Source organism: Helicoverpa armigera, chromosome 30 (assembly GCF_030705265.1).
Source record: "Helicoverpa armigera isolate CAAS_96S chromosome 30, ASM3070526v1, whole genome shotgun sequence".
Classification (NCBI taxonomy): Eukaryota; Metazoa; Arthropoda; class Insecta; order Lepidoptera; family Noctuidae; genus Helicoverpa; species Helicoverpa armigera.
The window spans coordinates 3,163,345-3,225,069 of NC_087149.1; the positions used below are offsets into that span (position 1 = coordinate 3,163,345).

Consider the following 61,725-nt stretch of genomic DNA (forward strand, 5'->3'; position numbering starts at 1 on the left):
CGAAAAGCAGTTCTATACATTTTACACTAAACGTTGGTAAGGAAACAATTGGTATAGAAATTATTAGTCATCTTTATTATTCGGTACTTACATAATGTGTAGAATATCAAAAGGTAAAAGCACGGACTATGGATGAGAAATTGAGAGTTGAAGACAGCAAATAATGTGACTTCAAGTTAAGGCTGATTTACATTGAGTCAGTAACTGACGTCAGTGTAGGCGCCGAAAACTGACGCGTGCTATTTACACGAAGTCAGTGTAGTGTCAGTGTTTCGTCAGTAGTACTGTACTGACTTCAAATCAATTTACACGATGGCAGTGCCGGGTCAGCACTGACTTGTCAGTGGACTGACGTCAGTTACTGACTCAATGTAAATCAGCCTTTACAGAAGTGAGAAGAACAAGTTACAGAATAGAAACCGAATGAAGTCGAATGAAGTTTTGTCCTGACAACGTTCATCATATGTGTTGGAATGCGGTACAGCTAATAAATTTTGTACTAAAAATGTAAATTATTGTAACGAAAATCTTCAAACCTGCTTCCTCAGATCATGTAAATGGATTTGATGCTACTAGTCATCAAGGTTCTCAATAACATGCTTTTTATTAAAATGCAACATGAGTCCAGCGATCGGTCTTCACTAAGAAACAGTGAGTATAGTTTTCAGGCCTTGTATAGTAAATGTTCGAGTTGCTTTTGTTAATCAAATTAGTGGTTGAACCTCGTACCTTTCCAGTGACTGAAGCTAACTTAAGTCTAAACCACCAGATCTAGTGTAAATTGGAATAAGCTGGCAACACCGACTACACCATAGCTAATAAATACGTCCGAACTATACCATAGCTAAAACCAAGCTTTTTCTTTATTTATTCTTCACCATAGATACTATCCTATGGACTTTCAGACAAATAAATTGGTATAGACTAAGCATCATTATCATAAATTTAAGAGCCCAGCTTTTGTCGGTGCAGCTCCTTCCATTTACGCCTGCATAGTTAACGTCCAAGTTTACCAACCGTACAACGCAATGCTCCTGTATGACCTTTTGAAATTCTTACGAATGTATTTGTTTATATTGGATTTAAATAAATATTGTTTGCTGGAAAAGGCTTGTTTGGCCATTGCTATTCGGCATCGATATCAACGGAAAGCTCTGTAGACATTACATTATTATTTTAGACACATAACGATTTGTTTCCAAATTAATTACAACCATTTGACCAGTGTTTTAGCAATTGTATTTTATCTTATGAACATTGAAGCATTTATTTTATTTATTGAAGTGAATATTTAAATAACTAGCTTCCGCTCGAGGATTCGCTTGCATGATAACAGCCGCCGTGGCCGAAATCGGCCGTGGACGTTATTATTTTTTTCGCGAGCGATCGACGACTGTCGTAGGTTTTATTTTAAATGTAATATTACTAATGATATTTTGCAAAGAAAATGTATGAATAAAATAACAGTAGAACGTAAAAGACTAGTATCTGACCTGTATCTTATGTCTATGGTCAATTAAATAGTTACTTTACATATTTCAATTTTTAAAAATGGTGGTTGTCACTTGTCTTGTCACTGGTTGTTCGTTCGTGCTAAATTATTACCATACCATATTTTGATATTACCTTCTCTTTTATTTATATATATATCGATCGAATTCTCCCTATATTAGCTCGTTACATATATGTGTTAATCTGTGCTCTATATGAAACCAACCGGTCAGTGGGTCGTCCTTGTTATGTGCAATTATTCCGTCTTCAGAGCGGTGTTTTCATTTCGGTAGAGTTGGCTAAATCCATGCTACATCTCACATCTGCTGCGTATGAGACTGAGATCGGAAAAGATTAATTTATGGTTGTTTTTGCTTCTGGTGTTCTTAAACTGTCGAGTTGCTGTTTTGTTGGTCAAAAATGCATAGAAATTGTGATGGGTGTGTACTCTGTACATGGAAGTTTGAAGTGATATTCAAAAAAGGTGACATTCAGCCAAATTCGATTAAATGAAAGCAATCTAGAAAAGGAAAGGTTTCGGTTTAAAAAAATGTGGTTTAAACATTAGTCAGTAGCTCTGGTTGTCAGGTTGCCTGAGTAACTTTGTTTTGGTGGTCAGATAAGTAGTAGCTCCTTGTAAAACATTGTCAGTGGGTCTTTGCACTGGTACTCTGCTACATTTGTTGAGAATGGAAGCCAACTCCAACATAGTTGTGAGAAGGCTAGACAGATGAGACGGGTGCTTTAAAATAGCAGTCTTTTGGAAGTGATGTTTGGTCCTTGTCATTCGTAACGGGTAGTCAGAAGCCAGTAAATCTGACACCAGTCTAACCAAGGGGTATTGGGTTGCCCGGGTAACTGGGTTGAGGAGGTCAGATAGGCAGTCGCTCCTTGTCAAGCACTGGTACTCTGCTGAATCTGGTTAGACTGGAAGCTGACTCCAATTGAAAAGTTTTATTCGTTTTCACCATACTCCTTAACATCATCTTCAATTTCGTTATATTCAATTAAGAAATCATCAAGAAATTGTGCAGGCGGCTCAATATTGTTTTGGTGCCTCTTTATTGTTTTGGTGCCGAGCCGAAATGATATTTTTTTCGAAAAGTTCTAGATAACAATTAAATATTTTATAAGAAGTTATTATTGTATATTTAAATTGTTGTAGTATAGAATTTTGTGTCCGTGAGAATTTAGTTTTAAAAGTTGATTGGGCCAAAACCTGCCATTGTTCTTTGAACATTTCATCTGTGCATAACTCACTCATTGTCTCCCAATCGAATGCACTGATTTCAGGCCAAACTTTCTTAATTAGTGCCATCCAATGCACTACAGCTTGTTTTAGTCAAGTAAATAGGCGCAGTATATAGAACATATTTATATATTTACCTAATTTATATTTATATTTCCTAACCAGCAGGTTTATAATAAAAATGCACTGGTAATTTGAAATAATTATATTTATTTATTAAACTTTGTAATAAATGAAACAAAATTACTTTGGAAACAAAAATATAACTTTTGTGAACACAAATAACAAAAATTTCAATTTGGCTTTATTGGGAATGCTGTGTCTTAATAAAGCCATAATTAAAGCAAAACATTAATTTCGCATTAATTAAGAAGTTATTTTAATTACTTTTCGTAATTTTAGATTACACTTAACGAGTATCTTATTATTGTCAACAACATTAGCTACGCCGACGACATGGTGTTGTTGAGCCCATCGATCAGTGCTCTGAGGAAACTCCTTAAAGTCTGTGAGGTATATGCAGAAGAGCATGGTCTGAAGTATAATGCAAAAAAAAGCGAATTACTGGTGTTTCGGGCGAAGCGCATGAATGCATCATGCGTACCGCCCGTGACACTAGGGGGAGTTGCACTACATCAAGTTACTCAATTCGTGTATCTTGGCCATGTTGTGAATGAGGAGCTAACAGATGATTTAGATGTGGAACGGGAACGCAGGGGGCTGACGATTCGATGCAATATGCTGGCTCGCAGGTTTGCAAGATGCTCAAAGCCAGTAAAGATAACTCTTTTCAGAGCATATTGTCAAACATTTTATACCTGCAGCCTGTGGACCAGCAACACGCAGCGAGTCGTCAGTGCCCTGAGAATCCAATACAATAATGCTTTCAGGTTGCTGATGGGACTGCCTCGCTACTGCAGCGCATCGGCGATGTTTGCGGAGTCGAATATAGACGGCTTCCATGCCATCATCAGAAAAAGAGTAGCATCGTTGATGCGTAGGGTGCGGGACAGTTCCAACAGCTACCTGAGGCTAATAGCTTGTAAGATTGAAAGTCCCATATGGAGGCATTGGATATTATTACATACATTAAAATAAGCTTACTAACATAGATCTTAAGTATTATGTATTACTAACAAAATATGGACAAAATAAGTCTGAAATAAAGAATTTGAAATTATGTAAATGTACTAGGTATATTAATCAGCCTTTTTCATCTTTTTTTTAACGATCTCCTGAATAGTAAAATAATATATAATTTCACTGGATCCTGCAAAAACGTTCGCTGTGTTCACACATAGATAGATATACTTTATTAGGTACACCAATTTTACAATTTTGATCTAAATCTAGTTAAGGTAGGTGACATAATGGGCGGTCTTATCGCTAAGAGCGATCTCTTCCAGACAACCTTAGGATGGATTGAGACGAGAAGGAAAAGATTATACGGTAGGCAGCTAGGCAAAGTGTACACTTGCTCCTGCAATTTGCGCACCTAAATATACACATAGTTCAGTTTTGCAGGATTCATAGTAAAAGGCAGGTCCCGCAAAACTGGACTGCCGTGTGAAAGGGCTGTATCCTGTTTTTTGACCATTCCTACGCTAGTGATCAGGCGAAATGGACGTGAAAACTTTGCTAATAGTCTATTGGTATTATCGGCGTCGTCGGCAGCGAAATAGAAGATTTGAGAAGAGATGAGTCAAAATTATTCAATTATTTTAGTTTGAGTATGACTAAATAAGACGACATTTTAAAAAGGGTTTTTTTATTTATTATTGGGAAGCAAAGCGTGTGTGTGTGTGTGTTGCGTGTAGGTTTGTTAGTCGGCTAGTAGACTAGACTCTCGTATCGTATCGTAGTTGAGTAGACTCATCTTCATTATCATGCCATCAGACAACTGAGCCACAGTAATGATGCACATATTTAAAGTTTCATATTTATTACCAAAAATATTGACTTATGTATGTAGGACATTTTTACTTCATTCGTTAACATTAATGAAGTCCGGAAAAGCAGAGGACTCCGACTCCACTGATGGTTCAGAACTTTGACCTGGCGATGACTGAACGCTGTAATGTGGTGTGAAATAACCTTGTGAATGATAAGAATAGTTTGAAGTAGATGGTTGTTGAGAAGACCATTAGTTTAAATTGCGGGTTTTTGTATTTTGCAAGAAATTTATGACACCCCCTTGAAATTGTAATATTTGATCGTCGTTGAATGAAGCTAGCGTTGGAAGTAAACTTTTGAAAAATTATAAGTTAAGATCTTCATTCTGCGTATTGGGTTGACTTTTCCTTTGGTGATCAATAAAAGTTCTCCATTTTGTTCTAGGTGAATATTTATATTGTTTTTGACATTTTTCGACAAAACAACCTTCCTTGGCGCTGCGCAAATTAAGACAGCGCGAGCAGAGCGCTCCACACTAATACTGGTATAGATACGCCACTGTGAGACCCAAAATTCTGAAAACTATATTTCCGTCGCCGCTAGATGGTGCGCAAACTGGGTAGCAGCGCTATAGGTGGCGCAAGTATTACCAGAGTTACTTAATTTCTTATTTTCTTGGGATGAAAAAATTAAATAAAAACAAACTAAGTTATTCTTTTCTTTTATTTATTATATCAAATGCTTGCTTTTTGTTTTGGTCATACCTATCAAAACATCTAATTTTCCATTTATTTTCCAACTATGTAAAATCAATTTTATTGAAAGATTAATAATGAAATCAATCAAATCAACTTTATGTTTCCTATAAGTTATTATATGGAAATCACAATCAATGTAAAGCTTGATTTCATCCTTTAAAAATTATGATGTCGGGTTATTTCGAAGACATGCAATCACATAATACATATTATTCATTAAATCTATTTTACGTTCATATATCTTTTGTTCCTCAATGATGTCCATTCATCTAACGTTATTGAATATCTATGCCCAGCTTGTTTTAGGACTGATATTTTGTTTTTTATATCTGCTTTTAATTCGTCTGTTTGATTCAAGACTATCTTTGCGATAGTGTTTGGTGATTTCGGGAGTTCCAAGCCACTTTTTTTGACCTACGGCACGGTCTTGGCTTTCTGTAAACAATCTAAAGGTCGGTACAACCGTCTAATGCTGCCATTCGAGAGACGACCACCTCCATAGAATCGCTTGACTTAAAAAAATCTGTCATTAGTTTTCGCTTCTTTGTTCCATTACAAGTTGTTTTTCTTCTAAAACTGGAGTGATAGCAGTGGATTATAGAGAACCACCCAACGATTATCCACGCTCATTTCTGTACCCTTTACACGAATTATAGCTGTGTTTCCACCATTATCTGGAGACCTGCGTCTGTAGGTTGGATAACCGTCATCCCCCGTTTGTGTTTCCGAAATAAAATGCCTAGGGAACTTTTTAGAACAAACGTTTTCTTTCATACATGGTGATGCAGGATTATGAAATCCGCAAGGACCATGTATCATATTTTTTATGACAATATTATGAAGAATCGGATCTTGTTGTATGTCAGCTATTTCAGCCGATATTATTGCATCTATAGAATCTGGTTGAACTTTGTCAGCCAGCCACAATAAAATGTGGGAGTGAGGTAAACCTCTTTTTTGCCATTCTACACTGTAAACAAAGGCTTTCGATGGGCCAAATATATTTTTCTTCGTTAATAGGCCTATCATTTTCTTGAGTTTTAAATGAAATACCCTAGAAATTAAATCATGTCTATCATAAGAATGTTGATTGGGCAATAACTCACTTTTTATTTCTGGCCATTCGGGGTTACATGTAAATGTAATGAAGAGGTCAGGTCTTCCAAATTTCCTGACATATGTCATGGCATCTTAACTTTTTCCATTCATGAATCTGGGGGATCCTGTAAATGGCGACGGCAATATAACGTGCTGGCCAATATTAGAAGCGTCAACTTTAGTTTTCTACTCATGGGGTAAATTGTCGTAAAAATTACGATAAAGTCTGCAGGTAAAGTGTCTTTCAGATATTGCAGATCATCAAATTTTCTTTTCGTTATTTTCCTTCTAGTAAGGTGCTGATTTTGGAGAGAATCAAAAGGCAAATTATTAATCATGTAGTAAATAAGCAACTACAAATTAATAAAATTGACTTTTTATGTACTGAAGTACTTACATATGTACTATAAAATTTAAATATTAATTTAAACAAACAACTCTAAGGCTAAGAACTCACGGAGCGATTTTTAACCGTGCCCGCCGCGGTGGCGGAACTGCGTTTTTATTTCCAAACTCACGAGACCGTTTATTTGCGCGGTTACACAGCCGTCGCGGTTGAGATTATCGCCCGCAAACGTGGCGGGCGATGATCGCAAGGCGCAAGACGGGCAGTTAACGATCAGTTGAAGTCCAGACCGCCATGGACACACATCAGAAACGAGTTGTAGCGTTATACTTACTTCACAGAAGAATGAAATAAAAAAGACCCAAAAGGTTCTGGGTGCATCCACTGATTCAGGATAGAGATCGTTATGGATTATTTGTTACCCTTATTAGTGAATTAAAGAAGGACGAAGAAAAATTCTTCAATTATTTTCGAATGTCCGTCTCTAGTTATTTAGAACTTTAAAAAAAAATGGAAACTGCTCTTCAAAAACAACATACTAATATGCGAGATCCTATATCACCGGAGGAAATGTTGGCAGTCACATTAAGGTATGTATGCTTATTTTAATAAAACAAGTAATAATACGTATTATATTTATTTATTCAAAATAAACATCATCTGACAAATTGGATAAATTACTATTAATTGATGAGGCTAATGGAAGATTTTGTGGACTTTGGGTATTGCTTTCAGGAGTAGATTGGTAAGAAGAGGTACGATAGCCGCAATAGTTATTACTGTTATTTTCTTGACTGTAATTATATGTTGTATACTGATAAGATGAAAATGCTGGAAGATTATTATCAAGATTATCAATAATTTGTAGAACTGCTATTTGAAATTTTCTTGTTTTTGCTTCATCAAAATTTTGCAATGATGGTAAAATTCCACGAAAAAATGACAAATGTCTATCTTCACGCTGAGACAGCAACTCTATTAATGCTTTGTCGGTGTCGTCCTTTTTTTTCTTTTTAGCAGTTGTTTGAGAAGAGACTGGTGTAGGTGTAGCAAAAGCATCTGACGTTGATGGAACGGTAGTAGTACTCGTAGTTTGTTGAGTGGTAGCAATGTTTATTAAGGTTGAGGAGGTATTTTCAATAGGCATATTTTTTTTCAAAAACTGCAACTGATCATTATACACTCAGCGGCACGGAATCTGGCCCAAGCACATTTGGGCCTTATAACCGTTATTTAAATGAAAAATCAGAACTTTTATTTTATAATTGTTTAATTTACTCATTTTCCAAAAGAAAATGACTAACAAACAGCAGAATTGTGAGGATTTTCATTAAATTTCATTGAGTTAGAAAACAGAGTCCTTTAATGTATTTTTTGCCCAAGCCTACGGGCCATATTCATGAGCCGCTCTAATGTGCTTCTTGGCACTTGCAATAATGCCGACATGCGTTCGTCACTATCTCCTGTTCACAGAACACATATACCCTGACGGGAAGAACGGCACTTCATACAAAAAAAATCCCAACAGCTATTGACACTAGCGCCCCCAGTATTTGATCCGTGAAACTAATTTTACAGCCAAATTTTGAAACTAATGTTATTTTTTGTTTGTATTGTATTTTTTGTAATTTTCTGACATATTATGAAAACAAAGAGATAAATTAAAATTGACCATTACCTGAATTTCGCTTTGTTTGCATGATTCATTCATGTTTACTGAAAAGTATTTAAATGAAACAAAATTTTAAGCGTTTTTAGAATATTTATTTTTCGTTTTACAACTTTTTTTGAAGCGTCTTGGATGAACTGTCTATTTTTTTAATACAGTGTCGTTTTATGCAAATGTTTATGGTTGAAATTACTATGTGCATTTTATTTTTATCGTAATGCTCAGAACAATCAAGCAACCATTGGAAATTTAATTTTGTCCTTAAAATTTCTATGAGTTCATTTTTTATTTTTATTTTACACCCATGCTCATTTAAAAAATTGTTAACAATTGTTGCAGCAATCTCTACTGTCCCCGTACATGCAAATTTTACATATTGAAAACTATTGCGCATAGGACTATATTCTTTAAAACTAGTAAATAAATGATTTACCTCAGTGTTCTGGTCTGCAAGCATTGTGTTTTTGCACATATGGCAAACAGGACCCGTTTGCCATATGTGCAATTTTTTTTACCATATAACCACACACATAATATGCGCAAGCTTGCAATTATCCAGAACACTGGATATTACAATGTTAGATGCCTCTACAGCTGCCGTCAAGTCAAATGTTTCAACATCAGCTACATTTGTTTCTTTGTTGGGGTTTGGTTGCATTACAAAAGATTTTAAATCATTTAATAATATATTATTATCTTTGTAGTTTTTATTTTTACTGCTATGCAATAAATTATTAATAATAGCAGTTTTAAGAGCTGCAACAAATTGTAGGGTATTTGGGTTTGGGTTGCGTCCACAATTGCTGCGGATACAACCAAAACAGTTTTGTAACAGGGTCTTGATTCAGTCTGCGCGTTGATAAACTTTTGATGTTGTACTGTTTTTCTAAGTTAAAAAATAGACGCTCAACTGCATTTAAAGTTCTTATAAAACCCTCCAAAGAAGGCAATAAATACTAATCCTTCAAACATAGCTTTCATTTCTTTGAAATAATTTAAATGTGGACTTTTTCGCGTAAAATTCGTGAGAAATTTTTTGCCTCGTTTCCGATCCGGCGTATCACCATTTAAGGCGTCGAACAGTTGGTTCATTTTTTCAGTTCATCTGGAAAGTGAACACTTATTTTTAACTATTGTTAAAAGCAAGGTAATTTTTAAAATTCATTGTTATGAAATAGCGACATGTTATAGCGTGATGTTATATAGCCTACGTTCTTTTATTCTTTTCCATGTCAATGGCTATATGCATGCCAAATTTCATCCGAATCCGTTCCGTTTTTGCTTGATTACGTAACAAACATCCGAACATCCACACTTTACATTTATAATATTAGTTAGTATTTTAGCATTATGACAACTCACTGTTTGCAATCTTCGCAAGCATTCCTGCAGCAACTGAATGGCTGAAGACTTGGCAAGCTAAGCTGACCTTTATTTTTTGCTTAAAGTTTGGTTCAATATGCAGCTTGGTTAAAGCAGGGGCAAAAACAAAATTCGGATTTACGATAAAATTCTTTTATGTGGCTCCATTTGGCTATTCCTGTAATAAAAACACATAAAATAATTAGAAATAATTCGTCATCTATGGACGAGTTTTCTTCATCTTCTTGGATTTTCAGGCATTGTTCTATGTATTCGTCCATATTTTCATATTCGGAATCGGTATCTACAGTCATACACCCCTTTTCGCTGTGTGTGTGTTGTTTATATCAACACGGTGGACTATAGCTGTAACACTGATTTTCCTAGATCTCACTGCTTTATATCATCATCAGACGAGTCTGATATACTATCTGGTATATAATCTGTATCAGTATCAGAACTGAAATCACGTATAATATCTTCATTATTCATTGGTTCTGCTATGGCACCTTCTCTCGGCTAACGATGCAGTCACACTTCGCTATAGCTCTTACTATAGCTGTAATGTAAATGTACTAGGCACAACCAGGATCTAATAGTTAATTTTTTTTATATATCATACCTCGTCCAAGATAGCTTTATGCCAAAATCACAAAGCTATTTTGCACGAGGCTATACCAAAAAGTCGAGGTTTAGGACAAAAACAACATAGTTGGCGACATTGATGGTCATTGTTGTTAATCCTGGCGTACCAGTGTTAAGTGAAGGCTCCTTTGATGAATCTTTCAGCAGTACTACTTCTAATATGTAACAACCCATCTCTTCATCATAATTATCTACTGAATGTGAATTACCAATAGCTGTTGAGTTGCCATTTGTTTGGTTGCATGTTCTGTAGTAGCTTAAGTGTACATTTTTTTAAAGACTTTGATATGATCGTCTTTCAGACTCTTTGACGGCATGGGAGCAATCTGGGACTCTCTGTAATTATAATAGCACCTAGTTTTTTTTAATTGGCCTCGAATTTCTAGGAATAGCCCTCAACGGTGATATAGTTTCCAGTGTCGTTCTAACTGACTGTGCTGTAAGATCCTCTATTTAAGTATTTGAGGAAGAATCTTTCTTTTTGCCTTTTAGACACTGATCTTCCTGTTTCAAAGGATATATGCTCGTTACCTAAGGAAGATTTGGGAACATGACTTCCTCAGTCTGTTCTTGCACAGAAATTTCATTAGATTGTGGCACACTCGTGAAAGCCTTTGTTTGTTCTTGTTGTATTTCATTTGTTAGATTCTGGGAGACTTCTGTCAATATATTATTGATAATTTATTGATTGTTATAGCATAGGACGCAATAAATGGCGACATCAAGTGGACAAGATCAGAAGGAGTCACGACCCTCAGCAGTGAGGGAAACGACTAAGAAGAAGACTAGCATAGGAATAGAGATGACTTGGTGTGGGCAAATGTCACCATTTACCGACAATATTTCACGTTCCATTGTAATATGTTGATGACAATTACTACCTACTGTTAAACTTCTACTACCAAATATATTCTTACAGCTTAAACGTATAAAAATAACTAAACTAACTTACAATTAAATCCCTGAGTATATAACAAATTAAACTAACTTACATGCAACTAACTTAATATTTATATAACAAACTAAATTGTATACAGCTAAAGTTGCGGCGCACTGTGGGCTGGATTTCGGGTTTCATAGACATAGACATCCGATCAGTAACCTCGAAAGTGATTACTTTTATGCCTGGATATCTTTCGGAAGACAAATTATAGAAGACTTTCGGAAGACAAAATTCAAATTATAGAAAAGGGGATTGATTACCTGTATTAATTAAAACAAAATTTAGTAGGTAGTAATTGTTTTATTATACTCAAAAAATAAATTAAGGACTTTTAGAAAAATCGAAATCGTAATCAGGCGATGTGATTGAACTTAATTCAGTAATAATTGAAGATTGGGAATCATCTTGCTGCATGAGTTCTTGAGGCATCCTGGATGTGGATGGAATGAGTTGTGTTGGCTGATATTCATAGGGCATCCTGGATGTCGATGGAATGGGTTGTGTTGGTTGATATTCGTGTATCCTGTAGTCGGGTGTAGCCGTAGTGTAGCTTCGATTAATATTGTAATTGTAATTTTGTTGCTGCATGGACGCTTGATTTCTCCGAGTTAAATTTCTCATAACTTTAATGACTTCATATTGGAATTCAACATAATCGTCATCACTATACTTGTCTACAATCGGAGCAATACCTTTGAAAAAACACATACTCTTACTCTTGTCTTCATCTTCAACTGATTTAATTAAAGTAAGCATTTGTCGATCAACTTCGCTACAGTCTGTCTTTCTCTTCTTGCTTGTTTTTATTAAATCGGTAGTATTGGCTGATCGGTAGTATTGTGTGTGTGAGTCAGTTTCTTTGTTGTGAGATTGTGTGATGTTTTTTTCTGATGTAATACTTGCTTCCGTTTCCGTATCCAGAGCCGGATTTACATTCCTTAACTTTTTTGTGATATTTCATCCAGTTACCTCTTGCATTGTTCCATTTTTTAATGATAATTTTAATTTTTATGATAATCACACACGTCTTGCTCAACGGATAAGATAGCCAAATTGCTTAAACGTAAATTATTATTTTAGATCGTCAATAATTTTTTATTAATTTTAGTTTTGAAAAACTCCTCTCGCAGCTGAGGTTGCTTATGGCAACTGTAAAAATATCCTTATTATTATTGAAATATTAGGCAGGGCATCTTCCATCTTAGATTTCACTACAAATTTAAATATCTCAAGTGTGTCTGAATTATTATTATTTTTTTATTGCAGAAACGAAAGCCCTCAGTCGCGTCCTTTCTATCTTAAAATCCTCGCAAGTCAATGTCGACAGATGCATCTAGATTAGATATTTCAGTATCTTCCAGCAGTGCCGGTTTTAACACTACCAGCGCCCTGGGCGAGATTTCTACGGCGCCCCCAACTGCAATTCAGACCCCAGAACCCGAATTAAGACTACGGCTAGCTGCCAGCGCGCTAACTACGCGTTGTCCGCAAGGTGCCAGCTCGCCGTCTGCGCGTCGGCCGCGAGGTGTAAGCTTGCTGTCACCGCAAACTCAATATTATTTTAAGACAGTTATGATTGAACACGACGTAATGACGTTGTTTCGCTGCCGACTCGTAATGAGCATGCCGTCAGCGCGCTGTACGCATGAGGTCCGCTCGCTTGCAGCACGCGGGCTGCGAGCCGAGTTGTGTGGTAGTGGCAAGCGCGCTGACTGCTCGCCGTTGGCTTTTTCATATTGACATTACGAAATATATTATAATATACACGATTTAATGCTCTAAATTGAATGATTACTTAAATGCTGGTGTGGAGCCGTGCTGTTGCGGTGCCGCTATACTGTGCCATGACCCTTAGACGTTGATCACGTGTGTTTTAAGTACCAAATTTTAAATAATTATTAATTTTAAGTTAAAAAAATGTCAACTTATTTAATGTTTTGTTATTGTTAGACAGTTTTATGTAGCGGCGCAGATACTAGTTGCGCACATTTTTTTTTAATTGAGTAAAATTTGCCGCCCCTTAAAATTTGCCGCCCGGGGAATTTGCAAAATCACAGCAAATCTGTGAATCAGTTCCGCATCGAGTCCTGTTATATCGGCAGTTTTCACTGGATCTTCAAAGAATTTTCTCGCTGTGTTACCGTCATTGGTCGTACCATGGCCTTGCTTCACTACATCAATCAGTAGGCCGGGTTCATTTTTAAAACGATCTTGAACTATCTTCTTTTTTGCATCTCTTACATTTTGTTCTTCTTTTCCTCTTACAGACGATTTTTTGATATCAAGTCTGTATGCCTGAGATGTCCTAGGAGACAGATCCTCACCTAATTCCTGGCACAAATACTGCACCACCTCCTTCGACATTTTAAAATTTTCGACGAACTCGTTGTCCGGAAGGTCGAGAAACCTTGCTTAACGCTCGTACAGCGTTGCTTTGTGCTTTACGCTCATTTTTTTCAGTATGAAACCTAACCTTATGACAACGGTAAGACCCCGACATACTTTTTAAATGATAATACAATTGTTGTAATTAAGGCCAGGTAGACCAAGCAAAGTAGGCATTTAATTAACCCTACGAATCTTTACGCGACGTGAGCCGCGCGCTTACGTCACAGAAGCTGGCCCATCATTTTGGTTTTGAGTCTCTCTTAATTTTCTCTTTTTTTGTGGGATGCTCAACGTTGTATTATCTTTTTAGAGCTCTTTTCTTCTCTACTTCATCCACTTTTCCGCCAGGGCTTTTCTCGGTAAAAACTTTTTGAATAGTGGAAAGAGCAGCTTTCGTGTTAAATGAAACTGCTGCAGCATGACAACGGCCCTGGTAACCTCCTTTAATGCATTTTTTTTCTTTTTTCCCCAATAAATTTAGCTATTAGATTATTGAAGCACTCGACAGTATTAGTGTCTACATCTTCTATTAGACTTCGCGATTTCGCAGCAACGTTGGAAATAATTGCATTTAATCTAAAGGCAAACGTCGAATTTTGGATTTTTTAAACTCCTCATTTAAATTGTTTTTTTTTTTGTCACAGAAGTAACTCTGGCACATTCTGTGATCACCGTAAGCATGTGCCAAAGAGTTAATTATATCATTATGTAGTAACGATATAGCTACATGGTTATTATTCTGTGAAACTTATTGTTTTATAGAATTTACAATTGCTTTTCATATACGTCAATGACGGGGTAACCGTTCTTTGTTCTTCCTTCTGCGAGCGCTTTTAAAGCAATTTTTTTTATTATTATTGTTGACCTTTAACGGTCAGCAATCAAAGGCTCTTTTATGAGCCAACTTCTTTGTTTTAATTATTTTAATAGTGGTTAGTAAGGTAGTTGTGGATTTTTATCGCTATTTTAGTTTAAATTTTTATTATTTTTAATAGTACATAGTTGTAGATTTTCTTTTTAATTTTAGACATAAGTTTTCCTCATAATTTTTTAAATAAATATATTTGTTTTGTAGTTTTGATTCGTTTTTCGGTAGTAGTAGTAGCAGTGGATCCGTTGCAGCTTATTTTAGCTCGCAACTTTAATATTTGGAATTTCGCTTGCGCAATTCGCGACGAGGAGACCGCTGTCGCTGCAGCCAAGGCATGGCTGCTTATACCGGCCCGGACGCCTCGGTGTCCGACATGCCGGGGCAATATGTCTAGGGAGCCCAAACTCAGCTATAAATTAAAATATCGACTAAGGTGCTGGAGGTGCGCTAGGGAGGGCAGACCGTCTATTAGGTCGCCCCTAAAAAATACGTTTTTCGAAAGGGCACACGTAAGCGTACTTAATACGCTACGTCTCATGTTGCATTTCCTAAGAAAGGATAAGGTGTCGCAGGCGGCAATAGATGTTGGGGTAACAAAAAAAACCGCCATTCAAACCTATCACTACCTTAGAGAGGTGTGTGAGGTGGCAGAAGCCCACGATAGGGAATTGCTCGCTGGGAACACGGACATCTTTGAAATAGTTGAGACCCACTTATACACCAGAAAATACCACCGGGGCCGGCTGTTAAGGCGGCAAACTTGGACATTTGGGTTCTTAAGCGGCCTTACCAAAAAAATTCACGTGGAGCTTATCCCGGATAAGTCGCGTACGACCCTGGACCCGATATCACGACAGCTTGTTAGTTGTTTAGTGCGTTCGATGAAGTTTCTGTTTGTTCTCGTGGTATATTGGTCATATCTGCAGCCAAATAATCTAGGTCAGAAAATAAATGTAGATACCAGTGCCTTTGAATCCAGATACTGCAATATCCAATCAAGCTACTTTTATAAATGCTTCTTTGACCAAACACATTTTTATACATGTGTACATCTTTGACCAAACACATACACTTTCGTTAGTGATGCGCACGGCTCGCGCAGATGGCTTGACCATTTTGTGTTGACGACTGCTGCGAGGCTCTCAGTATTAAAAATATTAGTAATGTATGACATTTACTGGTCGGACCATTATCCTATTCTTTTGGAGTGCAATTTAGAGTTAGTTAAGGCTAAAGTTATTAAAAATAGTAATAGTAACAATAAAGTTATATGGGGAGAAAGGGACTCTAGTCAAATAAAGAAGTACCATGATGCTTGTCACTCAAAACTTAAACTTATAGATTTTCCTAGTCAATGTCATAATTGCGCAGATCGAATCTGTTCAGATAGTAGTCATAGAGTTATATTAGATAGAATATATAAAGATATAGTTGATATAATGACTGAAGCTTCAATAGTTAGTAATAATTGTAATAATAATAATAGGAAAAATAGAAAAAGATATGTCACAGGATGGAACAGACATGTCAGGGAGGCTCATGTGGTGGCTAGGCGGTGCTATTTAGAGTGGATAGTTGGGGGAAAACCTACTACGGGAGATTTATATAATAACATGTACGAATCTAAAAACATATTTAAACAGAAACTAAAATGGTGTCAAAGTAATGAACAGCAAATTAAAATGGATATTATAGCAGATAATCACACAAAGAAAGATTTTAAGAACTTTTGGAAAAACACTAATAGTCTTAATCCAAAGCCTGGCCATCCAGTGAGCGTCGCTGGCATTCATGAACCATCTAAAATAGCCGAGGCGTTTCGTCTTCATTTTAAGGTAGATTCCTTACCTGTTGGGGATGTACAGGAGGGCATGTTGCCATGTGGGGGCAAGGAAACGGGTGTCGTTGTCAGGTTCACAAGGAAACAGATACGGAATATAATTCAGGGCATGGTCCGCGGCAAATCTCCCGGACATGATGGGTTAAGTATAGAACATTTAAAATATGCCGGAGTTCATTTACCACGTGTTTTAACAATGTTTTTCAATCTGTGTTTAAGTCACTCATACCTACCAGAACAATTAATGCATACAGTTGTAGTACCGATCGTAAAAAACAAAAATGGAGATGTCTCGGACATGTCGAATTATAGGCCGATATCTTTAGCTACAATTATAGCCAAGGTGTTGGACAGTCTTCTTGATAAACACTTGAATGAGCATATAAACCTTCATGATCAGCAGTTTGGCTTTAGGTCAGGTTTATCAACAGAGAGTGCTATCATGTGTCTCAAGGAGACTGTCCAGTATTATGTAAACAGAAAGACGCCTGTTTATGCTTGTTTCTTGGACCTGTCAAGGGCATTCGACCTTGTGTCCTACAGGAAACTATGGGAAAAAATGGAAGGGGAGACAACGTGTGAACAAGAAATTGTAAATATGTTAAAATATTGGAACATACATGTCTCATACATGTATAAAAACAAAGTCAACTAACTTAGCTAACTCATCGCTGGGCATTTTCAGTTTGATGAATGCATTAAATTCGTAAGATTTATTCAAAATTAATATTTGTTTTTTGTAATTTAAATCAAAGTTTTTCAAAAAGTTCTTTAAACACACTGAACAATTGTTAAATTTATCAATGCAAGACTTTGTAAGATAACCAGCAAAATAAACAATGGAACATTGCTCTAATGTCGTTGTGCTTTCTAGTGTCGTTGTGATTTTTAATGTTTGGGATTTTGAAGCAGATCCAGAACCAGCTATTTTGCTCGTTGAAGGTATTATTTCGTCAGTTTCATGTTGCATCCAAAATTCTTGGGTTACATGATCAGTTATTGGTGTTTTATTCATTAAATCTGAATTTATGTCTACAAATTCTTCCTCTTCGTCTTCACAATTTTTATTTTTTGGGAGTTTTATAAAGGAATAGTGGGTAAAGGACCAACCTCTCAAGTATGAGGGCGCGGGTTCGATCCCAGGTCAGGCAAGTACCAATGCAACTTTTCTAAGTTTGTATGTACTTTCTAAGTATATCTTAGACACCATTGACTGTGTTTCGGATGGCACGTTAAACTGTAGGTACCGGCTGTCATTGAACATCCTTGGCAGTCGTTACGGGTAGTCAGAGGCCAGTAAGTCTGACACCAGTCTAACCAAAGGGTATCGGGTTGCCCGGGTAACTGGGTTGAGGAGGTCAGATAGGCAGTCGCTTCTTGTAAAGCACTGGTACTCAGCTGAATCCGGTTAGACTGGAAGCCGACCCCAACATAGTTTGGGAAAAGGCTCGGAGGATGATTATAAAGGAATTGATAACGTTACTTTTAAAAATGCCTCTTAAAATTTTCGCGGTGGGATTTCTGTTACAGCCTCCTTTTTGACGGAATCGGGCGAAAAGGTTTTCAATAACATCTTGATTAAATTTTGTTGTAAAAATGTATTTATTATTTTTTGAGCGAAATCACCGTTTTGCAAATTGTTTCTTACATTTTTTATTAAATGTGGCACATCGCATATTGCAAATATTTTCCGGCCATTACAAAAAAAAAAAAAATGGACTATTGTTACTTACCCCTAAAAAAATTACGCTTGCAGGTTTGAAGTGAGCAGAACATATGAAGCGACGACTCAGTTCATCTTTAGTCAATGAATCCAGTGTGTATTTTCTATAAAATAATGTAGATTTTGAGGATTAGGATATAACATACAAATATATTAAAAGTTATGAAGGATTATTCACCAGAAAATGGGTAGCAGCACTTTCTGATGTATAAAATACATGCTAAATAATATGGGCAGACATTGAAATAACTTTAATAACATGTACTTAAGTCACATTCAGTTCAGCTGAGTTAAATTACATAGGGATTTCAAATGAACTTCTTTTTCTCATATATTATTAAATCATCACATGATCCCTACAGTTACACTTACATCTTAATTGGCCATAAAATAAAATATATAGGTAAAACATGGATATTTACTTACCGGAATTTCGAATCCAAAGAATATATATGATTTTGCTTGCCTAATTTGATATGTGCCGAGTGCAATTAATTTTAAGTCATTTATGGTCACTTCAGGGAATTCAATATTTGTATGTGAGATGTTTTGAAACAAAGTGGATCTCATATTTAAATTATATCCTTGTACAATTTCACAGAGTTCATTGTTTTCAAATATTTTTTCATCTATTATTTCTATAATTTCATTTACATTAGCTCTTTCCCTGAATTGAACAGCAAAATGGTTCAAAAATGCAGCTGCAATCCGAAATTCTGTCATAACATGAGGACATCTTTTGTTTAAGTAATCTTCACGAAATATTTTAAAATCTCTACTAAACCTTCCATTAACAGCTTCAATCACCCATCTATTCATGGTAACACATCTCGTGATATTGGCTTGGAGAGTAGAAAGTTGCCTTTCTCCTGCAGAAATAGTTTCAGGCATATGTACTAAAAAACCTTTATCTGTCATGTTGTCTGCACTGTCTCTAAACCCACGATCTAAAATAAAAACATCATCCTCTTTAAACAAATATGTTAAGACATCACCCCGTGATATAAGTTCATTCATTATAGAGGCATCAGTTTTAGTGGCTGGATATGGTCCCATGGCCTCCATAATATACCCATCTCAGCAAACAATTAGAAAAGGTTTCACTAAATTGTAGTATTTGAGAAGGTAATAAGTTGCTTTTTGGAACGAGTAGTTGCTACTTTTTTGGGTAGGTATTTAAATAAGTTCCATCAGCAATTACGATTAAACGCCTTTCTTCAATGGGCGCTTCAGGATTCCCAAAAAGGTGTTCAGCCAGAGCAGTATTTCTGGCCACAAACTCATGTCTGGGTTTGTGTGCCCATCCCAAACTCGAACGAGTTGTACGGATGCCCGCGGCGCCGCGGGACTTCCCGCGAATTCCATGAACGGAGTCGTGCGACTGCGCGGGAACTCCCGAGAATGCTCTAGCAGTAGCGAGCGGCCGCTGGCAATATCCCGCCCCTCGCGCCCGCTCCCCGCGCGCGTCTGTTGCGAGCGCGCGAGCGAGTATTCGTTCGCATTCATTCCTTGCAGTGCGGCGAATACAGAAGTGATGGAAATGGATGAAGAAAAGCTCATTTATTTAGTCCAAATGTACGACTGCCTATACAATATAAAATCAAGACATTACAGCGATAGACACATAAAAAATAACGCTTGGCAAAAAGTAGGCGCTGAAATGAATATGTCTGGTATGTATTTGTTTAATAATTTTTATTCGAAAATTAAAATAAAACCTTTTTATGACCTGTCCATGAGGGCGAATTCGTCACGTGTACTAGATAGAACGTTCCGAACAAAAAGCTTACCACACTGAAATGAACTGCAGACTTTACATAGCCCAAAATAGCAAATCAGAGCGATTTTGACACCTGCGTGAGATGGATGTTTATGAAACGACAATTGTGAAATAGAAAATACGCTTGTATATCATACTTTTCATTCATAATTCAATTTTACAAATATACATTAATTTGTTTCCCGCCATCTTAAAATTATAGATTAAGAAAATCGCCCAAACAGATGTGCCATAAAACTGGTAGTAGGTAAAATATCAATGAAAACAGACTTCACTCTGTCATGGTATGTTCTTACTTTCAAGAAAAAATAATATGACGTCGTGTGTATATCGCTACCAGCGTTGCCAGACCGTACCAAAAAGTACGGTTTTCCGTACTATTCATCACACAACCGTACCACAACCGTACCTCAGTGTAGACCGTACCTTTTTCGTACCTTTTCTATATTAGTGATTTATTTTTTACTGCAAACTACAAAGGGTAAAAAAAAAATCGCCTTCTCCTGTTTTGTCAACATTATGAATTTGCGTTTAAAAAACTTTTTTCTTCCATCCAAATAAGACTTGGCTGTTTGGATTACATTCCTTGCCTTCCTTCCTCAGGAGCGATGAATTAAAAAAAAAACAGAGCAAACAGAATATAGTCTGCGGGACTATCGCCGTTCGCCGATGTCTATAGTCAGTCTGGAACCGAGATCGAACTAAAGATAACTCATTCTCACAAGTATGTACGACGTGTGACGAAACAATACGAATCTATAGACGGAAGAAAAGTTAAGTCAAGGTAAGTTGATGTTGATGATGGTTTGCATTTTTCATGTTTTTTGTTTGCACTGCAAGAAGGCAAAGTTGTATGACTAGATGACAATGCTATTATCCTACTTCTTTTCTTATCACCACTGCCAAGGTGTGGTTCATTGCCTTTATCCATTATTATTAAATAGATACTGACAAACTTAAAATTTTATGAACTATCTGTTCCGATCTGATGGTCAAAGGTAGAACTTTATTTAATCGCCTCGAATGTTTGACATCTAAATAAATTATTTAAAAATAATAATCACCACTAGCGTCAAAACGAAACAGATAAGTTTGATGTTGAAAATGTACGTCCTGTTTTTTAATGTTTTATTGAGGTTGCCATCTTGTGAAATAACAACCAAATTTGGATAATTTCGAGCATTTACGTATATCACATAAATTCATTCAAGTAATTGGCTATTTGACAGTTGTAACGATGAAATATGTTCAATATGATAGCTTGTAACCAAATAATATAATTACACAATAGGTATTTCGCTTCAAAAGAAATTTTAAATATTTTATTTTTGCAAAATAGATTTGCCTTTTTATCTGTGGATTATAAGATTCGAAACGTGGTCGGCCATCTTGTGACGTCACATCTCACAGAAAATGTCAAGCAAAACGTCATCTGTTAGTTTGAAACAACGTTCACTGATTGGCGAGAAATTGACGTTTTGAAATGCGACGTCATCAAATGTCACGTGACCAGCTGTTTTCGCGTAAATTTTAAATTAATAAATACTTTTTACTATTAAATAACGCTTTTTTTCGTAAAAGCATAATTGTAAGAGGTTTATTATAAACGTACGTAAGTTTTTAAATATTTTTTCGAAGGCTGTCAAGTAGCCAATTGTATGTATGCATGTGATTCTAATATTTGAACTTATTATATTAAATAATAAATTATACTTCGTTTTAATATTTTTTGTTTCATAACTTTTTTTTCTACCTATACTTACCTACATTTTTAATAAGAAAATTGTTAATATTGTATTATGGTGTACGTATATACTCCGTGAACGGTCGAAGTAAAAGTTTGCGGAATGCACAGAACACAATGTATCAGATAGAAATGAAGACAATTGAAAATCTTAGTTATTTAAATTGTTAGTTGGCCTAGAAACTTTCATGAACAGATGGCGCCACCCGTCACATGCTTATATATTATATTGTTTCTATTTAGGGCCGATTTTTCAATTGTCAGATAAACAAACAGATAGGGTATATTCGAGAGATAGCGAAGTTGATGAATTTTTCAATGGTCGAGTAAGACCTATTGGACGAATAAATCCTTATCTGAGGAATTAATTTATTTGCCGCCTTGACCGCCAGGTAAGTACTATTCGATTGATAATTTGACGCAGATGACGTTTTAGTTTGAAGTTATTTCTTGCGCTATTAACAATTTATCAATTTATTATGGATATTTTCGATAATATTGATGACTTGGCTATCGAAGAAGAGACTTTAATAAATGAATATATAAATCCACCCGAAAGAAAAGAAAGAATAATCCGCCCAAGGCCTGAAAGTTATTTCTTGCGCTATTAACAATTTATTATGGATATTTTCGATAATATTGATGACTTGGCTATCGAAGAAGAGACTATAATAAATGAATATATAAATCCACCCGAAAGAAAAGAAAGAATAATCCGCCCAAGGCCTGATCACTTTAGGATTTGGGATTCAAAAGAATTTCATCGCAGATTCAGACTTCGGAAAGAGTCGGTGCAATATTTACTTTCCTAATTGAAAATAAAATCAAGCACCAAACAGAAAGGTACGTAAGCGGTAAGCTGTTATATCGCACTTTCCGTGATGTAAGATAGTGCTTACCTATGTATGTACTTACAATATCAGTTAAAATAAGGGCTTTTATTTGTTTCAGAAATCAGTGTATTTCACCCATGTTGCAGTTATTAATTGCACTGCGATTTTATGCCACTGGAAGTTTTTACATAACTGTTGGTGATTTTGGTGGTATTCATAGTTCCACTATGTGCCGTATTATTAAAAAAGTTACTGAAGCTATAGCATCTTTAAGAACAATATTCATAAACTTGCCAAGAAGTGACGAAGACATCAGAAGCACTCAACTAGAATTTTATAAAATAGCCAGATTCCCTAGAGTAGTATCGGCTATAGATGGCACCCATATTAGGATTCAGTCGCCTGGTGGTAACACTGCAGAAGAATTCAGGAATAGAAAAGGATTCTTTTCGTTTAATGTTCAAGCAATGTGTTCAGCAGACTTGATGTTTCAAGATATAGTTGCACGTTGGCCTGGCTCTACCCATGATTGCATGATATTTGCCAATTCACATGTGAAATACCACTTTGAGAATGGTGAATTTGGCAATGGAATTATACTTGGAGATAGTGGTTATGAACTAACTAATTACCTACTCACCTTTTCAAAATCCAGACACACCAACTAAGACTTTATATAATGAATCACAAATTCGAACACGGAATGTTATTGAAAGGTGCTTTGGAGTTTGGAAAAGACGGTTTCCAGTCCTAAGTATAGGATTAAGGTGTAGGCTGCCGCTTGCACAAGATGTGATTGTAGCCTGTGCTGTACTACACAACTTGGCAAGATCAAAAAATGAGGAGGAACCTCCAGTGGACCCAGAATTGCATATTCCACCACAGCCTATATTTCCACCCGCTATAGCCGATTTTACTGGTGATGAAAGGTGCCATACTAGGAACTTAATCTTAATAAATTATTTTCATGCCTTACCTACTGAATAATCTAGGGCAGCCAAGCTCAATTTTTCAACAGTTTTACTACATATAATCTTTATATTCATTCAATAGAAATTTATGTTTATCATATGTGCAATTTCTTTTTCAATTAATGTTACATAATAAAAACATTGGTATTTTATTAAAGTCAAGTTTTTATTTTTCAAAATAATGAACAAAAATCTAAGTCATGGTATTTGGAACTGCTCCACAATTACACCCATTTTGTTTTAATTGTAATGAGTGTAATTCTTCTTTTCTTCTCTCATCATTAGCTAAATGCAACATTTTCAGTTTATGCTCCTCCTCCATAAACTGGTGCTCAAGTTTGGCAGTCTTCATTTGGAGCTGTACTAGCTCCAGTCGAGCTTCGCTTAATTTGTCTAGTTTGGCGGTGACACTAGCTTTGGAGACATTTGGTTTTAATACATTGGACACCCTTGATTTTAAAGCCTTTGGGTGCCATTTGTCCCAATTATTTTCTGAAAGTAATACAACAACAATTACATACAATACATTACATGAAAGTATACCTACATTTAGTATGGGCTTATGGGCTAATTAAACATAACATGTTTCATTTGTTTGGTTTATTATTAGATATCAAAACACAATCTGTAGTACCCTACTATAATCTTACAACCTGCCTGCAAGCATAAATTATAAATTATGGCCTCATAGAATGCTCCTTAAAATAAAATAACTGAATTTAAGAACATCTGACTTTTATAGACATATACCTTTTTGATTGTCCTCAACAATTTCCCCGATGGCCAAATCAACTACTGGATGGGGTTGGAATGAATTTTCTGGTATTTCTTCTATTTCAAAAATAATATTACTATCTTCAACTTCTTCCAGAGGAGTAGATTCTGAAAAATATTATTACATGTGAGCTTTTGCACTTTAAATAGTAACTGGTAACCAAAACATGCCAATACTTACTTGAAATAGTGTCACTGTCGTGACGTGGCTCAAGTCCTGTTATGTTCGAGCAGATGCTAAGCACCTTTTCATCGATTTCACTGAATTCTGGAGCTTTTGAAGGCCCTCCTCCAGTTTTGTACATCTCTTGCCTTTGCAGAGAAGATTTCTTTTTTGTGTTTTTTTTTATACCCTCGTATTTCAATTTGAGGGTCTTCCACGATCGGGCATTTGTGGACACTCCACAGGAGTTAAAATTCTCTTCTATTTGCCTCCAGGCTGCCTCCTTATCCTTATTAGTAACGGCATCAGTTTTTTTATTTTCAACAATATTTTTAAATTTTGCCACTAAATTAATTAGGAGCTGAATTTCAGCAGAATCAAAATTGGCTGAGCGCTCTCGTTTTTTGTTTTCCATTATTTTACTTTATGTTTTTCACAAAATCAAAAACAACTCAAACTGAACTGGCTATTTTTAACCTAAAAATTATAGACGGATAATTTGACAGGATAGAAAAAAGTCTGTCTCTGTCTAATGCATTGCTTAGCGATATATTTGTTTCACTTCTCAAAAGCTTAAAATGCTAGAGTTGAAATATTGGATCAAAACGTTATTCATGCAATAAATTACTAATGAAAAATCGACGAGCATCTATTCGTCTGTATAAACAGTCCAATAACGTTATTCCTTAGAATAGTTATTAGGCATTTTATCTGATGATTGAAAAATCGGCCCTTAGTGAATTACGCAAACTTACCTTCCCTTTCAAACTAAACTATCCGTACCTTACCGTACCTTTGCATGGTGCTGTGTGTGATGGATGGCATGTTTTTTGTCCAAACGCAGGTGTTGGGAAATGGACAGATTTATAACGAAGCGAAAACGTGACCCTCCTGATAATAATAGCTCTCAAAATAGTAACCAGCCTACTAAACCTGGTCATTCAACTAAGAAGAAATGTTTAAGTCCTAGTATCCCTGGCCCTTCATGTACTGATGCACTAATAATAATAAAACCTACCCAGCCACAAGAATCAAATCCTTCCAACGACTTCAGTTTGCTAGACGAATCAAATCTATCTAACAAAAAAAAACCACAAGCCTTACTTGATACTTGTAACGAAAATGAAGAAATCCAGATAGCAACAAGTAATGAAGAGCATAAAAAAAATATTCCAACCAAATCTAAAAAAGCATCGGATAAGACTGAAAAACATTTATATGTTTTAGCGAGAAATGGTTAGAAATTAAAGAACTTTCAGAGTGGCTAGTTTCAGACACAGTTAAAGGCACAATCAGTGCAAAATGCAAATACTGTCAAACTACGTTACCCAACCACAAGCCGCACTTGATACGACACTCTGAAACTGATAAACACAAATCAATAATGAAAGCCATTAAATCCACATCAAATATTAAAGAATCATTAAAACCATCAGATGAAGATCTCTCAGTAAAAAGAGGTGAGCTTAAAATTGCTGCAATGCTGGCTACAAATAATTTACCATTCCTCTTATCAGACACTCTAGTTAGCTTAATAGCGGACATTTGCCCCGATTCGAAAATTGCTCAGAAGATGAAGATGGGTCGTACGAAAGCAACAGCAGTTGTAACACAAATTTTAGGGCCCAGTCTTCAAAGTACTTTGCATGATTATTTAAAACAACCCGGTAATTTCTTTTGCCTAATAATGGACGAAACAACTGATGTTGGCACAAAAAAACAATGTGCGATGACAGTGATATATTGTGACAAAGAATTTAAAATAAAACAGAATTCTTCGATTTGCTGGAAATGGCCTCAGGTACGGCTGATGACTTGTATAACGCATTAATACAGAGCGTTGAAACTAAAAATATCCCACTAGAAAACTTAGTGGGATTTTCTTCAGACACGACGAACGTGATGGTCGGCGAATATAATTCTGTGTTCGCCAAATTGAAAGAAAGACTTCCTAACATAGTGTGTGTCCGCTGCTCTTGCCATATGATTCATTTGGCTGCCTCCAAAGCTTGTCTACAACTGCCAAAATCAGTAGAAGATATGTTACGGAACATTGGCTCCCATTTCAGCCGCAGCCACAACCGACAACAGAAGCTTGCAGAAATGCAACGCTTCTACCAAACACAAATTCATCAGATTCTTTTGCCGGCAACAACCCGGTGGCTTTCTTTAAAGGCATGTGTCGACCGAACGCTGGAACAGTATCCTGCACTGGAAGCCTATTTCAGACTTGAAATAGTGGAAGATCCGTCCAGAATAACTGAAAGTATCATTTTCAGTTTGCGTAACCAGTTTACAAAATTTTATCTCGAGTTCATGGCATATGTGCTAGACCTGCTAAATGACTTCAATATTACTTTTCAGTCTGAATCGCCATTACTTCATAAACTGAAACCTGCCGTAGAAGGGCTCATCCGCACAATTGCAAGTAACTTCATTGATTTACATCACGTCAAAAACACGCCTCCTCTAGAGATCGAACATAAAAACCCAAGGTTGTACTTGCCTTTGGAAAATTTGTACCTTGGTGTTTCTGTGGACTCAAGCCTCAAGGAGGTTCAAAATGATGTTAGAAAAGAGGACCTGGAAAGATTCAAACTAGATTGCCTGGCATTTTATGTTGAAGTAATAGAACAAATAAAACAAAGATTTATATTTACAGACCCAATATATGACATAATCCAAATAGTCGAACCAAAAATTATAAAATCGTTTGATCCACAAATGATAACTTCAATTTTAAACAGATTTCCTTTTTTAGCCCCCACATATCTGAATAAAAGTGCATTAATAAACGAATGGCGGGAGTACTGTTTATTAGATCTGGCAAGTGTGGACGACAGTATATCGATTCAAATGAATGCTGCTGATTTTTGGACAAAAGTATTTAAATTAAAGGACATAGCTGGTACAGAAAAATTCAAAAATTTGAAAATCCTGATAGGATTTCTATTAATTCTGCCTTTTCTAATGCCCCAGTGGAAAGAGTATTTAGCAAACTAAAGCTGATAAAGACTGAACATCGGAATCGTCTCAATACCGAAACTATTGCTGCATTAATGGCTATTAGTTCATCTATACAGCAACAAGGTGGTATACACAATTTTGAACCCAGCTCTTCTATGTTAAATAAGAAGATAAAGTACTAAAATTAATTTGATTCAGTAGTGACGGATTTCGCTGATAAAGTAAACACCTAAATACAACATCAAATTACCTTTTTTGTAAATTTTGAAAACTAATGATTTCGAGATGAATAAATATTTATCTGTAGAGAAATATTACTAATTTTGTAGATTGAAATGAAAACTATTAACTTGCATTGAGCATGGGTGCAGGCTAAGTATTAAGTATTTTGGAATGAAGCAAAGCATATCTACAAACGGAATGACACATATCCAAACTATTGGAGCTTCAAGCATGTATTAGCAAGTTATTTATTTATAAACTCGTGGTAAGTCAAATTATTATTTTACAATTACAGTCTGTTGAGAAACTAATAGAAAATAATGAGACTCATACTTTCTTCGACTTTCTGTCACATTTGACACTAAAATATGGACACAAATTATTTAGATGGGATTTTCTTAGTTCCTAAAACATTATTTTCATAATTTTTGACAAACAACTTGTTTTCGCTGTAGGATATGAGTAGACTATAGCATTTTTCAACATTTTAGCAAAACCGTACTACTATGATAAATTATTATCAAAAAAATTTTTAATTCACTGCATCATTAACGAATATAATGACTTTACTCCTTTCCGTAACTCTATATTGATTTATAACCTCATTTCTCTAATTGATTTACGAATGAATTTGTTCGATATTGGCAATCGGTAATAATGTTCTACTTTACCATATCGTTCTGAACATTCGATTCCCTATCGCTTTTTTTCCAACCTATGGTCGCAGACAGCCAACTCGAAGAAAAATAAAACTGATCTAGTTCTTGCAGAAGTATCCCGACCTAACCGTACCTTGAAGTTAAAAACCGTACCTTTTTAGAAAGCCAACCATCCTTTTTTGGGAAATCATACTGGCAACACTGATCGCTACTGTAAAAACACTGCAAGAAATATCAGCGCATCATCAGGGACATTTTTATAATTCTTTCACCATTAGAAAGCTCCATTATCTGCGTGTAACATAGGATATATTTTATCCCTGTGCGGGCTTCCCCAAATTCTTAAAAACTCTGTGTGCGCATTTTCTAACTCGAAGAACCTACAATCTACGCCGAGCGGCGCGCAGCGGGCTAAGTGAGGACGGCGGCAACACGTGCAGCCAACGTGACTCCGCGGACCACGCCGTACCACCACCACGAGTTCTACGAAGACGCAGACTACAACAGCAGGCGGCATCAGACGGCGGAGGTCTAACCCGAGGGAAGTTGCTCGTTTCCTATTATTTCCTATCCTTTTCCTAGTGTTTATTTGTGTGAATAGCCTAGCGGGCTTAGGTACTATTCGTTAATTAGCTTGCCTTATTCAAAATGGTACAAATTTTGCTTTTCTAGCCTACGACGCTATAGTGGGCGAGTCCATTATTTTTGTGCCGCGTTTTCTAGCCTACGACGCTATAGTGGGCGAGTCCATTTTGTGCCGCGTGTGTGAAATTGCATAGCCTAAACTTAATTTCATTTAAATCGTGCATCCTAAGCTACGTGTACGCCTAATTAATCTAAAAGCATCTATATTAATGCACCTAATAATTATTTATTGTACACACTAAAAGTGTACCTACGCCTAATGCACTATAAGCATATCTACCTAAGCATATTAATTTTGCAAATTGAGGTTTTGGTTCTAAGTATTTACCAAAATACATGCCTATTGCCTAATAAAAGTAAATTCCTAACTAGCGCAACAATTAATACAGTTATTATACCAAAGCTTGCCGACTATTTCAGTTGCGGTGAATGTGCATGTGCTTCGCTCAACCAACTGCTAGCTACCTGCAGCCTGTCTACTAATCGCAGCGCAGGTGCCTGGTGAGTGCTGCCTACTTCGTGCTGTCACAGCTTCAAAAGGTTACCGTGAGTTAGCGGCTTTGAGTTTCTATTGTAATCTGTGCCTACCCATTCATTGTTGCCTCTAAAGTGTTAGGTAGTTTATTCTTTTAACTAAATTTGTACCTAATTACAAAAAATATTGTGTTAGTGAGTTATTCAAAATGAGTGAAAGTGAAAAGTCAGAGATTCAAGTTCCTATTAGAAAACGTAGTGCCATCAAAGGCCAAGTTACAAAATTCTACAACTATTTACAAGAGATATCTAAAAATACTCCAATTAGTAGCTTGCAGTCTAAAGAAATTGTTTTAAAAATAGAGAAATTTCAAACGTTATTAAGTACATTTGATACCTTGCAAACTGAAATTGAATTGAATTGCTCAGATTTAGAGGAACAGTTAGCAGAATTAATTGAAGAAAATTTTCATAAGTGTATCGCATTGGCTCAAGAAATAAATGAATCAGCGAGTGTTTCAAAAACTGAACATCAAAAGCATGAGTCAGAATATGGTAGTGTAAATAATAGTCAATGTAGTCATAGGTTTAGTTCAGTAAAATTGCCCACAATAAAATTGCCATCTTTTGATGGAAATTACCTTAAATGGCTGGAATTTAGAGACACTTTTGACAGTTTAATTAATAGTAATGAAAATATTCCTAACATAAACAAGTTTCATTATTTAAGGTCATCCTTAGAAGGAGGAGCACTAGTAGTTATCAAATCAATAGAATTCACATCTAACAATTATAAAGTAGCATGGGATTTAGTTTGTCAAAGATATAATAATAAAAATTTACTTATAAATAATCATTTAAAAGCATTATTTAATATAGAAGCCTTAACAAGAGAATCTCACAAAGCTTTAAGATTCTTAATTGATTTAGTTTCAAAAAACTTAAGAGCACTAAATACTTTAGGGCAGCCAACAGATAAATGGGATGCTTTAATTATTTATATGGTGTCCACAAAGCTAGATAGCACCACTAGTAGAAAGTGGGAAGAATTAAAAAATGGGTTACCAGAATTACCTACTTTAGAGCAATTCAATGATTTCTTGCGTAACAGGGCAGATGTTTTAGAAACAACACAAGTTCAAAATATAAGTAGGAATGATAATTATAAATCACAAGGTCCTAGGGAGCAAAAGTATTCTAATTCTAAGTCTTTTGTTAGTTCAATGAGTAACAACAATTCTTACAAAAAGTCATGTGATATTTGTCATGAAAGTCATCATTTGCATGCATGTTCAAAGTTTAATGATATGTCAACTGAAGCTAGGCTAGATACAGCCTTAAAGTTGAAATTATGTCTCAACTGTTTGCGAAGTGGACATACTGCAAAACATTGCTTCCTAAAAGGTTCCTGTAAATATTGTAATAAGAAACATAACTCTTTGTTGCATAAAGATTCTACTGTAGGATGTAGTAGTAGTAGTTCAAATACAAATAATAATAACTTACCTTCAAATACTTTACCCACAACACTTTCAGCAGTCTCTGCAAGTCAGGTACTATTATGTACAGCTATAGTGGAAATTGTAAATCCTGAAAATAATATTTCTTACCGTGCTCGAGCTCTCCTTGACACAGGTAGTCAATCATCGTTTATTACAAATAAATTCAAAATAAAGCTAGGTCTACAGACACAATGTTCAAACCCAATACGTATCGCTGGCATTGGTAATGTGCAGTGTGACATTACAGAGAGGTGTAGTTTGAAATTATTTTCATGTATTGATAAATCATTTAACTTAGAAATGATGTGTTTGGTAGTACCACAAATAACTAGTAGTTTACCAACACTAAAAGTTGATGTTAAAAGTTTAGGGCTGCCGGCTAACATAATCCTTGCAGACCCTGAGTTCCATTGTCCCTCCGATATTGATATGTTATTGGGGGCAGACGTTTTTTGGGAAATAGTAGGTACCCAACAAATAGGATTGGGTAGACATCGGCCTATATTACAAAGCTCTAAGTTAGGCTGGCTAGTAACTGGCCCTATAGGAATAGGACAGTCTAATTTGTCACATGAAAATTCATATATTAATGTTTTAAATTGTAGTATTATAAAGGATGATATTCATGATTCATTACAAAGATTTTGGGAGGTAGAAGAATTGCCTTCAAATAAAATATCTTACACGCTTGAAGAACAAGCATGTGAAAACAGTTTTAAACAAAATACAAGTCGCTTGCCAAGTGGTAGGTTTTTAGTTAAAATGCCACTGAAAGAATCACCAGAGGAAGCATTAGGTGATTCATATAATATTGCCAAAAGGCGTTTTTTTAGTTTAGAAAACAAGTTAGATAAGAATCCTAATATTAAGAAACACACACAACGTCATTTACAATTCATTTTGTGGAGGGAAGATACATCTCTACCACTTAAAGTTTTACAATTAAACACTGTAACATATGGTACAGCTTCAGCACCTTTCCTAAGTACTAGATGTCTATTGCAATTAGCTGAAGAATGTACAGATATGTCTATTGCTAATATAATTAAGAATGATTTTTATTATGATGACCTAAGTACTGGAGCATCTACAGAAGATGAACTATTGAAAATCTATAACTCTGTGACTGGAATATTAAGTTCAGCATCATTCCCATTACGCAAAATACGCACTAATTGTCCAAAAATATTTGAAAATGATGTAAATAATAATACATTAAATCTAACTAAACAGTCATGTGTACTAGGGTTGAATTGGTCACCTACAGTAGATTTGTTTACATTTCCTATAGACATAATTAAAGATTCATTAAATATTACTAAGAGAACAATAATATCTACAACTTGTAAAATCTTTGACCCTTTAGGTGTCTTGTGTGCATGTATCATTACTGCCAAAATAATATTACAACAATTATGGAGCGCTAAGATAGACTGGGATGATTCAGTACCTGATGATATTAAGAATTCTTGGATTAAATTTACAAAAAACCTTTCAGATCTATCAAACATAAAATTGGAAAGAAATGTTATCTGTGACTTGCCAATATCAGTAGAGCTGCATTGTTTTGTAGATGCATCACAGAATGCATATAGTGCTTGTGTTTATTTAAGGACAACTAATAATAATAATCAAATTACAGTTAAGCTGTTATGTGCCAAGGCTCGAGTGGCTCCATTGAAGCCAACCACCATACCTCGCTTGGAGCTGTGTGGTGCCTTACTCGGAGCAAGGTTATGTGCAAAAGTTTTAGAGTCACTACGTTGTAATATTATCAGTAAAACTATTTGGACCGATTCAATGGTAGTACTTGGTTGGCTAAAGGTTCAATATAAGCATCTAAAACCTTTTGTTCGTAATAGAGTAAATGAGATCAATGAAATTACAGCAGACTATTCATGGCGACATGTGCCTACTGACTGTAACCCTGCTGACCTAGCCTCAAGAGGTGTAACTCCACAACAGTTGCAGTCCTCATCCTTGTGGTGGGAGGGACCTTCATTTCTTAGAAGGGACCCAAGTGAGTGGCCTCAGCAAGGTGTACCAAATTTAGAATTACCAGAACTTAAAGTAATGGTTACTAGTATAGACAATAATTTCTTAGATTTTACTAGATATTCAAATTTTACTAAACTTAAAAGAATTATGGCCTATGTTCATAGATTTGTTAATAATTTTATTTGCAAATATAGTAAAAATAAAAACTTTAATAAGCTAACAGGTTGTCTTAGCACAGATGAACTTTGTAATTCCCTAAAAACATTAATTAGGTGTTGCCAAGTGCAATCATTTTCTTGCGAATTAAACACAATTAAAACGAATAAAGAACTGCATCACAAATCCAAAATGCTACCACTAAAACCATTCATAGATGAAGATGGTATACTTAGAGTGGGTGGTCGTATACAAAATACAAATTACAATTTTGAAAAAAGACATCCAATTATACTTGATGCCAAACATAGTTTTACTAAATTACTTATGAGACATGAGCATTTAAGGTTATTTCATGCCGGACCACAACTACTTTTATCTTCTATAAGAGAAGAATATTGGCCTATAGGTGGTAGGAACTTAGCTCGTAGTATTTTAAGAAAATGTGTAGTATGTATACGATTTAAAGGTAAAACACTTCAACCTATAATGGGTAACCTTCCTAATGTAAGGACAAATCCTAGTTTTCCTTTTTATTCATGTGGAACAGATTTTGCAGGTCCGTTCATGATTTCAAGTAGAAAAGGTAGAGGTAGTCGAGTATCAAAATGTTACCTTTGTTTATTTGTTTGTCTTACAACTAAAGCTGTTCACTTGGAGCTCGTTAGTGACCTTACTACTCAAGGTTTTTTAATGTGCCTTAGGAGATTTGTTTCGAGAAGGGGAAAACCTTACGAAATTTATTCAGATAATGGAAAAACATTTGTAGGGGCTAACAATGAATTGGGTAGAGTGCTTAAGTCTAGTCGCGAGGCTGTGACAGAGTATGGCAGTACTGAAGGCATTAGATTTAAATTTAGCCCTGCATATTCACCTCATTTTGGGGGTATTTGGGAAGCTGGGGTTAAATCATCCAAACATCATCTTAAGAGAATAGCTGGCAACGCAGCCTTAACATTTGAGGAACTTGCAACGTTGTTCACACAAATAGAGGCTATCCTAAATTCCCGTCCCCTATCTCCTCTCTCATCCGACCCAACCGATCTCCTACCCTTAACCCCTGGGCACTTCCTAATCGGGCGGCCACTCAAGTCGGTGCCGTCCTTGCTAATTGAAAAGTCTAGAGCTAACAGATACGAGCGTATAGAGCAGCTGCGGCAACAGTTTTGGGAGCGATGGCGCCGAGAGTACCTCGCCGAACTCCAACAGAGGACCAAGTGGCGGAGACCAGACCGGGAACTCAAAGTAGGCGACTTGGTCATCCTCAAAGAAGACAACCTACCTCCATTATGCTGGCGACTAGGCCGCATAACCAAACTTTACCAAGGACCAGATGGCGTCAGCAGAGTCGCCGACGTCCTCACATCGAGAGGGACTGTCAAGAGGGCAGTCCACAAGTTTTGCATCATACCTGGAGATGACTTCGACCCAAATTCAACTGCTTGATAGCTGTGCTATCAAGGCCCGGGAGGATGTTAACGCGCACACTGTGCAGGCGCGCCAAACCGATCCACCGTGCAGCACGAGAAGGGGATGCGGGACGCGCGGGAGGAGGGCCGCTGGCCGCGTCGCTTCGCCGGGGCCGCGCGCCGCTCTCTTTCGCCACCGGCACCGGACGAGTGCACACGTCGTGATTAACCTAATATTTTTGTATAACGCCAATCGCCACACGTCGTAACTATGAAACCTATGTAACTAATTACTTTCTTAAGAATATAAGCAGTTTGTACCAGAGGCACGCGTCGTTTCATTCACTCTGCATGTGTTGTTCTGACATATAAGCCGTACCTCTCATAAACATCGATATCCATTCCTTTCATCCAATTACAAACATGCATCACACAGAAAGGGCATTACATTAAGAGAGAGTAGAAGTGGGTCAGCTAGGACAGTAGAACGCCCATTAAAATTTGAAAAAGAGTTAGAATTTATAAAACCTTTCATGAAAAGCAGACAACAAATATCAAATTTAACGATTTTGCCAGAAGATTCAGATATTACCACAGATGGCGAATATCAGTCAATGTCGCCATGACCGCAGTCGCTGCCGTCACCACGGTCACAGTCACAGCTTTCACACCGGATTACTTCACCCAACGAGCAGCCTTCCAAAATGTCAAATTTATTGTTAAAACAATATATTGAAAGAAAGCAAATAGAAGATGACCCAACCATTAGTTTTTTCTTAACTATGGGCCGAACTGTGAAAACAATGCCTAAAAATATTCAAGCCAAATTAAAGGGCGAAATTTTCCGCCTTATGAATGAAACCGAAATAAGACTTGCCGATGACACCGGTGGTAACATGACACGTAATACAGCTGAATTCAATTTACCTGCCACGGGAAATAACACAACCATCTATTTCAAAGTATCCGTTGGAAACAACCAGTATCCGTCGTAGATCTGTGGCAGAGAATTACAATGAAACAAATATTCCAACCACAGCCTTTTCATACACACCATCAATAATACCGGCTGCAGAAAAAACATCTATTACATCTTTTTCAAACAAACCACCAAAAATACCGTCAACTTAAACAAGTTATCAAGAAACGAACCAAGAAAATATCTACAAGACAAACTCCCCGATTAATTCAAACTTAACTTCCAGATCTACTTCATTCGATCCACCTCCGTCGCCTTATATACCACACGCTATATCGAAATCAATATCGATACGACATTTGACTTTTAAAGAACTGATGCCAAAATTTTCTTTCATTTATTTTTTTGTTAGAATTGTGTATTTGAACGATATATAAAAAAATACAATTGAATCATATAATATTTTTTCTTTATTTACTCACCTGAGGCAGACTGATAGTCTTTCTTCAGCGGAAATAGCCAATCTATAATTGGTATTTTGTTTCTAAATATGTGGCCCAAGAATTTTCAACAATATTTCAAACTTGTCATAGTTCATTTTATAATAGTCATAATGAATGCTAGGATACATTATGTAAATTTGTGCAAAATGTTTGAAATTGGCCAAACAAACGTCTTTTCTTCCAAAGGTCGTGTTCCCAAAAGTTTATTTTTCTTTTTAATCTTTTCTTTTTTCTCATTATCTCTTCTCTTAGCTTCTTCCTCTTCAATTATATGTGCAATAATGATTAAATCCAAAACACCCATATTACTGCTTAAACACAAGTTTCCTCTTGTTTTGTTGAAAGTCAACTGCGCTAGAAGAGCGGCTCGTGAATTCATCGCGGGCGGGCTCGAAAAGGCGCGCGGAGTCCCGCGACTTCGCGAGCATTCCAGCGAATTCTCGAGCAGTCGCGGGAATCCACGCGCGTTCTCTACCGAGCGGGTCGCTGCGCTTCGCTGCCCTTCGCCGCGCTTTTGGTGTGATTTGAGCCTAAATGCGCTTAAAAAGCCAAAGGTATAGACATAAGTCAGCCGAAGCCAGAAGCAGACAGTTCTACATGGTTAAAAAACGATGGAATGGCAATGTTCATCATAACATCCAACATGGACTTGAAGCAAATAACGTTAATAGAAAATTGTGAAACCGCCAGTGAAGTAATGTTGAAACTCGAATCAATTTACTACCAAAAAAGGGAACTGAACAAAATGATACTACAAGAAAAGTTTTATCAGTACAAAATGTCACCCAATGACACAATTGTTCAACATCTCGTATCTCGAAAATTGAAAATTTAGCCAAGCAATTGAAAGAAAGTGGTGAAACTGTGAGTGAAACAGCCATTATGACAAAAATACTTGGTACTCTCCCCTTTAAGTATAGGACTCATCGCCAAGCGTGGTTGTCGTTAGATCCTTCAAAGCAAAATATTATCAATCTAACTGCTCGTTTTCTTGATGAGGAAGCTAGCTTAAAATGTGAGGAAGACCAAGAGACAGCCTTGTTAGTGACTAATTCTAAAAGCCAAGGGCAACCTAAACAAAATGAATGCAGTGGTGATGGCCCAAAAATCATGTACCCCTTATTTACTAACACCCATCCTACGACCAAGGCAAGGGCTGAAACTGTGAGTCATCATCATCACAGCCATAGGACGTCCACTGCTGAACGTAGGCCTCCCCTTAGATCTCCACAGATACCTGTTGGAGGCGATCTTTATAAAGTCGTCTGTCAACCTTGTTGGTGGACGTGCTACGTTGCGCTTGCTACTCCGTGGTCTCCACTCCAGCACTTTTCAAACCCATCGGTCATCTGCTCTGCGAGCAATATGGTTTGCTCATTGCCACTTCAACTTGCTAATCCCGTGGCCTATAGGGTGACTTGAGTTCGTCTACGGATCATTTGGGATTCGATCACGTAGACTCGTGAAGAAACACCGAGCATAGCCCTCTCCATAGCTCGTTGAGCGACTTTAGCTTTGAGATGAGGCCGATAGTGAGGTCACTGGTAACCAGTGGCGGCTGGTGGGTTATTGAACTGGTGGTGCACATTACTAAAATATTAAAATAAGAAAATTCTACAAAACAATAATTGACATAAAAAAAATTTGGATATTGCTTCTATACACAGAATCTAGCAGATTACGAATGTCAACTGTGCCTAACACAGACAAACTCATTACATTTTGTAGGTGTACTTGCGAAGAATCATGTTTTTTTTTTTCACTCAAATGCGTCAGATCCTTGATTCCAGTTTCTGTCCAAATCGATTCTCCGCCAAAAATAATGCAAGGAAAACAAAAGAATGCATTAAGACGCTCACATCCACACAACCGTTTCTTTCTATTATACATTTCACTTTTAAAACTTCGTGTAAATGCTTTATTTTTCGATTTGCACTCTTGTTTTAAACTTAAAAAGGGCCGTGGCGGTCCGGCCAATTTTATGTTCACTTTACTTTGAAAATTTTTGTTATTTTTTTTAATATAATCAATGTTTATACACATTTTCATCTAATACCAAACACAGTACAGAATGAAAAAGTTCAAAAAGATTTTTTATATTTTTCTCGAAGCAGTTTTTGAACGCCACCATCTTTCCCCATCTTTCCTTGACATTGTGGAGCACCCGTCATAGCCTTGCCTAACACACTCTTCTGGATCCAGATTCACGTTTGTGATGAAATTTAGCGTCCATGGCTATCAATTCGACGAACCCTAAAAATTCTTCACGAATCGCCGTTCGCTCGCTACGCCACATAGCACCTATTCTTTTAGGGAATACGGCTCGCTTTCAAGACGCGCGCACCGCGCACGTTCGGGAACTCGAGCGTGCATTTTGCAGAATTCAACTTAATTTGATTTATTCTCAATGACCACTACACACCTTTCTACACGACAGCATGTTACTGCAAAGTACAGCTAAGTGAAAAATTAAAATCATATTTTCTTTTTACCTGAGTATGATGTAGCAATAAAGGTATTTTAGCAGTCCTACCACTGATACCTACATAGAACTATCGGTGTCTAAACATTTGTAAATAAATGTTATGGAAAGTGAGTATTGGCAAAAATCCTTAATTTTAGTTATTAATTGAAAACTTTTGTTATATTACTTTAACAAATAATAATATATAAATAATAAAAATTTATTGTTTTTTTAAGTTATTCATTTATTTTGCAGAAATTGTGTTGCTGCGCAAAAACAGAATGTCATCAATTATTTTGTGTTTCATGGAGAATCTATAGTTACTATCTATAAATCTTAAAGATGAAAATAATCTTTCCACGCTTACTTGAGTCATTGGTGTTGCAAGAACTATTGTGGATAATTTATAAAGATAAGGAAATTTTAATTTTGACTTTTCCCAGTAAGGCAAAATATGTTCTGCTGAGTTCAACAATGGTTCGTCAAGAAATAAGTTAAAACTTTGCTGAGTCACGGTGCATAATTCTGCAACAGCATGAAATGAACTCATATTAATATTTTATGGTCGTTTGAATGGTGGTCGGAGAGGGAAACTGCAAAACTTTCTCGTTCATTTTTGTACTAGTTCTGGTGTTGTATGCTCATCAAGAAAATTTTGGAATTGGTTAGTATTGACGTCTTTAAAAGAAGGAATATTACGCCCCGACCCCAAGTCACTTGGGGTCGTCACTTTCTAGCAAACATGCTACATTTATTCGTCTTTTCTTTAACACATCCGCTAACTCTCTGGCTCTTCCAGTAATCGTTCCAACATTCCAACTTGCATACCGCAATCTTACTTCCTGCGCTCGCTTCTTACATTGCCCCCGCCCGGGTTGGTGCAAAAAAAAAAACAGTATTTATTTATTATTTTTAAATACATATTTTTTGGAGCTTGTCGCACAACTTACTAATTTACAATCGTTTTTAGAAACTTCATATAACTCATCACAATTAAAATTGTAATTAAAATAAATGAGGAGCTCATTTTTTATTAAATTGATAGATGCTTTATTTCTATCATCCCGCCACTTAGCATTCATTACTGAAAAAACTCTTTCAGTAAATGCTGAGGTGGCGGGAACAGAAAGTAGATATGAGACAATTTTAGTTATATTTTTTAATTCTTCTGAAGTGTTTACTAATAAATGGCTCCACTTTTGGCTAGTACTCATTTCAAGAAAATCTTTATTTTCAGATACTTCTTCATAAATTACTTTTAAATTTGTTATTTCAGAATATAAATCGTCCATTCTAATATTAAGTCTATACATATTTAGATTCTCTATAATTTAGGGCTAGGACCCCTAGCCCTATCGCTCATAATCTATTATTCTGGACATATTGCAATTAGCTTTGGCTTTCATTTTGTGACCGGCCGGCCGCCTTCCTGACGTTACCCTCCTTGGGAATGCCTTTGTTGGCGGTTTTCCCTCCGCCTGAGGGTCGACTCATGGTGCCGGATATTATGCACGGGGTCTATAGTTCCCTTAAGCTTGTGGCACATTATAACAGCACCGCAACAGCACAGCAGCAGCACGGCGTCGCCTCGAATTTAGACTACGGCTAGCGGCCAGTGCGCTAACGTCGCGTTGTCCGCAAGGTGCAAGCTCGCCGTCAACGCGCCGGCCGCGAGGTGTAAGCTCGCTGTCACCGCAAACTCAATATTTTTTTAAGACAGTTATGATTGAACACGCCTAGGACTTGCACGTTTTCATAATGTCTCGGTTTACATTGCGAACTAGCAATAATCGCTATTGCTCTCGATGAAGAACAGGAAAATAAAAGAAGAAGAAGATATTGGGTGCATAATATGTTAAAAGAAAGACTAACAGAAGGGGAATACTAGAAGAATATAAGACATTTGATTGACGATGATGAAAAATTCTTCATTTATTTTCATATGCCCAAATATTTAATTTATAATATACTATCGTTTATTCGCAAGGATATCACGAAGAAAAACACAAGTTTCAGACAGGCGATACCAGCAGAGGAAAAATTGGCAGTTACATTGAGGTAAGTATATTTTTAAAGTCACAATGAAGTATTATATTTATTAAAGTTATAATTATTATTAAAGATATTACAAATTGGTTAAAGTGGCTCCGAGAGCTTCAGACTCAGCAGTAGCAGAAGCAGTAACTTCATTTATGGTTTGAGCTGCGGCAGTTTCATTTAGATTTAGCGTTTTTGATGTCTCTGTATTACAGGCAGAGGAATATAAACCTGTATTGTAGCCAGAGGAGCCAGCAGATCCACTATTTTAGTAATAGTTTTGCTGTTAAATTTCTTGGATTTCTGCCTCAGAAACTAAATTAAATATTTTAGTTTTCAAACAAATTGTATTTAAGACATAAAGAAAATAAAACTATGGAGGTGAAATATCTTACAACAACTAAATACTCTTTACATATATGTTACAGCCATAGTGATTAAATAGATATTATTCATAATCACTGGTCATTATATACAATACCCAAATTGACCTGACAATGTGATAAATTAATCACTTTATCTGGATATTATTCATTATAGCTGGTCAAAGTTGGCCAAAGTAATAAATATGGTATAACCAACTTTCTACTGGCTAATTCTTAAATACGGGTTTAAGTTATTGTCGACTTTTTTGTGATAAATCATCAAATGCTTCCTCCCGCTGTGGGTTAGCAGCGTGAAGGAGTGTTAGACTTAAACCCAATGGCCGAAAACGAATCGCTGCAAAACCGACTCCACGTAGTCTTGTTTGCCCTACCTCTAGAGTGTAATTCAAATAAGCGCGGAGGGGCGAGGCGGCCTGCGAGCTGAGGCGCAGGTAGTTTTAAGGCTCGCCGCCGCGGCTGAGCTTGAAAACCATCTGCGACGATAAGCACGCATGGGATCGCCGGAGCCCCGCAGCGCTGGAGCCGTGACATGGCGCATCCACACATGCCGCCGGGTTTCAGACCGGGTTAGGGGGAAACTCGCCTCTGGGCCGCGGCCCAGATTACACGGTATAATAACAGTCGGGAAAACTGGTCCGAATGTGCGGGCCAGATTACTATGTGAAAAAAGTAACGTAGGTAAATCGCTCTTTCTATTGCTTCATTAATTCGTATTTTAATTTCATTTCCTGTTTCATTTTGCTGGCCTTTATGGTCTTCTTCCTTGATAATTATTCTATCATTAGTGACTAAAGAAGCACAACAGATTTTTCTATTTACGGATCGCCAAACCTTATGCCCATTTAAATTAACGCGTCTTACAGTATACCTGTAGCCATTTTTTATGAGAATACTTCCGCCTCTCTGTGAAGGGATGATTTTAAAATCATCGCCCTAGTGGAAGGCAAATTTTCCATTTCTAAAAGAGAAAATATTTATTGTAAATTATAACTGTAGGTAAAATGTTTTTTTTTACGTAACATTGCAGTACTTTGATTTCGTTTTTTTTTAATCTTACCTTGCCTGTTTTCCTTTTTTTCTTTCCCCGTAGATAAAAATTTAAATTAAATAGATTTGTATGCAACTTCAATTGACATTGGAGACATGACATAATATATTGACATTAATGTTTTCGATAAAAGTTATGAAAAAGTTCTAAGTCTTTTTGCCTCCTGACGATTTTGAGCTGTGAAAATTTTCACAACTACCGGATTTTATGAAATTAAGTCCCAATGGGTCGATTTACCTACGTCATTTTTTTCACATAGTAATCTGGCCCGCACATTCGGACCAGTTTTCCCGACTGTTATTATACCGTGTAATCTGGGCCGCGGCCCAGAGGCGAGTTTCCCCATAACCCTTCAGACCGCCTTGCTGCCGAATGCAGGCCGCCGGCTTTACCGGCGATTGCCGGCGGCCTGCAGATGCGGTTGCAATTTTCTGTCTGTATGTCTGTGTACTTATCTTTGTCATGTCATCAGCTTTGTTTGTCATGCCTGTGTAATGTACCTAATTAAAAAATATTAATAGAATATTGTTGTCAAAAAAAATTGTGTAAAAATTTACCAAATTTTTTTTCAAGAGGGTGTAATACTGTGGGGACAACAAATGATTGTACAACGTAGGTATACATATCGCGTACTATACTGAGTATTAATATCTAGCCTAATAAACCAGTTGGCTTCTAACAGCGCATTGTTTCAGTCGTCGCCTCGTACACACATAATCCTACAACAACAAAGCTGCTTTCTAATCAGTTCCTATACTGACGCTGAACCAGTTAGCAGGATTAAAAGATATTGAATCTTGGCAAGAATGCCAAGAGGAAAGTCGATTTTGATTATCCCAACATTGTGAAAGAGAATAACAAGAATATGGGCGGTGTAGACTTGGCCGAAATGTCAAGAGGGTCCTTCGTTATCTTAAGGGTTCAATTGATCATGGTTTGTTATTTTTGAAAAATAATAAAAATCTTGATCTGGAAGCTTTTGCAGATACAGATTGGGCGAATGACCCAACTGACCGAAATTTAAGTCATCTACTGGTTTTGTAATTAAATTAGGAGGAAATACTATTAATTGGGAAAGTAGAAAACAGCGTTGTGTTGCAATGTCAAGTACAAAGGCTGAACATATATCAATGAGTGATACTTGCAAAGACGTAATGTTAATAAGGATTTTTTTTTGTTCGAGTTAACTGGTAAATATTTTAAATGTGAATTAAGAAATGATAACCAGAGTGCCATTAAAATGTTAACAACTAAGATTGTCATAAACGAACAAAACATATAGACTTGCGATACCATTTCATTAAAGATTTAATAAGTAAAACTATGTTAATGTGAATTATCTTCCCACTAATATGATGGTAGCGGACGTTTTAAATAAACCTTTATCAGCTTCCAAGCATAAGGATTTCATAAGTCAGATAAATGTAAAACATGGTTTTTTAGTCTGTGGCAACCCTGTTGACAAGACGTCAACAAAACTTCTCCCAATTAATTAATTTAATTTAAATATAATTTTAGTGTTATTTTATAAATTATAATATAAATTCGCAATAATAATAAACTCTTATTGCTAGGACGGTAATTTTTTTATATACTTTGTGTTTTTACTGTGTAAATATAACCAAATCTCGACCTGTCAAAGTTCGAAACTTGGTATAACGATCTTTGAAAGTTTTTGAACTAAAGTGCATTGTCATCGTGAAATCCTGTAAGTACTATCTTTTTTCAACTTAATTATCTTATAAATCTTCGTCAGTGATTACTGGGGAGAATAATTATCATCATAATAGTGCCTAGAAAATAGATTCTTATACAAACTTAAACACTTTCATAAACATCTACCTGAGTTATTGTTTTTTCTGTGCAAAATGGAAAGAATAATGACCAGGAAAGCCACTGCACGTTTGGAGGAAGCTAAACTTGAACAAACACTAGTGGAACTTAATAAATATAAGGATTTGTGTGGGGTTCTACAGAGGGTACAGGATGACAATGAGAAGGAAGTACTTAATTTTTTAAGCAATAATAGTAGTACTCGGCAGGTAATTTATTTTTAACTTACCTACTTTATTAGGGATTTATGTTAAACAAGATTAAACAGCATTAGTTTGCTCAAAGAACATGCATAAGAATGATAGTGTGTATGTCTTACCTAACATATTGGTTTATTTATAGGTAACAGATGGAGATCGCATTTGCCAAGAATACATGAACCTTATACTCACAGAACTGAACAACAGAAATGAGAATAATATTGGTGGTCGACAGCTAGGTCATCAATCAGTTTGTGTTTGGTGTGGTATTTCCATCTCAAGAAGAACGGGCAGACGTTCTCGTCCCTTAACGGATGATCATCCTTAGTGGGCTTATGTAGCTGGCATCATCAGCCCCCGACAGGTAAATATATATATTAAATATTTACACTTTATTTGTACTTCTGTTTACCAGAACACACATTTATTGAAAGCTTTATTTCAGATTCCACCGAATGGTCGAGCATGTAATGCCTGTTGGCAAAGGGCCCACAGCAATATTCTACAAGTCATTGAACCACCAAGAGAGTCCCAAGAGACTAGTGACAATGTAGAAAGTAGGTCTAGCTCTGTAGCTGCACCAGTAAGTACATTCATTTCGGAAATTGATATGGACATAGTTCAAAATGAGAATGTACTTGTTGAACTAGCAGGTTACAGTCGAACTCCAAATTCATTTAACCATTGTTTTGTTCCCGATTGTACAAACTGGGAACGTCTAAGAGTTCCTATTTACATTAAGCAACAAATATTAATGGACTACAAATTGTATGTCTCACCTAATGCCCGAGTATGTGAAGAACATGCAAGTGTATATAATTGGGAACTGTTGACTGAATATCAGTTTACAACGCAGCTTACTCAAACTCATATAGTAGAAATGCTAGATTTATTAAGAAAAAAAAACAGTAAAAATTATTGGTTGAAAAATATGAACAACCATATTTGTCGTTATTGGACAGGCTTAACAGTATTGAACTTTTTAGCACTACTGAGCTGTATTTATTACAAGTGAATTGTCAAATATATGTAAAAAACCTAAAACAGCTTTAGGATTGTACCTCATGAAAATAAGAACTGGGAATAAAGCATGCAGTTATATGAAAAAGGCACGTCACTGCTTGAACGAATATTATTTACCTATACATTTAGGTGTAAATCATATTCCTCGAACAAGCCTGTCCAGTAGAAACCTTTTAATCCCACAGGGTCTTTTTGGAACAGCAGAAAATAACCCCATAATTATTTGTTATGGGACATACATATATTTACAGAAATCATCTAACTATCTGTTCCAAAAAAAAATCATATAGCTTACACAAGCTTGCAAATCTTGTAAAACCCTTTTTACTGGTGGCCACTGATGGCCACATTATAGACATATTTGGCCTATACGCAGCCACAACATCAGACGCTACAATTTGGGATGAAATCACTCGGGAGCTTCTTGAGGGTCAGGCACCGCATGACCGCCATGATATCATCGCAAGAGTTTTTCATTTGAAATTAAAATTAATGATAGATCTACCCACCAAAGATGACATTTTTGGAGAAATATTGTGTTATATGTATAATGTTGAATGGCAAAAACGCGGTTTACCTCACGCACATATCGTGCTTTAAAAGAACTGTTGGAAAATCAACCAATCAAACAGCCAATTACTGAGGGCTCGGACCAAACTTTCCAAGAGCATATGCCGCTGTCTAGTTATCGAAGTCTAAACACTATCTTACCTCAAGGTCACAGCGAAACCAACAACACAGAGACCCGTTATGTGTATACTTCTAGTATGCTTCATACTATTGATGAAGGGGTCCCTTTAAGTAACATGATTTCTGTTAATGAACATGATATTGGGACTGAAGTGAGATTGGCAGAAATCACCCGCAAAACCGCTCCTCCTCTAAATTTAGAGCGGGAGCGAAGAATGGAGGAATTGGGTTGGTATTTCTTGTTTCCTGATGAAAAGAACGGCTTTGGAGAAGACAAAGATGTTCCCATTACACCTTTGGATTACTTCCAAGCAAGAATAATGAGTTCGGAAAAACGATTCCAAAGAAACGACTATCTTTTTTTTGCGTTGTCTGTTGTAGAATACTTTCGTGCCAAATCCAGCGTTTCTGTATCTTGTAGAATGCGACAAGGATATGGGGAAAGAACACCTTAAGGATTAGTAGAGAACATGCATTTAACGATGAGAAACAAGAGGTTCCGCTGCCTACTGGAGGCGGTGTTGCTCAGAGTCGCTATGGTTAGGTCCCTTGGAGCTCCTTGGTTTATGACATTCTCTTGTAATGATTTGAATTGGCCAGACATGATCAAAGTGTTACTTATTGCTGACCGTGGGGCTTTGCATGACTCTGAGAGTTTGTCATTTCCAAAACCCCTATTTTTGGTGCAAAAGTATCCAGTAGTGGTGGCACGGCAGTTTAGTGTAAGAGTAAACGCTCTACTGCGTTATTTAAGAAATAATACCTGCTTGGGGGGACCTGTTCAGGACTACTGGTACCGCATTGAATTTCAGAACAGGGGCAGTCCGCATCTTCATATGCTGTTGTGGTCTGAAGGGGATCCAGATTTCTCTACTGCGGAAGGCATGGCAACAATAGAAAATGTCGTATCATGATCTTTAAACCCTGATATTCAACCATGTGGCAACGTTGCGGCTGTCGCGTACTATGTGGCGAAGGTCGGTTAAAAAAGAAGCTTTGGTCGAAATAATTAAAACTCATATGATACATGGTCCATGTGGTGCATTTAACGGGAATTCTACATGTATGCAAGACGGTCGTTGTACTAAAAGATTTCCAAAAGCCTTAGTGGATGAAACTGTAACAGGACATGATGGATCATATCGTCACCGTTCAAGAGACAATGGTGGTTTTACTGTTGAAAAGCGAGTGCTTGGACAACAGGTTACTTTAGATAATAAGTGGCTCGTTCCATATTCGCTTGTGTTGTCTAGAACATATCAAGCTCACATAAATGTTGAAATGTGTAATAGTGTAGAGTCAATAAAATATGTTTGTAAGTACATAAATAAGGGCAGTGACCAAGCTACATTCGCGTTGATAGATGAACACGATGAAGTTACAAGATTTCAGTCAGGCAGATATATAAGTTCTTCGGTAGCTGTGTGACGAATCTTAAGTTTCAACATTCACGAAAGATATCCACCTGTGACCCATCTGGATGTTCATCTTGAAGGCGGTCAACGTATATATTTCAACACCGAAAATGTTACAGAACGATTAGAGAATCCTAGCCAACAACTTTAAACAACTTTATTAGCATTCTTTCGACTTTGCCAAACTGATGATTTTGCAAAATCTCTGTTGTATGAGGAAGTTCTATCGTATTATACCTACGATAAGCAACGAGGTGTCTTTAATCGAAGACGCCGTGGCAGACCTGTAGGTGGCGAGTCAGGTATTTTCAAAGAACATGTTCTTGGTAGAGCCTTGGTATCCTAACAACGCTGAGTGTTTCTATTTGCGATTATTACTACATACAGTGCGAGGACCAACCTCATTTATAGATTTGAGAAAAGTAGACGATGTTGTCTATCCAACTTATCATGCAGCTTGCCAAGCTCGTCATTTGCTTGAAAATGATCAACATTGGGATGACGCTTTAGCAGAATCCTGTGTTAGTGATAATCCACGACGTCATTTATTTGTAACATTACTCACATTTTGTAATTTGTCAGGCGCTATACAATTATGGGAAAAATATAAAGACAAATTTTGCAGAAGACTTTCTAAGAAATATATCTAACAATAATGAAGGCACAACTAATGATAATTTCCGTGATCTTGCCATAAATCAGTGCTTATTAGCTCTTCAGGATGACTTAGCAGCTGTAGGCGGTGTGTCACTCTGTGAATATGGTTTGCCAATACCAACCTCAGTCGGAGAGGTTACTAATAGGGAATATTCCGCAGAGATGGGTTACAACTCAATGGAACTGCTAACAACATTAGAAAACGGTGTTCCAATGATGACTGCAGAACAATTTTAAGGCGTCGTCCTAATTGACAGCGATCGCAAGTTGACACGATGCGTTCCCGTCGTGCGATGAGTTCAAACATAAAGATTTCATCAGAGTGTCCTATTTGAACCTCGCAAGTAATCGTGCGAGCACATGAAATGCTTAATAACGATCGTGATTTTTTTCGTTTGATCGTGCGACCATGTAATCAAAGCTACAGATCTCTTTTGAGTGTCCTAATTGGTTACATAAGTACGCGATGCGCCGACGCGCGAGGGGCGCGGGACGAAAGGGGCAAGGGCCAACACCAGTGGCACACAGTAGGTACTCGGCTCGCTCGCGACCGGACGCCATTTTGTGTTTTCATTCTTCGTGTAAAGCGTTTGGCTATTCTGTTACATACAAGATGACATTCGAAGAAGATTTAATTAACCAAGTACGTTTACATCCTGTTCTTTGGAATAAACAGTACAATACTTGGGGGGGGGGATCTACAATCGATTCTGGACCCAAATAGGTATGTAGTTTTTAGAATTTTTGTCTGTTTGTCTGTAGGTATGTCCGGAGTAAACTCAAAAAGTATTGCACGGATTTACTTCAAATTTTGCAATATATGTATATATTACTTATGGGTTGAGTCAGGACATAGGCACATATTATCACGCTATCACAACATTTCAAATTTAACATATTTGACACAATTTGTATGTTTTAAAAGCTTGTCGCGATTTTACTAAGAAAGTAAATACGAGCACTTAAATCTCGCGACCAGCGTTTAAAGTTGACAGTAAAGTTACAGAAGATACGAGGGTTTAAATCGTCAATATATTTTTACATTTTTCCGAAGATCATTTATCAAAATCATTTTAGAAAATCAATCTTTAACCGAGTATCAGCGTCGAATGATCCAAATCGAAGAAGATAAAATTAAAGCGTTTAAGGAGAAAGAAAAAGAAGTTGAGGATGAAGATTTACTATTTTTGAATTCGCTAGCTCCATATTTTAAATATATGAATCCAGTGTAAAAATTAAGATTAAAAAGTAACTACAGAATACAATAGCAGACGAAATTTCTCTAGCTATGCCATCACTCCCTTCAAACTCTTGATCTACTATGTCAATGTCAATCATACCTTTACCTGTGCACGCATCCTCACATCCATCCATGACACTACCGACAAACACACAACAATTCTACGAATCATTTAATGCTGAATGTGATTCTTGAATATAAGATTTTTAACACCAAAATTTCTTTTCTAATAGTACAATGTGTGATTATTGCTTGTTTTATACCGTCTTCTTCTTAACGTATGGTTGATGAACAACGTGGTGTCAAAGTTTAAACCGCTGTAGGCCTCTGACATGGCTTCACACACCGTTGAAAAATCTCTTTTTTTTTAATTTGTAAATCCAGTAGTTTAAAACTAGAATTCTACGTAATTCTGCTGACTTAAGAAGTGATTTATATACTCTGTTGCACATTAAACCTACATAATGACTACCTATATGAAAGAAATATAAAAAGTAATAAAAAAATATAATAAATATATAAAATATTTCTTTCATTTGAATGGTCTTTCAACAGGGACTTGCAAATTGGAGGAAAATGGATAGGTTCAACTGCGAAGCGGCTCACGGCTTTCAACAGTCACACGCGCCGCGCGCGATCCAATATTTATCATTTTTATTTCGTGATCATGTCGCCGTCGTTTGGCCAGTTATGTTCTGTTTGTTTTTATTATGTTTTTAAAGCTATCTAACAAACTAATGAACTATTTTGATTTGTGTTGGTTATATGCAACTACTGTAAAAAAATATTTATAGGTATTTAGAATGATTTTATATGTTTGAACCTATCTAGTAATTATATGTTTTTTTAATAAATTAATCCTTAACTACTTTATTATTTTAATAACAGAGATCATTAGGTAACTAGGTACTCATTTTACTTTAGATAGGAGCTATGTGGATGTATATGGAGCGAGAAGAGACAACGCTGTAAATATCCACAATGCAAGGGAAAAAATTATATATCATACGAAAACTGTCGTGTTGAGTTGTGTTTGAACAAAGACAACAGTTGTTTTATTATTAATTTCATCAATAAGTAGATCTATTGTTATTGTAAAACTAAACATATAATTATTTTCATTGTTCATAATAGGGTATTTTAGTCTAGATGAGAAAAAAATTAAAAGTGTGTTACAATGATTGTTTAGAGGAAAAGCAATCGGGAAATGTTAGTTTCACTTCGTAAGGTACATAAATATATTTTTTATTGCAGTTTAAAGTTTTTAGGTTTTTTTATCTGTCTTTGAACACTACGAAATGTCGCCGCCATGCTAATGACGTCATTACGGTAGTAAACAAAAGTGTCAGCTGTCAGTGTCAACTTGGTACTACAAACGTGTAAACTGGCTTAATTTCATTTCACATTCTTAAAAAATAACTATAATCATTCAACATCATGGAAGTGGGTTACGTTAAAGGTGACTCCACAAAGGAGATTGCCACGGGGCAGGTCCCTTTTGTGGTATCGTGTGCCTGAATGGAATAATAACCTAAAAATATTGTTTATTTTTTTGTTTCCAAATTATTTTTTATACAATTTCTTTCACCCTGGGAATAAAGTTAAAATTAATTAATAGTTAAACATTACGTCGACATCCGTTTGATTGGTAAACAAAAAAAAGTTGCCAGATATCAAATAACTATTGAAAATTACGTATTTTAATCAATAGAGTAATCGATATCAAAACAAAACAGTTATTAAAAATAAAAAAATACAATTATTTTTAATTATTATTCTAACTATATTCATGATAAGTCTATATTGTTGAACAGATAAGATAAGATAGATAAGATAAGAGCGATTTTAAATTAAAATAAAAGCCTTACGTAATTTAAAAACTTAAATCGATTTATTAATGATTAAATATAATTGCTCTGGCAACATTTACTTGCGCATGTCACATCACTTTGACGTTCGTTCGTTGTGTGTTCGTGATTGCTTTGTATAATACGTTGAGTTTTGAATTCCGTATTTACTTAGTTATTATTTACGATACGTGCCTTTCTGCTACCACCGAGTTGAGCTAATAAGTTCCTCGCGTACTTACTTTATGTTTTGTGAGATAATTGACTCCTCTTTGTGAGATATTGACTCTAAGTGCTTGACTCTTGTTTGTGCTGTTCTTTGTGAGATAAAGTGCTATTCTTGGAGAACAATTTGACTCTTAGTGAAATCCTTGTGTGATATTGAACTCCCGAACTGTTTTGTCAGAACTATGTCTACCCCAGCCAGAAGTCGGGCACACCGCCTGTCTTACCGACGCTGTATTAACTGTTCCCTTTACTAGCGTCTAATTTACGCCGGTATACAGTTGAGGAGTTGAACGAGCAAATGACAGTTCTTCTACGAACTTGGACAACGCCTACACCTGTAAGTTATCGTGTGCATAAACAATAATAATTATTGTGGACAATATAAATATAGTGGTTAAATGCATTATGCAAACTCAAAATAACATTTGATTAGAGTAAACTTAGCACTGTAAACTTAGTTCTTTATGAGAGTTTATGTATTTACAAGTTTAAGCAGTTATAAATATAGAATAGTATAGAATATAATCTTTTCCAGGTAACGTCAGATGATATCCTATGTATTGAATGTTATTTGCTGTTGCAAGAAAGGATATTGTCAAATATAACTGGATCCCACGAGGATATATCACCTGCATATGGTCACTTAAATGTTTGTTATGGATGTGGTATCTCTGTTGCAAGTCGGAGAACCCACAGAGTTGAGTTAGACTGTCCACAACGTAGCATGATTTTAAGATGGACTTTAGCACATCTGGTGAGTATTATTTAATAACATTCTGTATCATCACGCCTATAATCCCCAATCACAAGCGTGACGACGATTAGGCAGAGGTGTACCTAACAGTACACAATACATTTTGTCAGTTATGTTCTAAGTAATAACGGTGAGACCATGCAATCAACCAGGCACAAACCCAGTATTCCAGGCTCTTCTGGTTACTACTCATGAAATCTTAATGGAAATACCCAGAAACCCAATCCTGGAACTGAACCTGAGATCTCATACCCTGCAATTGTGTTTAACATTTTCTAAATAATGTTTCAGAAAAAATGCTGCATAGTTTATTTCTAATTGATGCTATTTTTATTCATATGCTTGCACAATAACAATATAGGGTTTGGTACCTATTCTGATATTCACTAATACCAACTATTTCATTTTAGGTTCCACATTTACAAAAAGTGTGCATTCCTTGCTGGTTAGCAGCAACTCGGGAGACGAGACGTTTGGAGGTTCAAGATTCAAACAGACCTGCAAGGGTCATGGATGCAGCTCTATCTTCATTAGAAGACCCCGAGATACCTGAACCACCTCCAATGCCAGCTCCAACATCTCAACCACAACAAGCATTACGAGTTCAATCTAAGATTAACTCACAAAAGTATAAACGAGTTGCTGCAGCTTCTCGTCACTGTATGTTTGTAGGCTGTGATAATGATGAACGTCTTTTAGTACCTATGACTATAAAGGAACTGTTGTTATTGCAGTACAATATATATATACCTTTAAATGCTAGAATCTGTCATCACCATTTATATAGCAATCAGTGGGATGAACTGACTACCAACCTAAATGACTTTACTAGCTTTCAAGTTGATGATATATTTTCCATACTGGAAAGAGCTTCTCAAAGAAGTTTAGATTTTAATAATATTGCAGCAATGGATGCACATTTACGCCATTATTGGCTGGGACTTACAGAGATGCAGTTTAATGAAATATTAAATAGCCTTCCTACTTTACATAATAAGGTTAGAAATCCTAGCCTTGCATTAAGCACATTTCTTGTTAAACTTAGGACAGGGGACAGCAACCAAAGACTGGCAACTCTTTTCAATTGCCACGATCTACATTAGAAAAAAAAATGAACATTGTTAGGGAATGTTTAAAAGAACATTTTGTACCAATGCATTTGGGAGTTAATCACACTAATATACAAAATGTGGCCTCACGTAACAGGACTATTCCTGAAGGTCTATTCGGAGACAGTAGCATGGCTCCAGATTCTAAACCTGCTATTGTCATATGTGATGGTACATATGTTTATGTACAGAGTAGTAGTAACTACAAATATCAGAAACAGACATATAGTCTACACAAATATAATAATTTGGTTAAACCCTTTTAATCACATGTTGTGATGGATATATTTTAGAGTGCATTGGACCATATGAAGCAACAAAAATGACTCGACAATCATGAGTGATCTATTTCGTAATGAAAGTGGTCCAATGCGCTCATTTTTAGACAGGGGATGTCTTTATATTGGATAGGGATTTAGAGACGTGATCCCTGAACTCCAAAGCTATAATTATAAAACATACATGCCTGAGTCATTATTGGAAGGTGAATTTCAATTGACCACTGACCAAGCAAACAAGTCTAGGTGTGTGACTATGTGTAGATGGGTAGTTGAAATTGTAAATGGTCGCATCAAAAGAGACTACAAACTGTTTCGACAAGAATATTTTAACAGAGCATCAACACACCTTATGGATGATTTTAAAATTGTTTGTGCCCTTTTGAATAAATTCCACCCAACAATTGAAGATAGACCTGACGCTGCAGAGTATGTGCAAATTGCTCAGGCGAGATTAAACAGTAGTAATTATTTGGGGGAATTTATTCGAAGGGATAACATCAATAGGAGACGTACGGTTTTCCAAAACATAGACAGCAATGCTCCCCATTTAGATCATTTTCCAAGATTAACTTTAGATGATTTAAGAAGATTTGCATTGGGATCTTACCAATTAAAACAGGCTAGATCCTATTATGGGGAGCACATAAGAAGTAATGGTACTTATAATGTTGAAGTAAGCAATGATGTCTTGGAAGAGGATTTGCCCTTAATATTGGGTCAAAATAATTATTTAATTAGGACTAGAATTAAGTCCCGCCATGTGAGCCATAAAACATATTACTCTTATTTGTTGATAAGTAGAGATGAAGATCGGGCAAATTCTTTAGAAAGTATCATTGCTTACTATTGTAACTGTCTAGTGGGTAACCGTACGGTAGGGTGTTGTGCTCATACTATGACAGTATTGTGGTATTTAAGCTGGGGCCGCTTCAACAATGTGAGTGCTCCAGCTCAATCTTTGGACGAAATATTTTATGAAGAATAAATAGTTTATTCATGTTTTGTTTTTTTTTTATTTCCCTTGCTATTACTAAAATAATAATAACTATCAATAACGGTAATTATGAGTCTATACTAATATTATAAAGAGGAAAGATTTGATTAGGTAGGCTATAATTTATCCGGGTATGGAAAGGTGTTCCCGGGGACGCGGGTGTAACCGCGGGAAACACATAATAACAATTCCATTACTTTATGCATAAATAGAGACATAATTCCATGGTACTGCTATTTACAGTACATATTTCTATGCTCATAGTGATCTATAGTCCATGTCAATTTCTAATTATAACCTATATTCTTAAAACAGAAAAATAATGATATCTCTTGAACCAGGGTGAATAAATGAAAAAAGGTTTCTGATTATGAAAATGCAATGTTTTTCCTATTAGTTAAAATAAAAATCTTCAGGGCACAAACATTTTTCACTGGGACCCAACTTCCCTTACAAAACGGGCAATCTCCTTTACCAAGAATAAACTCTCTGATGGTCGGTAAATTTTTTGCTGTAAATCCCGACTTCTGTTCCGCTGAGTTACGGAATGTTAAAACATCCGTGTAGGTTTTAAGTACCTTTTATATATCTTTGATACATTAAAAAAGCTATTTTATTGTGATAAAAGATGGTTTAAATTTCGTACATTGTTTTCAGATCCGGAAGGGAGACTTATGGCGATGACGCTATAGATTACGTACAGCTGAAGAGGGAACAAAATGTTTGCACTGTAAAATGTACAGTTTGCCCTGAACACAAAGTACGAAGTAAGCCGTATGCAGCTACACTCGTAGTGGATGAACAGGAAGAAGTGGTGATAAGTGTTAAATGTCATGATTGTCCTGCATCAGCAGGTGGTTGTAAGCATGCAGTTGCATTTTTGATGTGGTTGCACCGCCGAAGTGAAGACCCTTCCTGCACGTCTGTAGAATGTTATTGGAAGAAGTCCAATCTTGCCAAAGTTGGAACATCAATTAAAATATTAAGTGCAAGAGAAATGGCAAAACGGAAACCAAAAGTATTTGCACCAGACAGCGGGTTGATGAATGAGTTTGTCAAAGAATGTAAGACAAGAAAAATAAATAATTGTCAGTTTGTTAAGCATGAACCTGACTATTGTGATACAGATACTAATTTATCATTACATTATCTGATGATGACATATAATGATGAGAATTATGATAGATTTCTGTCTAAAATCTTAAAAGAATTCAGCAAGACAAATATAAAACATGCAGAAAGAAATACTAGAGGTCAGAATACCAGTTACTTGTGGCATGAACTCCGATATGGAAGGATAACGGCTTCTAAGTGTTATGAAGTTAGTCGTTGTAAAACAACTGATGGAAACTTGGTTGCTGTCATTCTTGGTGCGAAGACTCCAGAAACATCAGCTATAATTAGAGGAAGAAAATTAGAAGATCAAGTGAGAAAAGTTGTTGAGAAGAAATTGGGAATCAAAATTCAAATGTGTGGTTTGTACATATCGGAGACATTCCCAATGATAGCTGCATCACCAGATGGAAGAAATGAAAATACAACATTCGAAATCAAGTGCCCTGTTAGTGCCAAAACGTCAGAAAATTATATTGACAAGGAAGGCAGAATAAAAGAAAAGTATTTTGCCCAGGTGCAAATACAAATGTATTGTGCTCACGCCACTGAAAGTTATTTTTGTGTTGCCAATAGTGACTTTGAGAAAAACAATGAAGTTGCACTTCTTAAAGTTGAATTTGACCAAGAGTATGTACATAACGTGAGAAAAAAAAATATTTTTAATTTTTTAGAGATATATTAAGACTAAAGAATTTATTTAAGATATATTTCAAAAATGCATGTAATACCCTATTAAGAGCCAAATATACCAATGCAATGCATACTGTACCACAAATAAATATCTTCAAAATTAATAAAGTTTAATGGTTATTGTTATTATTTCGACGGGTCCCAAGAACAAAAACTTATGTAAATATAAGTCGATTTTTAGTTTTTTGATCAAATGTATTAAGTATCATAGTAGCTATATGGTAGTGTAATTATTTTTTAAATAGTGTTTTTACTTTATGAAATAACGAATCGAACATTGCCTTATCTGAGAAATAGTTCTACGAACAAACACGCATCGACATGTAAGAGCTTGTTCGCCGCGGTAAGCACTACGCGCATCGCGATGTAGCGTCATTCACGATTTTGTACTCCTCAGTGGCGGTCGATTTTGGAGATTCAAACAAGTTTTTAATTGTGAGTCAAATTAATGCTATAAGGTGTAAATACAGTGTCACAGAGTATTTTTTGCGATGTCTGCATTGTCAAGAAAGAAAAGAATTTTGAATTTAGCGCTACAACTGAATGAAAATAATTGTTCTGATCCTACTACGAACAGAAATAACAATGAAGAAAGGAATAATCTTGGTAAGTAATTGTTTTATTTTTCAAGTTACACGTATTTTAAAGTTGGCTGAGTGAATTTGTATACAAAGCTAAATGTTTTAAGAAATAATCGAAAATTATTAGAATTACCGTCGTGTGTGATAAAAGTATGTTGTTCTACGTTAATAATCTAAAAAGTTTTTTTATGTATAATTTGTTGTAATAATTTCATTATTAAGTAAAACTACACAATAACATTTAATTTTGTTATATTTATTTTTACGACATTATTTTCACATACGATGTTGTTCAGCCAAAGTTCTTCTAAAATTTTCAAACGTATGTGCAGATAGGATGTTGTTCTACGGAAACTTACCATAAAAATGTAGTCTTATGTGATAACGAGATTTTGTTCTTTGTAAAAACTTTTACATGAGACTTTTTTCTAATCAAACATACACCATTTAATACTCTTCTTTTAATTAAAATGATTTATTTTTACTAGTGATAGGCGAGTACACAAATAAGGAATTAAAATTCAGTAGCTATATTGTTTTTTATTTGACTTTATTACAGAATCTGCAATTGAACGTGACAGCAATGCTAGCTCCCCGCTACCGTCCGATGCCCAAAACATTATCGTCGAAATGGCAGAAGTATATCATGCCGTATTTGATGAGACTAACCATACAGATGTACCAGAACTACAACTTGAAGCTACCGAAAATCATATTCATACCACATGTCAGCAAGTAGTTTCACCCTCTAACACCAATACAACAGTATCTGAAAAGCAGCATGAAACTACTGAAAATACAATTTCTAATACCTGTCATCAAGTGGCAACACCAGCACCTGTACTTTTTTCACAAGATTCGTATCCAGAAGAAATACTTACTCCATTGAATATAGAGGTAACCTCTAGTTTTAATAATTCACCAGCGTTATACCTAGAAGAATTTGAAGAACCAGCTGTTGCCACTCCTTCTACTTCACATATCACACTAGCTACACCAATGCCCTCTCCAATAAATGTACACAGGAAGTGTGATGATCATTTTTGTCCGGACCATAGTTCTTGGATAGATTCTGTTCAATCTGTAAGTACTAGTGTTTCGACTTTGACATCATCACAACAAAAAAAGAGAAGATCAAGAAAACGATTAGTTAATAAGGACAATTGGTCTGACGTAAAACGAAAATATTTAAAAAATCTCGGTAAAAGCTATGTGTCAAAAAGAGGCAAATTCGTTGAGGATAAAGTTATGGGAAAACCTTGCAGTTGTCGGTTTAAATGTGCTGAAAAAATTTCTGAAGACCAAAGACTAGATTGCTTCAATAGGTTTTGGAAACTTGGGAGTGCCGAAAAACAATGGGGATTTGTTGCAAAATATGTAAAAAAAGCTCCTAAATATAGATGTTTAAATCGCAGTACTCCTAACAACCGTCAGTTTACACTCAAGTATTTCTTGCCAATTAAATCTTTAAATGCCGATGCGACTATTATAAACGTCTGCAAGACTATGTTCTTGAAAACACTAGCTGTTAGTGAAAGTATAATCAAAACCACATTTAAAAAATATGATGGTGTGGCACATTTTGAGGAAGACCTCCGAGGCAAACACGACCATCACAAATCCATAATTAATAATGACATGATAAAGAGTGTGTGTGATCATGTAAATTCATTTGTTCCCATTGAGTCCCACTTTATTAGAAAGGACTCGACCAAATTATATCTAGATGGTAGTCTCAGCATAAGCCGAATGTTTAAACTGTATAACGAATGGTTCGATCAAAACATATACGGATCAAAAGCAACGACTGTACGCCAGTATAGGGAAATAGTGAATAAAAATTTTAATCTTGGTTTTCATATACCGAAAAAGGACCAGTGTGAAGTTTGTCATGCTTTTACAAATAATCGGACACCTACAAATGAAGAAATACAAAACCATAGAGTACATATGGACGCAAAGAAAACGGCACGTACCATGAAACAAAAAGACAAACATGATGCTATAGAGTCTCAAGGGTCCATTGTGACAGCAGTTTTTGATTTCCAGAAAGTATTGACTTGTCCCCACGGCCAAATAAGTATATTTTATTACAAAAGAAAATTATCTGCCTTTAACTTTACAGTTTTTAATATGGGACAAAAGAAAGCAGTGTGCTATATGTGGGATGAAACAGTAGCTAAACGAGGAGCTAATGAAGTGGGAAGCTGTTTATTAGATTTCATAAAAGATAATTGTACAGAAGGCACAAAAGAATTTCGTTTCTGGTCCGATAATTGTGCGGGCCAAAATCGGAATAGATTTGTGTTTTCTGTATATTTATTTGCAGCAAAAAAATACAAGGTTTCTATTACACATCGTTTTCTAGAGAAGGGACATACCCAAAACGAGGGAGATAGTGTTCACGCCGTCATAGAGCGTTCGTCTCATTCCAAAACGATATATACACCTGATGAATGGCGCCTGCTTGTGCGATGGGCAAAAACAGAAGGAGAACCATATTTAGTTAAAAATATGATACAGGAAAACTTCTTTAACTTTAAGACCCACGTAAATGACAAACTATGGAACAAAAATTTAAGAAAACAAAAAATATTGTGGACTAAAGTTAAAGAAGTTTTCGTTGACAAAGCTGAACCAAATAAATTGTACATCAAGTATGATTTAAATGCAGAATCTTATGAATGCTTAGTTTTACGAAACGATACTAGAAACTCATCTGTATTGCCTGTCTTAGAGCGTGCTTATTCTTCACCACTTAAGTTAACAAAAGATAAATATAATGATTTGGAGAGCATGTGCAAAACAGGTGTTATAAATGCCACTAATGCAATATTTTTTAGATCTTTACCCTACAAATCTAACAATGCAAATGACGACTTAAGTGATGAAAGTGATGAATAATACTTTTATTTTATATTTTCTTTTATTCGAGAGACAGAGTCTGGTTAAATTTAATAAGACTGATTAAAACTATATTAAATTAATAATATCCAGATGTTGATTACTTATATTAGTAGAAGTGAAATAAAGATACCCGATTTTGTGATTACACTGATTATTAAGCATTGAATAAAATACAGAAATAGAGAACAATTTTGTTATATGTTGTGATAGTTTTATAATGTTATACGGTTTAATGTTTAACCGTAAAGGAACATTTAGTTTGCTACAAGAGTCCTTTGACCTTTTGCAAAGTATTTTTTTAACTGTTTGTTGGAGATGTTTTTTGAAGGCTGTTAGTTTCTTTTTTTTAAGTGATTTAAACTTGTTTTAGTTTTAGATATTAAGGTAATTGTCAGATTTCTACTGAATGTTATTAATTTTTGATACATTTATCTAGATTATGTGGATGGATATAAAGGAAGAGGACGACCAAAGAAGCGATGGATGGATTGTGTGAAAGACGATATGGCTAGAAAGAATGTCATTAGCGAGATGACGTCAGACAGAGAAGTATGGAAGAGGAAGGCATGCTGCGCCGACCCCAAATAAGAAATTGGGATAAGGGCAGGGGAATGATAATGACATTTATCTAGATTAAGATTATGTCAAAAATTTATTATTGATTATGAGTACCTACTATTTTGAATTGTTTAGAATTTTGTTAATTTTCTTTTGCATTTGAGTTTAAACAACATATTTTTAAATACATATCTGGAAAACATATTTCCAAGCAAAACTGTGATTCGATTGGAGTAATAAATATCGTATCATATCAAATATAAAATAGTTTTCTTTCTTACTACCTACATTTAGAGACATTTCCAACATAAGACATTATTCTGTAGACAAATACCAATGTACACCATCTCAAGTACACATACAACTTTTTATTTTTATACAGATTTCATAGAACAAAGTCGCATGTGTGGTTAAGTCTTACTTTATTCCAAAAAACAAACTCACATCATTACATAAGAACGAAATTTTAAATAAAATACATATTTAAAATAAAACATTAGCAAGCAAAAACAAGTAAATTAAATAAACAAATACCTTTCACCATAATTTTCTACAATATTTATTTTTTTTGCAACTTATTCATTCACGTAACTTTATTGGTTCGCACTGCAACTAGACAATATTGAAGATAGGACTTTGTTCTTGGGACCCGTCGATTTATTATCTCTAGACACTATATAAAACCACATATATTTTATTGACAATATTTAAAAAAATCATGCATTGTAGGGTTAAATACGATGGCCGTATAACCACAAAATACATAGGTACAGAAGTCAATCTCATGTATGTACTTCACTTTTCATGCCTAAACTCGGCGGTCGCGCTAGGGTTGTCAACTTTTTTATGCGCATAAAAGTAACGTGGTAGTGGTACTCTTATCTAATTATTTGATTTATTGTTGAAAATAAAACAGGAAAAATGAAATATAAACCAATAATAATACAATATTTAATGTGGCATACAAGAGGTTAATAAACACTTTCAACGGAAATTTGTTTGAACGAGATACCGAACTTTTTCAGAAACAAATTTAAAATTTTGTTATTCAGACGTATATACCATAAAACACTATGTAAAACAAAGTACCTCTTGCGAAAAAAAAATTTTGTATGTAATTGGTTGGTACAGTCCCTGATCTAAGCTTGCTTCTACCTACAGTCACCTTGATGTGCGAGTCCGACTCGCACTTGACCGGTTTTATTTCATCTACCTTACAACATACTCTCGCCATGATCACAAAAATGTATCAACTCATACTACCTAGTAATAATCTTTGAGGGTCGGCAGGTTCGCCTGGGTCGACACTCATCATCATCATCATCATCATCAGCCTATCGGGGCGCTTACCTACCCACCTAATTGTACCTACTGCGTTTATTAAACGAATCGAAATATGAGAAAATATGTAACATACTATAGGTACTGTAGGTACATTACATATTCAACCGGCAGGCTAAAAAACGACAGTTCACTGTTTATTATTGTATTAAAACAACCGTCCACTGAACAATTATAATGCGAATTTTTTTGTTGCTCCAATATTACTTTTTCTTTTTTTGTTATTAAAATTAAAAATATTACAGTCAAATTACAGTCAGATATCACAACGCGTGCACATTTGTCTACCTTGTGTGTGACGCGCGTATCTCAAGAAAGCGGCAGCCGCGCT

General features: G+C 35.8%; 4 protein-coding genes and 2 long non-coding RNA genes across 6 annotated transcripts; 5 read left to right on the forward strand and 1 right to left on the reverse strand.

The window, feature by feature from the left end:
- Positions 1-20,480: 20,480 nt before the first annotated feature.
- Positions 20,481-27,502, forward strand: LOC135116660 (uncharacterized; the record flags this gene model as incomplete). Its single annotated transcript, XM_064042790.1, has 2 exons — positions 20,481-20,840; positions 25,386-27,502. A coding segment is annotated over exon 2 (1,170 nt), but the record flags the coding sequence as incomplete, so codon positions are not given.
- Positions 23,752-25,298, reverse strand: LOC126054862 (uncharacterized). Its single transcript, XM_049841707.2, has 3 exons — positions 24,560-25,298; positions 24,355-24,486; positions 23,752-24,096 (listed from the first exon to the last, which is right to left on the reverse strand). The coding sequence occupies exons 1-3, from the start codon at positions 24,954-24,956 to the stop codon at positions 23,798-23,800; spliced, it is 828 nt and encodes a 275-aa protein (XP_049697664.1). The 5' UTR covers positions 24,957-25,298; the 3' UTR covers positions 23,752-23,797.
- A 22-nt stretch (positions 27,503-27,524) lies between the features above and the next one.
- LOC135119176 (uncharacterized) lies at positions 27,525-28,596 on the forward strand. Its single transcript, XR_010278033.1, has 2 exons — positions 27,525-27,631; positions 27,838-28,596. It is a non-coding gene; the product is annotated as an uncharacterized LOC135119176 (long non-coding RNA).
- A 21,542-nt stretch (positions 28,597-50,138) lies between these two features.
- Positions 50,139-53,192, forward strand: LOC126054319 (uncharacterized). The gene is made up of 3 exons (XM_049839514.2): positions 50,139-51,400; positions 51,599-51,817; positions 52,228-53,192. The coding sequence occupies exons 1-3, from the start codon at positions 51,362-51,364 to the stop codon at positions 52,918-52,920; spliced, it is 951 nt and encodes a 316-aa protein (XP_049695471.2). The 5' UTR covers positions 50,139-51,361; the 3' UTR covers positions 52,921-53,192.
- A 150-nt stretch (positions 53,193-53,342) lies between these two features.
- On the forward strand, positions 53,343-56,014 carry LOC110378383 (uncharacterized). The gene is made up of 2 exons (XR_007512264.2): positions 53,343-54,764; positions 54,859-56,014. It is a non-coding gene; the product is annotated as an uncharacterized LOC110378383 (long non-coding RNA).
- Positions 56,015-56,139: 125 nt separating this feature from the next.
- On the forward strand, positions 56,140-60,294 carry LOC135119170 (uncharacterized). Its single transcript, XM_064043068.1, has 3 exons — positions 56,140-56,613; positions 57,148-57,315; positions 59,932-60,294. The coding sequence occupies exons 1-3, from the start codon at positions 56,499-56,501 to the stop codon at positions 60,081-60,083; spliced, it is 435 nt and encodes a 144-aa protein (XP_063899138.1). The 5' UTR covers positions 56,140-56,498; the 3' UTR covers positions 60,084-60,294.
- Positions 60,295-61,725: the final 1,431 nt, after the last annotated feature.

Excerpts from the sequence above, each read along its gene's own strand:
- LOC126054862 (XM_049841707.2), bottom strand. The coding sequence starts at position 24,956 with ATGGAAAACAAAAAACGAGAGCGCTCAGCCAATTTTGATTCTGCTGAA. Across the intron at positions 24,487-24,559 it reads CGACAGTGACACTATTTCAA|AATCTACTCCTCTGGAAGAA; the intron begins GTAAGTATTGGC and ends AATATTTTTCAG. Across the intron at positions 24,097-24,354 it reads TGTTGAGGACAATCAAAAAG|AAAATAATTGGGACAAATGG; the intron begins GTATATGTCTAT and ends TATTACTTTCAG.
- LOC135119170 (XM_064043068.1), top strand. The coding sequence starts at position 56,499 with ATGTCTGCATTGTCAAGAAAGAAAAGAATTTTGAATTTAGCGCTACAA. Across the intron at positions 56,614-57,147 it reads TGAAGAAAGGAATAATCTTG|AATCTGCAATTGAACGTGAC; the intron begins GTAAGTAATTGT and ends ACTTTATTACAG. Across the intron at positions 57,316-59,931 it reads AAATCATATTCATACCACAT|ATTATGTGGATGGATATAAA; the intron begins GTCAGCAAGTAG and ends ACATTTATCTAG.
- LOC126054319 (XM_049839514.2), top strand. The coding sequence starts at position 51,362 with ATGACAGTTCTTCTACGAACTTGGACAACGCCTACACCT. Across the intron at positions 51,401-51,598 it reads CTTGGACAACGCCTACACCT|GTAACGTCAGATGATATCCT; the intron begins GTAAGTTATCGT and ends AATCTTTTCCAG. Across the intron at positions 51,818-52,227 it reads GATGGACTTTAGCACATCTG|GTTCCACATTTACAAAAAGT; the intron begins GTGAGTATTATT and ends ATTTCATTTTAG.